Source organism: Equus przewalskii, chromosome 30 (genome assembly GCF_037783145.1).
Source record: "Equus przewalskii isolate Varuska chromosome 30, EquPr2, whole genome shotgun sequence".
Lineage (NCBI taxonomy): Eukaryota > Metazoa > Chordata > Mammalia > Perissodactyla > Equidae > Equus > Equus przewalskii.
Genome location: NC_091860.1, coordinates 6534892 through 6595839, shown reverse-complemented (window position 1 = coordinate 6595839; position 60948 = coordinate 6534892). Strand labels below are relative to the sequence as shown.

General features: G+C 38.3%; 1 protein-coding gene across 1 annotated transcript; it reads left to right on the top strand.

Annotated features, from left to right (window-relative positions):
- Positions 1–4515: 4515 nt before the first annotated feature.
- Positions 4516–35924, top strand: MTPAP (mitochondrial poly(A) polymerase). The gene is made up of 9 exons (XM_008539607.2): positions 4516–4728; positions 10232–10404; positions 10943–11176; positions 12216–12440; positions 19717–19928; positions 22079–22305; positions 33077–33169; positions 33250–33323; positions 35191–35924. The coding sequence occupies exons 1-9, from the start codon at positions 4575–4577 to the stop codon at positions 35551–35553; spliced, it is 1755 nt and encodes a 584-aa protein (XP_008537829.2). The 5' UTR covers positions 4516–4574; the 3' UTR covers positions 35554–35924.
- Positions 35925–60948: the final 25024 nt, after the last annotated feature.

Below are 60948 nucleotides of genomic sequence, written 5' to 3'. Positions count from 1 at the left end.
ATTTTCATCAGGACAGTGAGACCCCAGCGGCACTGCATGGCTTCAGGCTTGCTGTGGATGAGTATGCACTGCACTATGTAATCACCAGTTTTCAACAGTGCCCCCGTGTGGCAGCAGTAGAAAAAAGGCTTGCATTGTCAGAAACGACCAGATTCATGAGTTTTCTCCTGGTGTTTGTTGACAGGACTGTCCATTTGGACAGCAGAAGCCTCTGCCTGGGATTCTGGAATAATCTGCGATGGATAGACTCAGGAAAGAGGTAATAGACAATGCCAATCTGAATATGAGGGCCTGAGCAATTGCTTTACATACTGAAAGATGATGATCTCATTTAGATCTCATAGAGATATACATGTAAACTGCTGAAACAGCTCTTCCTCATTTCTATGGAAACAGCATAGGAACAGTTTACCTCTCTGCATAATATCACCATGAGAAATCACTTTGGCAGTTTTATTTGTTCCTTATCAATCGCGGCAAACTCTATGACTGAATTTTAGTGAATGGTTAAGATTGGCATGCTGATGCCCAAGCTGTAATTCATGGAAAGCCTCCTGGCTTGAATTTCTGGAGAAGCTGGGAGGACTGGAGTCTAGAAATTCCAGAAGTGATGATATAAGGAGCACACTGAATATATTAAACTGGCTTGTCAGATGATGAATTTACATATTTCATGAATTTTATTTGAGAACATTATGTCAATCTTAATTCTGTGGTTTCTACAATCTACTCATCAAGGTTAAGTGAAAGAAAATATGATTTTAAAATAACCTTTTACCTTCTTAAGTTTATGAATATCTACAACTATAGAGCTGCAATTAATAGTTGAAAAATTACTACCAGTACCAAAACCATAAAAACTCAAAGATATGGGTGTGAATGGTCAGTTTGAATGATAATAAATTTAGAATATATCATTATAAAGCTTTATATAATTTTTTTTTTAAAGATTTTATTTTTTCCTTTTTCTCTCCAAAGCCCCCCGGTACATAGTTGTGTATTCTTCGTTGTGGGTTCTTCTAGTTGTGGCATGTGGGACGCTGCCTCAGCGTGGTCTGATGAGCAGTGCCATGTCGGCGCCCAGGATTCGAACTAACGAAACACTGGGCCGCCTGCAGCGGAGCACGCGAACTTAACCACTCGGCCACAGGGCCAGCCCCAAGCTTTACATGATTTTTAAATGTAGTTTGACCATATTTAAGAATTCATATAATAACTTCATTAACAAAGTTATATGAAAGATGTAAAGTGTTTAAAGGTGCTTCCTTTTTACCCCTATATGTATTTGGTACAAAACTAAAAAAGATGTGAAAAAGTAGACAATGAAAAGTATGTTAATCAATCAACAAAAATTAATTAGAGTAATAAACCATATTAAGAGAATAAAAGACAAAACTATAAGATCATCTCAGTAGATGCAGAAGAAAAAAACAACATTTGACAAAATCTAACACACTTTCATGGTAAAAATGCTTAACAAACATAAAGAGAAGGGAACTTCTTCAACCTGAAAAAGGGCATCCACAAGACACCCACAGCTAACACCCTATGTAATGGTGAAGACTGAATGCTTTTCCCTTAAGAACAGGAACAATACAAGGATGTGCATTCCCATCAATTCTATTCAACATTGTACTAATGGTTCTAGCCAGGGTAATTAGGCAAGAAAATGCAATAAAAGCTTCCAGATTGAAAAGCAAGAAGTAAAACTCTCTCTCTTTGCAGATGACATGATCTTGTATATAGAACATCTAAGGCAGCTACAAAAAAACTATTAGAACTACTAAATGAGTCAGCAAGTTTACAGGAGACAATATCAATATACTAAAATCAACTGTATTTCTATACACTTACAATGAACAAGCCAAAAACAAAATCGAGAAAACAATTCCATTCAAAACAGCATCATAAAGAATAAAATACTTAGAAATAAATTTAATAAAAGTGTAAGACTTATACACTGAAAACTGGAAAACACTGTTGAAAGAAATTAAAGACCCAAATAAATGGAAGGACCTCCCATGTTCATATTCTAGTAGATTAATATTAAGATGACAATACTCCTGAAATTGATCTACAGATTCAACACAATCTCTATGAAAACTCAGCTGTCTTTTTGGCAACAATTGACAAGTTGATCCTAAAATTCATATGGAAATGCAGGGACCCACAATAGCCAAAAAAATCTTGAAAAAGAACAAAGTTGGAGGAATCAAACTTCCTGATTTTAAAACTTACTACAAAGCTACAGTAACCAAGACAATGTGGTACTGGCATAAGGCTAGACATGTAGATCAATGAAACAGTATTGAGAATCCAGGAATAAACCCATGATCAACTGACCTCAACCAGTATGCCAATACCATTCAATGGGAAAGAAGAGTCTTTTCAACAAATAGTACTGGGACAACTGGATATCCATATCCAAAAAAATGAAGTTGGACCCCCACTTCATACCACATACAAAAATTAACTCAAAATGGATCAAAGACCTAAATGTAAGAGCTAAAAATATAAAAATCTGAGAAGAAAACACAGGGGTAAATCTTCACTACCTTGAGTTAGGCAATGTTTCTTAGATATGACACTAAAAGCACAATGAGAGAAAAAACAGAGAAATTGCATTTCCTCAGAATCAACTTCCATGTTTCAAAAGACACCATCAAGAAAGTGAAATTCAACACACAGAATGGGATAAAATACTTGTGAATCATATATTGATAAGGGACTTATATCAGGAATATTTAAGAACTCTTAAAACAATAATAAAAAGACAAATAATCCAATTAAAAAATGGGCCAAGAATCTGAATAGACATTTCTCCAAAGAAAATGCACAAATGGCCAATAATCACATGAAGAGAGCTCAACATTCATCAGAGAAATGCAAATCAAAAGTGAGATATCATTTTACACCCATTATGATGGCTATTATTTAAAAAAACAAAACAGAAAATGACAAGTATTGGCAAGAACGTGCAGAAATTGCAACCCTCATGCACCACTAGTGGGAACGAAAATGGTGCAGCTGCTTTGGTAAATAGCCTGGCAGTTCCTCAAAAGATTAAACATAGAGCTACCATGTGACCCAGCACTTCCACTCCTAGGTATACACCTAAGAGAAGTGAGAACATATGTTCACACAAAAATTTATAGATGAATATTCATGCAGCATTATTTATAATAGCCAAAAGATGAAAACAACCCAAACATCCATTAACTGATGAATGGATAACCATATGTGGCATATCCATTGTTAAAAACAAGACAACAGCCCCCAAATGGAGTCACTTATGCCAAGCCTCACTTCACCAAACAGACTTAATTACAGTTTCGGCTCTCCCAGAAATGGAATCTTAAACAAGTCAATCAGGAGTCACCTGATCAGCACTGGTGAGGTAATCTGCATGATAGACCCCTGCTATCCCCTAAAGGAAAGTAACTTTGCAGTAACCAACCCTCTTTTTTGCCTAGTATAACTTCCTTGTTCCCATTTCCTTCTGCCTATAGAAGTCTTTCATTTCTTCGCAGCTCCTCAGAGCTCCTTTCCATCTGCGAGATTAGGTGCTGCCCTATTCAAGTTGACTTTTGCTAAATAAACTCTTATAATTTTTAATATGCCTCAGTTTATCTTTTAGCATCATACAATGGATTATTATTTGGCCGTGGAGGAATGAAGTACTGAGAGATACTACAACGTGGATGAATCTTGAAACCATTATATTCCTCCAAGTGGAAGAAGCCAGTCACAGAAAACCACATATTGCATGTTTCCATCTCTATGAAATGTCTGAAATAGGCAATTCCATAGAGACAGAAAGCAGATAAGTGGTTATTTAGGGCTAGGGGGAGTGTGGTGATTGAGGGCTGATAGCTAACGGGCACAAGGTTTCTTTTGGAGGTGACGAAAATGTTCTAAAAATGTGGTGATTGTTGCAGAACTTTGTGAATATACTAAAAACCATTGAATGGTACACCTAAAGGGGTGAATTGTTTAGTATATGAATTAAATCTCAATAAAATTGTTACCAAAAAAAGTGAAAAGGACACTCTACCAGACAAGCTAAGTTTAACTCCCATTTCTGCCCCTGACTGGCTGTGTCATTTTAGGAACGTCATTTAACCTCTGTATGCCTTAGTCTTCCCATAAATAAATGGAGATAACAATAGTTCCTACCTCACAGGGCTGTTGTAAGGATTAACAGTCAATACATGTCAAGCACTTAGAACAGTGTCTGGTAAAGAAAAAATGCTGTCATTTATGATACTTGGGATACTTGATTCCCAAGTTAGCGCTCCTTCCTCGTGATCTTGCTCTCTGGTTCTATTTTCATGACTCTGAAACAGTAGGCGACTCATTCTCTTGGGGCCTTGTTTTAAAGAACTGTGGGAGACGGGAAACAAAGCACATCTGAAAGCTCAGCCATCTCGGTCCAGGCCTTAACACAATTTCTTCTTTTAAAGCGAACGTCTTTCGCCTATTTTGACCCTCTAGGCTGCCCATTCTTTTTGCCTCGGCGCGCATGCGCAGAAGCGGAATGCCCTTTCGTCTCTCGCGCTTCTGCTCCATTGACAATGGCGGCTCTCGGCGTGGGTCTGTTGACTCTGTTACCCGTGTGTGCTCGGAGAAGTCCAGTCCTGCGTCCTATCCACAGGCTTCTCAGTCGTCCAGGAACTGTGGCCGCAGACGTAAGGAGAGAAGAGCAGTCGTCGGGGAGCGTGGAGACAGGTGATGGCGCCCCGTCCTCGGTTGCTCTGTAGCCCCGGCCCACGGCGGGCTAGGGAAGGGGGAAGAGAGGGCGAACGCGTGGCGTCAGGAAACGGCCGTGGAACCTTTGGCAATAGGGTGAGGCTGTGTCCCGTCCTCCTCTCATCTCCCTAGGGGAACCCAGGGCCGCCTCCGTTGCTCGAGTGGTGGGATGTGTGACATTTCTTTCTCCGAGACTCCTGTGCTCGGTAATGAGGTCGTTTAAACCTCTGTGAATTCCAGGTCAAGAACACCGTTTGCTAGTATTTTACAACTTGGCGAAATAATGTTCCCAGTAATGACAGTGATGGCACGTACCAGTCGGTTGCTTCATCATTCGCAATTGTATCTGATTTTGATTCTCACAGTTTGCTGATGGAGATCGACTATAGTGAAGCCTTGATGAGTAACCAGGATTCCTGGCTCCCAAATGTGGGGCTCTGCCTATGAAATTTAGCCGTCTGCTTTATTCTTTTGGCCATTTCGAGCAAGATCAGCGTGGTAACAGACCTGCACCCACTAGAACAGGCTGTTGTCCTGCACGCGTTCTGAATTTATATTCTTGTGTGTTGAGAAGCTCTCTAGTAGCCAACCCGTCTTGTGACCCAAGAGTTGTGTGTACGTTGTTTACAATTGTTAAAACAATCTAGCAGAAATGTATCGCTGTCTCCGTCTTACAGATGTGCACAGAGGCTCCAAGAGCTGACTTGTGCAGGGTCATATAGCTGAGTTAATTTAGACTTCGAGTCGAGCAGTTAAACAAAAGAAAATGTGTTGATTTCTACCATTTCTTGAGCTATAGTTTTAAGAAATGAAATTATTTCTGGGAACAGTTCTAAAGTAGGCTGAACAAGGAAAGTATTTTACCCTAAAGTAAATGATGGGATTGCTCCCCTCATCAGACTGCGTCAAAGACTTGTATTGACAGTGAGAAGTGTTACTTAATATGACATTTCATTGAAATGCTGATTGGATTGTATTTAGTAGAAGCTGATTCTGTTAAAAATTCTTCAGTAACTCTGAAAATTTGAGTAAGGATTCTGCCAAAGACACTATTGTAATTTAACATCTGTACAGTGGTTTAAATTTGAGAGTATTTTCAAATGCTCTTTGAGAAATAAAACTCTGTAAAGAAGGTATGGAAGGAATTATTATTACTCCATTTTATGAATGAGGAAACAGACTAATCCATGTGGCTAGTTCAGACTTACCCAGCTATTCAGTAGCAAAGAAGAATAAAACCTTCTGATTCCAAGGCAATCCTTTTCACTTAGTACAGCTTTGTTGTTTTTCTTAGGAAATGTGCTTCATTTTGTATCATTAGGGTCATTTAACTGACTAAATATCCATGGGCTCTTGTGGGGCATAACAAGTAAGAAAATCCTCATCTGAATTTCTTTTCCATTTCTTTTCCGTTTTTAAAAAGAGAAGAAGGCAAGTACACCTTATAGTCACATAGAAGCATATAATTTTATAATTGGAACTTGAGAAATATCCAGTTCAATTTTTCACTCAGTGTGAGAACTCAGTGCCAAAACATTCCTATTAACCTTTTCTGGTAACAAGAAACACACTGTTTTGTAAATCAGCCAGTTCAGTTTTTGGTCAGGCTCTAATGGGTGAAAAATGTTTGTAATGAACTAAAATATGCTAATTTCCATTTCCACGTTGGTCTTAATTTTGACATAGCTTTCATGTGAGTAGTGGAAAGAACCTTAATTTAAGAGTAAGAATATGTGATGTATTATTCAGGACTCTTTTGGGTGCAGGCGACAGAAACTAACTGAAATTAGCATAAGCAGAAAAGGGAGGATATACCAACCCCTGTAGCTGGACTCCAGAAAGAGACATAGCTGCTTTAAGGTAGACTGGTTGGATGTGGTCAGTGTGAGGTATTCTCCTCCTCATCTATTGTTCAGTGGCCTCATTCTCTGAGATTCTTCTCCATGGTGGTGTTGGTGGACGCATGGCCACCAGCAGCTCTGTGTTCACTGCTTGCAGCTCTCTTCAAAGGGAAGAGTGAAATAATCTTTGACCTGAATTTGAAAAATTCTAAAAAAGAGCTTTTGATTGATCACATTCCCACCCTTTAGACCAAGAGGAGTTATTCAAAACAGTGTGATAATCCTGGCCTGTCTAGTAGGGTGAGGGTAACTGTGATACTAGAGTCGCTGTGTTGGCAGATCCACCACAGCCGCACAGAGTGGTCTACCCGCAGGGCCCTGCTGTTCCCAGAACAAGGAGGCCGTGCCAGGCATCCAGACAACAGTGACCGCTGCAGGTTTGAGTCTATCATAAGATATTAGCACTTACTAGTTTTTCCTCTTAACTTTGTGTCATTTGTAGATTTGAATAAGCCTTTTGTGAGATGATAAACTTAAACTGCCTGAACTTTTTGTCCCCTCCTTCACAACCTTGTCATGTCTACATTGTGCTTACCTACTGTTGTTCAAGGCCAGAGCTGTAAAGCTTTAGGTGCTACCTCTCCCATTTTCTCAGGCACGCTGCCCCATCTTTTATCAACCTTCTCTATCTCAATCTCTGCTCCAGTCCCTGCTCTTCCCCAGTAATCCAGCTGTAGGATATACTTGCATAAAAGTGCCAAGACAATGTATACAGATGACCTTGCGTTATTGTTTGTGATAGTGAAGAAAGGGAAACTGTCTACATATCTATCAGTAGAGGATTGGCTAAACTATGGTAAATATACAAGAATACTTAAACAATTATTTTTAAAATGAGGTAAATATATATCTACTGATATGGGAAGATATCCCCAATGTATTACATTTTTAAAAGCATATTACAGCCTAGAATGTATGGTATAATTTTGATTGTGTAAAAAATGTTTATGGAGACATACAAATGTATATGTTTAGGTATGACTTGAACATGTCTGGAAAGGTAAGTACCGGGCTTAATGATCCGCTGTCATTAGAGGGAGAGGCCTGGGGGAGGATTTATACTCCTACTTAATGAAATTTCACAGTTTGACTTTACTTTCCCAACAAGCAGTTGGACGTCAGTCTAGACTCAGTAAAATCGGAAACAAGAATATATAGGTGGTAATTACAGCTGGAAAAGTGAAAGCCTGTATCATAAAAAAAGATGGAAATAGTTGGAAGGACTGTCAGTAGACTGAGATGAAAGTGAATAAGAACAGTCCCTGTCCTCAATATGGAAGGGAGAGATTCTTCCATATTGTGAAATAAATACACCACCATGAATTACATTCTTTCATAGATGTTGAAGTAAGGTAATACAGAGGTGGAAGAGAGTCTCCTGTGGAGAGTCAGAAGTCTGCACAGACCTGAGTAAGATTTGGAGGATGGGGGCTGGCCCCGTGGCCGAGTGGTTAAGTTCGCGCGCTCCGCTGCAGGCGGCCCAGTGTTTCGTTGGTTCGAATCCTGGGCGCGGACATGGCACTGCTCATCAGACCACGCTGAGGCAGCGTCCCACATGCCACAACTAGAAGGACCCACAACGAAATATACAGCTATGTACCGGGGGGCTTTGGGGAGAAAAATAAAATCTTTAAAAAAAAAAAAAAAAAAAAGATTTGGAGGATGAATGGGAGTTTGCAGGCAGAAAATGAGAAGGTGGGCATTGCAGCCTGAGAGAAGGAGACACTGAAAGTTCATAGTGTGAGTGATAGTTCTGTGTGGGTAGACTGCCATCAGTCAACAGTGCAAAAGGAGGCAATGGTAGAAATTCACATTGAAGAGCAGAGATGGACCAAGATGCCAGTACCTATACCCATGCTGTGGATTGGGAAGCTGTTGAAGGGGTTTAAGCAGAGAAGTCAAAGAATGAGACTTTACAAAAAAGATTATAAAGATTACTTTGGCAGCAATGTAGAGATTGACCTGAGAAGGACAAGATAGAGTGAATGAGACCAGTTTAGGAATTAGGCTGTTGTGGGGATACAGGCCTGAAATAAGAGATTGGTGTTAAGGAATTGGCATCCAGAATAGAGATGAGAACACATATTTAATAGATGTGTTTTCAGCATCTTGTACAGTGAGTGTAGGAAAGATAGTCAGTAAGTGTCTGATAATTGTTAGAAACGTGGAGTAGGTCAAGGCTGAGAGTTCTCTTTTGTGCCATTGGACAATGGACTTGCCTGTAGGTCAGTGCTAATGAGCCGAGTTTAGGGGTCAGCCAACTCTTAACTGTCATTAGCCCACATTTCTCTGTCTTGTCTATGAGAATGTCTTGGAGTTTGCTGAAATCAAGGTACAGTGTGTTTTCAGTATGTCCTTGATCCCTTAGTTTTTTAACCTTTCGAAAGAAAATGAAGCTAAAAGCCCCTGCTGATTTCCATGCATCAGTTACATTTTCTATTCTATTTAATCTCTTTGGAATTTTGTTGGGGGTATTTATATCACATGTGGTGGTTTATAATCCCTGGAATCTACCATTCCAGACTTTCAGAAGAAGCACTTTTAAGCCACTCAACTAGAAGTTAAATATCTTGGAGGAAAACTGAGTTGCTAAGATTTGGTGGCTTTAATGTTCTTAGAACTTGAATGCTTTTCTTTTTTCTTATAGTTTACTTGCTGATCTCTCCTTTGCAGCCAGTGGATTGTTAATATTTAATTATTGACTATCATAGCTCCTGTTTTCATTTCCTGAGATTGTAAAATTCCTAACCCCTGGAGTGTTTTTTTTTTTTTAATTTTTATTGAGTTAATGATAGTTTACAATCTTGTGAAATTTCAGTTGTACATTATTGTTTGTCAGTCGTGTTGTAGGTGCACCCCTTCACCCTTTGTGCCCACCCCACACTCCCCCTTTCCCCTGGTAGCCACTAATCTGTTCTCTTTGTCTACATTTTTAAATCCTGGAGTGGTTTTTAATGAAAGCAAAAAATTACTCTTTATTTCTTTAGTAAAATTGTCCATGAGCTCTTTATGGGCAGCAACTAGATTTTAAATTCTTTGATTTCCCTGTGATACAGAGCACATGATAGTTGGTAACTCATTGTTAATTGTTTGAGCCAGATCAAGACCCTTGACAGAAGAACTATAGTAACTTAGTTAAATACATTAAACTTCTAAACTCCTTGTCTGTTTACACTCAGGCTTGTAATAATTTCTTTTAGGCTTTGAAATGTTATAGCTTGCACAGATTTTGTATGTGTGTATTTGTGGGAGTGTTAAATGAGTGATTTTAGTTTCCTAGTTTTGCTTTTAAAATTTGGTGGAGCGCTCTCTCTTTAGCACTGTTTGTTGAATATAGTAATCAGAACAGAGAAAGCGGGCAGTTTTAGTGATAGTCACAAGAGAATGGTGAAATGAAAATTGAAAGTGTGTAGCTTCACCCTTAGAAAGGAAGAGAAGAAAGAAGATGAGATTAGGATAAAGTGGTTTAGTCACATTTAATATCTTTATACACCTTATCAAAATATTCTTTAAGTCTTATCAAAATATTCTTTAATTTTACGTGTGTGTGTATGTTGGAAACATTTTTATCTCATTCATAGGCTCTGAAGACCAAACTCCCAAAAAGAGGTTCTCTGAGGTCCAGAAAGAAAGACGAGAACAGGCACAGCGGACTGTTTTAATACATTGCCCAAGTAAAATCAGTGAAAAAAAGTTTCTCAAATATTTATCCCAACATGGACCTATTCATAATCATTTCTTCTATGAAAGCTTTGTAAGTATGTGAAAAACAATCTACCTTAACATTCGTGCTTTTTTTTAAAGTTGTTTACTCTTGCCTCTTTGCAATATGATAAAGTTAGATTCTCTTTTGACACCCTACATCTTTCCTTATTTTCCTTCCTAAATTTCTTTAATGAGGGTTTTTTTTTGACCTGAGAACAGAAATCCTTACAGGAGTATTACAGAATTACAAGCTGTTTATAACTGAGTGATTCTATTATTTGAATACTTTAAATAGTCCTCTTATCTTAGGGAGAAGGGCCAGTGGGAGGGGGTCTTTGTTTTGTCTTTTAATTTTCTGTTTCACCTTTCTCTTCAGCTTCTCTTGACTAATAGCACTTTAGAGTGGTCCTTTTCTTACTTTGCTTATAATGATTACAACCAGTGCCCATGTTAGAAGCTCATCATTTGTGAATTTTAAAAATTAATGTTTTTCATGTTATGATAATCACTCTGAAATATGAACTGAAATACCATGTAGGATGTATCATTGTGAAACGTGTCCTGTTTGTCTCATGTTCTTGGTGTAGGGGCTTTATGCTGTTGTGGAGTTTTGTCAGAAGGAGAGTGTGGCTTCACTGCAGAGTGTGACTCGTACCCCGGGCCTGGGCACGGAGGCCGCCATTCCGTTCCGGTCACGGTGCTTCAGTTTGAAGCTGAGGAGTCCCTCAGGCCAGCCCTCGGAGCCGGCGCGTGTGCCGTGTAACAGTCAGTCGCCTCCCTCAAGCAAGAAGCTTTTTGAATTACTCTGTTATGCAGAAAGTGTAAGTTTATAGGTGTACTTCCCCAACTTTAAGAAATATGTGTGCGTGATATGATTTCTTGGAAGTTCTTATGATTAAATATGCAAACAACAGAATACATTGAGTGAAAAACGAAAGGAATCGTTCCCCACTCCCTGCCCTCACCCCGTTTGTACTGCTTGGGATAACCACGTTCTTCCAAAGCTGGTTGGGCCTTTGGACTATGCATGTTTTCTTTCTCTAGTCAACATAATGACAGACAGTTGTACACAGCATTCTTCTATGAATTTTAAAATATCTTATTTCTCATTTTATCTCTTCTTTCTGCTCTTATAATGTTTGTATTAGTTTTGGTTTTTTTCAGACTTGTCAGAGGTTTAGCTGGTTTAGGAGTCCTTTCAAAGAATCAGTTCATGGTTTTATTAAAGTGTTATTTTTTGGTTTGATTTTCTAATTCTTAAATTTTTACTTCTAATCTTTTATATTTTGTTTTTCTTGAGTTGAATGCTTAGTTCACTTATTTTCAAATATGGACATTTGAGGCTATGATTTTTATTCTAAATATTCAACTCCAATACACAGCTTCAAAATGTCATCATTTTAACACCAGTGTTCTGGTGAATATACAGAATTGTTAGTCTAAGGGACTGAGAAATCTTGGGCCTCGTTACTTGAAGCATTGCTTATTTCTACTGTTTTTGCCTTTAACTTGGTTCCTTTCTCTCCCCAACTTCATTTAAATGTCCAGCTTTATGGTGGTTTTGACCTCCTTTTCTGGAGCATTTTACTACTTGCATTTTCCTAAAACAACACTTTATACTCATTGCCTAAGAAAAGTAGTAGTTTTCATTCTAGCCAACTTCTGTTTTGCTAGTTTCATCTTTCCTCAGTGTTTTTTAAAGGATGTTTTTAAAAATCCACTTTTAAGGCTGAAGAAAAAAAGATTGCATATTTTTAAGGTAGGTCTCCAAAGCCGTCGAATGTCTAGAAGTAAAGTGACGATTATTTTCTATGACCTGTACATTTTCTCTGTTTTGTTGCTTTTGTTTCGGCCAGCTAGATAGATGATCAGCTGGACACCCTCTTGAAGGCGTCCCAGCTGACGGAGGAGAACACCAGGCTGCGCTACCTCACCTGCTCCCTTATTGAAGACGTGGCGGGCGCCTATTTTCCAGACTGTGCCGTCAGGCCCTTCGGCTCTTCGGTGAACAGTTTTGGGAAATTAGGATGTGATTTGGACATGTTTTTGGATCTAGATGAAATAGGAAAATTCAGCGCTCACAAGGTAATTGTATTTCTTTAGATCACTAAAGTTGAGTTGTTAGAAAAATAAAGGAAATCTTCTGACTTAATAAAATTATAACTGTTGATTTCTAAACTTAGTAAACAGTGCCGTTAAAGAGTATGGTCCATTTGATATTGGTTCTCCAGAATTGTAAATTCTTCCTTTGTATTGGCCTAACTTGTGATTATTTTTTGTGAATATCCTATACATTTGCAGTAAAATGGTTGTTCTTTTCAGGAGTTCAGAAGGTTTTTGGTTAGTCCAAGTTAGTTACTGTGTTATTCAGATTATCCGTATATTAACTAAGTGTTTTATCTGTGTGAGCTAGTTACTGAAAAATTTAAAAATCTCATGATTTTTAGTTTTGTTAAATTCTCCTTCGAATTCTTTGGATTTTTGCATTTTTCAAAGGCCATGTTAGCTACTTATAGCTATATGGGTATATGATTATTATATCTTCTAATTGGGTTGTTCATTTATATTAAGTTATGTTCTTCATCTCTGTAAATGCTTGTCCTTAAATTCTTGTTTGTTTGTTAAGGTGCTCGCTTGTTATTTGCCTCACGTATCTTTTTTTTTTTAATTTTTAAAAAATTTTTTCTTTTTTTTAAAGATTGGCACCTGAACTGACATCTGTTGCCAATCTTTTTTTTTTTTCCTGCTTTATCTCCCCAAATCCCCCCTGGTACATAGTTATATATCTTAGTTGCAGGTCCTTCTAGTTGTGGCATGTCATATTTCTTCTTCTGTATCTGTATTTTCAGCCTTTACGTGTGTTGTTACATTTTGCATATATCTCTTATAAATAGTGGATCACTGATTTATGTGCTTTTACTCTAGTCTGTGAGTCTTTTAGTTGCATGTATTTATTTATTACTGATAATTTTTTCATTCACTTCTCCTGTCTTATTTTTTATTTCCTATTTTCTTTGCTTTTTGTTCCCTTCTTTCCTTCCTCCTATGTGGGTAATGGTTTCTTTATTCCTGCCCTTTCCTCCTTCCCTTTTTTCCTCTTAATAGTTTAAAAATTATTCCATTTATGTTCTTATTAACATGCATGTCTAACCGAGTAAAAATTGGTATCTCTACCATCCTCTCGAACAATATAAGGATGCTTTCATGTAGTTACAACTTTGAAAGGGCTTCTGTGTTTTTATAAAATGTTAGGTTTTTGTGACTCTGTCTTTTTTTTTTTTTGCTTTTTTGGTAAGGAAGATTGAGCTTGAGCTAACATCTGTTGCAAATTTTCCTTTTTTTTTTTTCCCCTCTCCCCAAAGCCCCAGTACATAGTTCTGTATCCTAGTTGTACATCCTTCTAGTTCTTCTATATAGGATGCCCCCACAGCATGGAGTGATGAGCATTGTGTGGGTCCACGCCCAGGATGTGAACCAGCAAACCCAGGGCACCGAAGCGGAGTGCATGAACTTAACCACTAAGCCACTGGGCTGGCCCGACTCTGTCTTTTTTAATGTATTTCAAACTACTGCATGTGAATGTCCAGTTGATACTTCAAACTTAACATTTCGACTACAAAACTTATCTTCATCTTCTTGCAAATTTTTTTGTTTTTATTAAAGTTCTTATGTATGTTTCACGTTAGTGACATTTTAGCTTTCCTGACATTTGCTATCTTTTTTAGCTGTTTCTCAGTATGTTTTATGTCTGTGCCTTCATTTACCTCCTCAAAGCTGTAGTCACACAGTCCCTTATAACCTCTCACTTAGGTTGTTATAACAGCTTCCTGCTTTCTGCTGATCCCTTGTGCCATGCCTTGATATTCCAACCTTCAGTCTGTGCTCGAGTTACCCTAAACCAAGGGTCAGATCTTCTCACAAACTTACAGTGGTTCTTCTCTTTAGTGTAGTATTGAAGTGCTCTGTCTCTTAAGTAATTTTAGTGATCATTTCTCATTGTATATCTTTATACATCGAGTTTTCCCATCACGTTATTTAATTACCAAATTCTAAGGGAGTTGTAGAATATGAATACTGACCGAACAATTGCTCTGTCCCTTCTGTGAGGAGGGCTCTTTCCCTCCTTTTACCGGCTGTCATTCCGAAGCAGCTTTCAAAACCTGGTTCTGTCTCCACCTTCTGGAATACTTGATTTTTTTTTCTCCTCTCCAGTCAAAATTAATTAGTCTCGTGAAGACTGACATGTACTTGAAATTGTATTAAATCCCTAGCAGGGACACTTAAATTGTGTTAGACTACTTTTATATTAAATAAAAGACTTCGCTGCATAGTCAAGGAGCATAGTAATGTGTTGTAATGGCTAAAGCCTGGCCTCTGGTGCCAAACTGCACAATAGTAATTGTACTTACTAGCTGTGTGATCCTGGGTAAGTTATTGACTTTCTCTGTGCCTCAATTTTCCGAGCTGTAAAATTGAGAGAGTGCTATAGCACCTGTCTCGCAGAACTTGAGAGAATTGATTGAGCTAAGACACGTGAAACACTTAGGACAGTGCTTAGCACGATGTGCTCAAATATCCACCACCGTCAGCAGCAATATCATGAGTAATTTTATTCTTAGACAAGTAGAAAACATTTTTTTCTGTTGGAAGCAGAGGGAGGAGTTGAAAACTTTTAGTTGGGTCTTAGATTTCTAAAATATAGAGGTATTTAGAAAAAGATAATTTAAAAGACAGTGCTCCAGTCTCACTAAACAATTTGACGTTATTTTGTATATAGGTTTAACTTACGCAACATTGCATGTACATATTTCAGAGTATTAGCTTTGCTAATAGAAACCTGAAAAATGAAATTTAGTGAGAAATGGAAGCACTTTTAAATCCGTCACATTCATAAAGCAGCATTATTGACCACTTTGTGCGATCGTGAACTCTCTTTCATCTTGCTTCCTGGTACTTCCTGTGCCTCCCAGCACTCCACCTTGATTTATAATTCCCTATGGGCTTGTTTTGTTCCTCAGCCCAAGTTGAGGCTGTTAGGAAGACTGTGTGAGATTCTTGTATGTCTTACAGGCCTATGTAGGATACCCTGTGCATCACAGGCACTAAGTAGATGATTTGCTAATGAATAAATCAAATTAACTTACTGAAATAGTAAATTTCTTAATTTTTATTTATTTATTCCTTTTGGTGAGGAAGATTGGCCCTGAGCTAACATCTGTGCCAGTCTTCCTCTATTTTGTATGTGGGACACTGCCACAGCATGGCTTGATGATCGGTGTGTAGGTCCATGCCCAGGATCCAAACCTCTGAACCCCAGACTGCTGAAGTGGAATGTGTAAACTTAACCACTATGCCACTAGGCCAACCCCCATAAAATTTTTAATGTGTGAAAGATAACATACATGTGAAATGTGTTGTCACAAAGATAATTTTAGCACAGAATCCTGAGCTAAAATCTGTCTTGCTTGTCCCTTCAGTTTTTTCCTTTTTCTAATAGGGTTCTATATCCAGAGGATTTAGGTAACAAGTGAAAATTGGTGGCTAAGTCCTGTTTTCTGTTATCTAAATTGTTGCTCTGGGCAAAGTGCTTAACTTGTGTTTTGTCTTTATTCCATAGTGGCATAATGCTAGAGTGATTAGGAAGAACATGTAATAATATTTCAAAAATTTATCTGAAACTAAATAGTGCTATAAAGAATAGCAAAATTAATAAGAAAGGTTTATTGATTTAGCTGTGTATGAAGCGTTTTTCTAATTTTTATTTGATGGAGGAGAGTAATTTTTGAAAGGGTCTTACTTTTGCTCGTAATAGATGTGTTTTTCATTATCTGTATCTTCCATAATGGCAGTGTTTTGTTTCTGTGCAGAGTCCTTTAGTGTGAGTACCTGTGTGTTCCTCAGTCTCTCACTTCTTCTATCAGCCAGATTAGACCAGGGTGTTCCTTGGTGATCAACAGCTCCCAAACCTCTGGCTTCAGAAACATCACTGTCATCTCTTGCTGGGGCCGTGTGGCCAGAGTGGGTCAGCAGGGGCCCTGTAGTATATCTCTCAGGCACCGAGGCTGACCGCGGTTTCATCACCCGTGCTTCTGCGTCACTGAGGCAGTGGAAGGGCAGCGTGGGGAGCTGAGCGCTGGCTCTCAGCTTCTGCCTGCAGGCGAGGCGGGAAGCCTCTGCCCACATTTCCTTGGCTAAAGCAAGTCACGTGACTGCTTAACCTCAGAAGGGCAGGAAGGCAACATCTCCTGAGTGTGAGAAAAGTGACGCAGCATGTTTGGTGAATAGCTTTAACGTGTCACATTCCTGCTCATGGTTCACAGGTTCTCCAGTTTTCTGGCTCTAATTTCATTCCTCGGATCCATTATCCTCTGGTGTCATTTTCACTTCTGTTACCTCAGTGACTTTATTCTTCTCTCATTTATCATATTTAATATTTTAAAAATCTCATTATCTCCTCCTTCTGAGTGTTTCTGACCCTTCCTTTGCATCTGAGTCCAACATACTGCTGCACGTATGTTCTGACACTACTCCTGTTGCCTTTCTTTTGCCACCCCGAGGCTATTTGACCCCAGATAAGTCTTTCTTTTCTGATCCTGCTTACTCTCGATAGAAGATGCTTGTTTTTCTTTGCTTTTCTGTTAAACGGCTAGATACTGTGTTTATTGGTTGCCCTTGTTTGAGTTCCTCCTTCCCACATACATTGGTGCGTGCTTGTGTTTAAAAATACAATAGGCTAGGGAAACAAAAGTTATAAAGATGTTATAATAAAGGAGCTAAGCTAGACTTTTGAAATTCTAATGTTTTTAAAGGAAACTCATTTTTTATTCCCTTTAGTGTCAGAGTTTCCTAGTAAATAGAAATCTGTCTAGATGACAGAAATCGGTAGAGAAAATATAACATGTTTATTTGTGGGAATTATTTGTATGCATGCCTCATTGGTATACTATTTTAATCTATTTTTTTCTAATTATAAAGTAGTAGTTACAAAAATGTATAATATCTCTCATGGGTCCATCACCTCTAGAAATAATGTAGATAGTTTAATGTGTTTTATTCTGGATTTTATCCTTTGCATAGAGAAATGCTTTTTTTTAAACAAAAAAAAGCTTTATAAATTATAACTTAATCTACACAGATTATAACTTGATTTTTTTTCCAGTTAATAGTGTCTTAGCAATTCAGTCTGCTGCATCCTATTCGGTGGCTGCAGAGTTCCATTGAATGAATGTACTATAATTTACTTAACCAACCCTCTTTTTTTTTGGACAACGTGATACCGTTTTTTTCCTTTTTTATTGCCAAGTATGTTAGGAAGTATTCTTCAATTGTACATAACAGAAACCAACCCAAACTAGCTTAAACAAGCAAAAAAAGAAGAAGTAGAGCAGGCATCATAGAACCCAGGGTCAGGAATGCGGGCCAGTCTTAGGAAAGGACTGGAACTAGGACGTGTAAACTCTGAGGAACCTATGGAGTGTTCTCTTTCTCCCCACATATTAGCTGTATTTATCTTTCTTTCACTCCCCTCTCCCCACTGATTTTCTTTACATTTTCATCCTCTTCGTATAGAACGTGGTGCCCCAAAGCTTCTGAGTTGTATCTTTCAGCCACAAGGTGCTTCTGAACCTCAGTCCCACTTCCTAGTAGAGATGTCTGGACGAGTGAATGGTACGGTCCCACAGTGCTTAGTCAGCTGCCCACACCTGGTCCACTCAGCGGGGAGGAGGGGCCTGTGTGTCCGTGATAAACACTGTTGGGGCTTGAATCCTTTCAGTAGGAATGACTTCTGGAGGAGGCGTGGTTGAGAGTAGGGAGCCTTGTTAAGCTGCATAGAGCACTCAAAAGGTGTCTGCCACACAGCTAGTGCCGCAGCGAGTGAGCAGCTTTGGACGTCAGCTCATTTATGTAAGTATTCCTTTGGGACAGTTTCCTAGAATTTTAATAGGTGGTCAAAGTATTATGCATCTCAAGTTTCAGTGGAAACTGAAGTTGTCCAAAAAGTATGTCCCAGTTTATCCTCCCTCTGACGGTGTATACGCATTTTCCTGCACCCACTGGTGCTGGTCCTGTCAGCCCTTTTGTCTTTGCCAGACTGATAAATGAAAGATCTCAGTGCTGTTGTAGTTTCTTCTTTAATTTCTGTAGAAAACAAGAACATCTTTTACTATGTTCCTTTTTTTTTTTTAGAGATTGGCACCTGAGCTAACAACTGTTGCCAACCTTTTTTTCCCTTCTTCTTCTCCCCAAAGCCCCCCGGTACATAGCTGTGTATTTTTAGTTGTGAGTCCTAGTTGTGGCATGTGGGACGCCGCCTCAGTGTGGTCTGATGAGCAGTGCCACGTCCGCGCCCAGGATCTGCACTGGTGAAACCCTGGGCCTCCAAAGCGGAGCACGCCAACTTAACCACTTGGCCACGGGGCCAGTCCCACTATCTTTCTTATATTTTTATTTCTTCTGTTAATTTCTTATTCAAATCTTTTTTGCCCATTTTTAGAATTAGGTGGGTTTTTCTCCCTTTTGTTTGTACAAACCCTTCATAAATTAGGAGAATTACCCCTGTATGTGACATATGTTTTATTGTCTTCCTTTTTGTCTTTTATCTAGTAGTGACTATGTGCTTTGCTTTAAGATGGTTTTAATTTTTATGGAATCATTTCTTCTTTTGTGTCTTCTGGAATTTTGTGTCATGCTTAGAGAATCCTTCACTATTCTGAGATTGTAAAAGCATTCACCCATTGTCTTCTAGTGCTTTACTGATAAAACTTTTTGCACTTAAGTCTTTGATCCATGTTGAATTTACTTTGGTTTTGGGACTAATATAGGGTTCTAGTTTATTTTTTAATGGCCGCCTGACTCATTTGTTGAATAGTAATTTCCCCCCAATAATTTGCAGAGCTCATCTTATTAAATATTAAATTCCTGTATATAGTTGCGTGTTTATACTGTCTGTTTTCTTCCATCTGATCTATTTGATCTTCTGTTCGATCTGCTGTTCTTGTGCATGTAGCTACTGTGGGTTTATAGCATCTGTTAAAAAACAATGGCTAACTAGGAAAGGGCTAATATACGTTCACAGAATTTACAGTCAGTGGTTCTGCGTGTAACAGTACTTTACAATACATAACATGCTATGGTATGTGAGTCAATTAGAAAAAGCCAGTAGCTTTTCAAATTAGCACTTTATGCTCTGGAGAAACAAAAGTCAATTGAATATTTTTTAAGTCTGCTTTTGATTATGATTACATGAAGAATTTGTGTGTGTGTGTGTTTTGCCGGAAATGACTTAAAGCATCCTTTTGGAAAAGTTTAAGAAATTCCTTTTTATAAAAAGCTCCTATTTACTAATATTTTTCTTATTCAGACCTCTGGAAATTTTCTGATGGAATTTCAAGTGAAAAATGTTCCTTCAGAAAGAATTGCAACTCAGAAGATCCTCTCTGTGATAGGAGAATGCCTGGACCAGTTTGGCCCTGGTTGTGTGGGTGTACAAAAAATATTAAATGCTCGGTGTCCGCTTGTGAGATTCTCACACCAGGCCTCTGGATTTCAGTGCGATTTGACTACTAACAATAGGTATGATCTCTTAAGTTTATCATCTTAAATGTGAATATTATAAGGTATTAGCATGGTTTTTCTTGTGCAGACATTAGTGGCTTCAGACTCTTAGATATGCTTTACTAATAATTTTTTAAAAATTTGAATACTTGTATTGCAAAGTAGGAAATCCTTTTTCTTGCACTGTACATATCTGTTGATCTTTTGGTGTTCCTAAATAAAATGTTAGGATATTGTGTTAAAATGTTAGCATGCCTAACTAACATCATCTGAGAAGAACTGTATTTCATTGCTCTTACTTATGTAGCCTGATCACAACATGAAAGTACCCATAGTATTTAGTTTTCCGTATTTTCTGTATAGAGTCTTCTAGGCATTCTTAGGAAGTAACATCGCCACTGGAGTTTGACTTGACCCCACGTAGAGTCAGCTTTGTGTCTTAAACACATGTGGTGTTTGCTTAGGTCAGACAGTGGTCTAAGCAGCTGAAGACTGCATAGTTTTTCTTCAGCATTTTTTCATTTTCTTATCCTAGCAACCTGTTTGGTTGAAAACATGGAATGAGAAAGACAAGTTCTTTCATACTCTGTTTACTTTTGTTTGGTTCTAAATAGGGAAAACTCAGTTGAGGAGTTTATTTTTTGCTGAGGAAGATTCGCCCTGAGCTCATGTCCGCTGCCAATCTTCCTCTTTGTATGTGAGCCGCCACCACAGCATGGCCACTGACAGACAGTGGTGTGGTGTAGGTCTGTGCCTGGGAACTGAACCTGGGCTGCTGAGGCAGAGCATGCTGAACTTAACCACTAGGCCACCGGGTCTGGCCCAAGGACTTTATTTCTTAACTCTAGTATTCTCACTATATGCATTTGATTTTACTGTATTGTCTGTTAAATAACCATAATTAAAAATAGATTCAGAAAATCCAACCTAGAGCAGTTTTGATTAAACTCAAGTGTTCACCAACAAGTAAGTGCTAAGCATTTCTGAATTTCTTTCAAGTAGCCATGGAGTGAAAATATATACTGCGTTTTCAGGCCAGCCCTGGTGGCATAGTGGTTAAATTCTTTGCAGTCCTCTTTGGCAACCCAGGTTCATTTCCCGGGCACGGACCTACTCCACTTGTCAGTGGCCATGCTGTGGAGGTGGCTCACATATCAAAAGAGGAAGATTGGCATAGGTGTTAGCTCAGGGCGAACCTTCCTCAGCAAAAAGAGGGAAATTGGCAACAGATACTAGCTTAGGGCAAGTCATCCTTAGCAAAAAAATAAAATAATAAAATACATGTATATATATATATACACACACACAAATACACACTGCATTTTCTTTCATTATTACATTTCTTTATACTACGTAAAATAGAACAAAATGACATTTATCTGTGTATAATATTGTTATTTTCATTGTCTTCTTGGGACAGATTTTAAAAAATTTGTTTTAATACACTTCAAGTTTTAATACTCTTGCGTTTTTTCTTTATAGAAGAAGCAATTTACACTATTTGATACTTATTTTTCGGCTTAATTTAGCTTCATTTACATATATAAAATATTTAATCACCATGAATTTCTAATTTGCCATTTTTCTACTTTCTGGAAAGTCAGGAAGTAAATGCCCTGGTGGTGCTTTAGAGACAGTTTGAAGTGGATGCTGTTAAATGATTTTTTGCCCTCTTTCAGTCCTTTGAGAAATTACAAGACATGTTTTGATCAGTAGGAGTTTAATTTTAAAATATTTCTGATTAGTAATTCTTTGCACTGTAACATTAGGACTAGGAAACTGACTGAAAATAGACTCTGAAGTTTTATTTCTTAACAGACACTTTATCTTCATGGATTTGGCTTTTATAAGTATTAGACTTAAGTAATAAAGAGTACTTATGTGGTGTATTTAAGTCACGTTTAGGAACTTTGATTTAAAAATGCTAGGTTTTAGAACTACATTGTGATTGTCAACATTTAAAAGAATTTCTTAATTGTAATGAATGATATTCAGTCAGTTACATTAAATTTTATGTTGGAAATACATAATGCTTTGGATTAATCATTGTATTCTGAATACTTTCAGATAGAGATATAGTAAAATATTTAGATATGTTCCAGGTATGTGTTTTGTTCTACTCTGGGATCATAATTTGAGGGTTTGAAATTTTTTTTTCTCTTTTGAAGGATTGCTTTGAAAAGTTCTGAACTCCTTTATATCTATGGTGCCCTGGACTCTCGAGTGAGAGCCTTGGTGTTCAGTGTCCGATGTTGGGCTCGAGCCCATTCGTTAACGAGTAGTATTCCTGGTGCTTGGATTACAAATTTCTCCCTTACAATGATGGTCATCTTTTTTCTCCAGAGGAGATCACCCCCTATTCTTCCAACCCTGGACTACCTGGAAAACCTTGCAGGTAAGACTAGGAGCAGTCTGTTCTCTCTTTCTGATGTTTTGAATGAATATAATTACCATGTGTTATCAAAGCTGTGTGTATTTGTTTGTTAGTCATATAATTTGTCTTCTGTATTTTTAAAGCCTTTGAATCTAAAATTTAAGTGCTTTTTGTTTTTGGAACACCCACTAGGGGACATGAAAGCAGATGATTTGCAAAACAGGCCCTTAGACTTTTTTGAGAGTTCTCTCTTATTTGTGTCAGTTGGCAAGGTTGTTTACACCTCTCATGAGATGGCTGGAGCCTTTCCCTTAGCTGACCAAGCTTGGAATGACCTTGAAAAAGAACATACCCCAGATAGAGCTTTTGATTGGATCACAGCTTCCGAGATGGCTTTCCAAATCTGAATCTACTTCCAGATTCTCTAATAAGATGCTAAAAACTGTTTCTTGATGTTTTGTGATCCTAAATGTGGTTTTTACTTGAAAGTTTATAAGCAATCTTAGGTGAATTATTTTAAAATTAGTATGCTATTCAATTTATATTATAAGTAAATTGAAATTTTGATGGATGCTGGAGGGGATACTAAAGTATTATAGTCCTAAATTATAAAAGGAAGATAATTCAGGGATACACTCAAAATGTGTATACACGCTATCTTTTTTCTACCCATTCTAAATATTGCTTCTGGATAGTTCTTTTAAAAGATATCCTTGAATCTTGCCTGTTTAACATAACCTTAAAAGGGATTTTATTCCCTACAGGATAAACCTTAAACAGTTTACGAAGCTTGGTGTCTAAGACCTTCACCTGTCTAGCCACAACCCACTTTTCCAACGTCTTCTCCCGCTGTTTCTGTCTGTGTGTTCCCACAGTCCAGCCAACACTGTGATTACTCTTATAACATTTCATCTTGGCTCCTTTCTTCACACTGTCTGTTTCTCTGCCTGGAACGTGCCTTCTCTTCTCTAATTCTCTCTTCTATGCCACTTTTCCTTATAAGCCAAATTAGAAGTAATCTCTTCTTCCCTGTGAACACTGTGAAGTGTTGGTACAGCTTGGAATTGAGCTTTAAAGAAGCCCAGATGGATAGGTTAATGGAAAGTAGGAAGTGTTCAGGGAGGTGGAGTGGTGGTCATGAATCTGTCTCCCTTTGAGGATGAAATAAAGGGCAGCACCCGTGCCTGTGCTCCTCTCATCGTTGGGTGCTTCCATTCACTCAGTATTTCTTGGTTGCTCCACTGTGTGTCAGTTGTTGTTTTTGTGCAGCAGGGATATGGGTGATCGCAGGGAACTCAGAGTCTGCTAGAGGGGTGGCCCGCGTAAGCAGAGGATGTGGGTAGATCCTCACCAATAAGCAACCTGTAAATAGCACTTCCTTCAACCCCTGCTCTGTGCCCTGATGCTTAATACTGCTCTCATGGAAACCATTTTGAGGAAACATGGAACTTTTGGAGTTCAGAAGCTAAGAAAAAGTAAAAGCTGGAAAAAGGAGGAAGAAATGAGGCAAGTTTATGTTAGGGGCAGCCTGCTCCTACCACCTTGATTGCGCTCCTCCAGCCTCACAGGTGCTGCCACTCCTGCCTGGGAGAGTGTACGCTGCCTTCTCTCCTGAACTCTGCTCCGCACCAATCCATCCTTAACTGACTGACCGATTTTCAGAAACTCAAATCTATTTGTATTATTCTCTATCTTGAAATCCTTCAGTAACTTCCTAGTGTCTTTTTTTAAATTTCCGCTAATTATTTTAGAAAAAGAATATGATTTGTGGACAAATTGAAAATGACGTGTTGAGATTTTTATTCCAAATCTATTTAAAAACAAATTTAAATTTATTCCCATCTTATGGCATCAAAACAGACAAAACTAGTTTTGGAATTCGTTAGTTTTCTACTTAAAAATCCCAGTTGGTTGTTTAGAAGTTTTTGTGTTAGTTTTTAAACATGGTAAGAAAAACTTCCAGGCTGTTTTTTGCAGTTGCTTCTCTGCACATAGCACATTGTAGGCCTGAATTGCCAATAAATGCAAAGTAAATTTAATATAATTGTTGCTACTTTTTTGTCTTTGGTTTTTGAAGTTCTAGAGATATCTTGAATTTTGTGTACAAGAATTTTTCATAGTTGATGTCTATTAAGGAGGTGGTGAAGGTTATTTTGAGGAAAATTTATCAGAATTTTTTTCTCACTCATTTATGTATTTTTCAAAATCTGTGTTTTTTATATTTCCTCATTTTAATCAGTCATCCCATACTGATGTGTGTTTGCCAGTATATGGCTGAGAATAAAAACGGTGTTAAACTGTGAAGCAGTCAAAACCATCTTGGGTGCTCTGTGATTCATCAGCTAAGTGGCTTGAGTCTAGGGTACAATCATTTCCTTTCTTCTCAGTGTGCCTCTCATTTGATATGCAAATAGAGTCTATCAACTTGTTTTTAAAAATAATATTTCGTTTGTTTGCGTTCTTGCTTGTTTGTTTATGAATAGAAGGCAGCATGAATTTCTGGAACACCCTCCAGCACTCTGGGACTTTGTCAACCACTGTTTGGAACCTAGAATAAGTTAAAAAGTCCAGACTCTTCTGTGTTGTATTTAGGGCCCTTTGCAATCTTCCTTTTCCTCTTCTCCATTCATTCCTGTGTGCAAATCAGCAGCTTCAGCACTCTGAGCTCCTTGCTGATGCTCAGGGTTTGTGCTTTTTCTTGGTTCTGTGCCTTTGCCTCCACGAGGGCCTTCTCCTGCCCCCCTCCTCTTTGTACTTGGAGAACCTCTTCAAGATTAAGCCAGGGAAGAGGGGAGACACACCCAGTCCAGGATCTCACTTGTTAGGTCTTTCCTGGCTATCCCCCTTCCTCCCAGGAGGTAGAGCTCTACGGGCTTCAGGCCCCTGGGACACACCTGTGCTGGAACAACTGTTACACTGTGTGCTTCTTTGGTCTGCCTCCCTTGGCCCAGCTTTTCTAGGGCAGCTGTCTGATTCGTTTCTGCGTCTTCCATTTGTGACGTGGTATTGGGTCCATAGTAGAGGTTCAGTAAATAGACTTCAAATGATTAGACGAACATTTTAAAGCTGAAGGCCCTTTGCACTGAGCATGATGGCAACTTTCCTATTTTGGTTACTCTTGAATTTCTGTTTCTTTGTTTTCTTAGAATCTCCACTGCTGTCCCCCGTGTGTCTCTCATTTTCTCGTGTTTTCCATCCTCTTTTGCCTTTTCTACTTTGTTATATTTACTTCGGTGCCTGGTGCTTTTACATAGTGCTTTCGTCTTATAAACAGTTTGATTGGAGCTTTTTCGTTTAGGATCCCTGTTCTTCCTCTGACGAATTAAAGGTTTGAGGAAGAAATGACTGGGTAGCATCTGTAGCAGATTTGGTGCACAGACTCCAGCATTGAGGAGAGCTTTAATGGGTAGTTCTGTGTGACCCAGTACCAGTTTATTGGGTGCTAACTCCGTGCCAGGCTCTTGGCTAAACAATTGCATGCATCATCTTATGCAGCCCTCCCAGCAGACCTGAGGAGGCGGTGTTAATGTTTTCATTTTATAGCTGAGGAAACTGAGGCTTTGAGAGATTATCCACGTTTCCTAAGGTCACAGTTAGAACATGCCAAAGCCCGAATTCAAATCCAAGCATTTTTCAGAGCTTATACTTCTTTTTTTAGCCAGAATATAATACACATAGAAGTACATGTATATATATTGATTTTCAAAAACTGAACACATCCATGTCAGCACCACCCAGATTGAATAAGGCACCTCGAAGTACCAGCTCTTCTCCCTTCCGGTACTGCATACCGTCCCCACCCCCAGCCTCTTCTGACAGCACAGATTCATTTTACGTGTTTGTCTCTCATGTTAGAGGCATCGTATGGTAGGCACTCTTTTGCATCTGGCTTTTTCCCTCTGCACATTATGTTTAGGAGATTCATTCATGTTGATAGTGTATTTGTGGACCATTCATTTCCGTTGCTATGTAGTATTCTATTATGTGAATATGCCCCCCAAAATTTTAAATTCTGTTTTTAATGGTCATTTAAGTAATTTGTAGTTTGGGATTATTACAAGTAGTGCTAGTGTGGCCATTCTAACACATTTCTTTTGGTGAACACAAGTACTCATTTCTGTAAGGGAATGGAATTTCTGAGTCTTAGGATTGGGTATATCCAGCTTTAATAGACACTGCCAAACAGTTGTCCAGAGGGTAGGCTCCCACAGGCCTGTATCCGAGTTCTCCTTGCTGTCCGTCTTTGCTAGCACCGGGTGTCATCTTGTTTATGGTAACTATTCTGAATACATGTTTGCTGGCAACATGGTGTATTTTTTCTTTTCTCCAATGACTAAGGAAGTTGAGCACCTTTTCAAATATTTATTAGCCGTTTGGGTATTTCTTGTGAAGTTTCTGTAAGTCTTTTGCCTGTTTTTCTATTAGATTATCCATTTTCTTATTCATTTGTAGCAATTCTTTATATATTCTGCGTAAGAGTCCCATGTCACATATTTATGTATATGTATATCTATATATGAGATATATGCACACTGTGCTTCCCTTTTCACTCTTAGTGGTGTCTGATGAAAAGAACTCTGGTTTTCACAGTTCAGTTCTGTCAAAGTTACAGATGCACAGTTTGAATAGAATATTCTACAAACTTTGTAACAGTAACTTGCCCTCTGAGCCTGTGCCTTCTCCTCCTGTGCCTCTCCCTGTAGGCAACTGCTTTTAACTCTTTTAGTTGATCTGTTTGATATTTTAAACTATCTTTCCAAAAGAAAATGCTTGAATTGCTGTTTCTTGACCTTCAGCGTTAGGCACCATCTGTGTCTTCCCGTGAGGGAAGGGGAGGAGTTAACCCTTTGCCTTCTGTAGCCCCCACCACGCCCACATCCTTTCCATCCCTCATATTCTAAATATAGCTCTCCACGCTTCACACTGTTCTACTACGTAAATGCTATTCATATCTGATCCATAGAGTAAACTAAAATTAACTTCCTTTTCTGCATAACTTTTTTGTTTTTTGGAGTTTAGTAGTTCTTAGTACTATTTATTTTCTTGTTTGCTTAGTTGTTTATGTACTTTACGTTAATTGACTCAAACTTGCTACCGGTTTTCTAAATAAATCTTTTCTCAAAATAGAAGCATCAGATATTCCATTAGTTAATTTTTCTTCACCTAGCCTCTGTTCTTTCCAAACAGTTGTTCATTTGTTTCTTTTAGTCTCCTGTTAGAGCCTTGCGGAGGTGTCTGATCTTTGAATTTCTGTTCATGTTTGAGTTAGAAACTAAAAAGCTCATTGGAATCTCTGAGTTTAGTTGGGGCTTGCTGCCTGTGATGTTCATTGTAGGGTAACCTTGCTGGACTGCTTTGTTGCGGGGAACTTTAGATGTCACTATCTCTGGGTCGTTTCTCTTGGCTATTCAGATTCCCCAGAAATGACTCTCTTAATTTTTTTTTTCCTGGAGGAGAAGGCCTGGTTACTAGCACGCAGAGAGCCTTCGGCACATACTTGTGGAACTGTCTTCCCACCCTCAGCTGTGTCTAGACAGCCTTGCTTTCACCTTCTTCAAAATAAACCTCAAGTTTCTGTCAGAGAGGAAGAGACCTAGGGAGTCTGCTTCTTTAGCCGTCAGGCTTCCAGCCTTGGTCTCTCCAGTCAGACGTGGGGCCTCCAGTTGCTGAGCTGTTAGGATCTCTGCCTTGTACATCTGGTTTCTTCTTGGCTTTCCTTACTGCTGGTTTAGAATTCAGCGTTTTTCAGATCTCCTAAGTCATTGCTACTTGTTCATCTGTTCTTCAACCTGAAAAATTGTTGGTTGCTCTTATGTCTTCTATTCTCCATCTTTAAGATTTTCTATTATTTTACTGTCGTTTCAGTGGTGTTTTGGGAGGGTGAGTATTTAGGCAGCCTCAAAGAGGCTTAGTGTTAGTGCAGCAGGTGGCATGGTGGGAGGAGCAGGGAGGACTTCACCTTGTCTGTTGATTAGCATGCGTGATTAATAGTAGAGAGCCTACATTCTAGATGTACACTTGTGAAGAATGGTATCTAAGTATGAGTTCCATTCTGAAGTCAAGTAAGCTACAAGGTAATAAATAACGCTACTTTGAAGGGTGGGTGTAACCATGACACTTAGACTCTTCACAGGGTCAGTCAGATCCAAATATGTGAGAGGCAGTTGCTCGGATGTGCATTTTCTTTTTTTTTGATTCTCCCCAAAGCCCCGTAGTACATAGTTGTATATTCTAGTTGTAGGTCCTTCTAGCTCTGTTATCTGGGACGCTGCCTCAGCGTGGCCTCATGAGCCGTGCTAGGTCCGTGGCCAGGATCTGAACTGGCAAAACCCTGGGCTGCAGAGTGCGCCATCTTAACCACTCAGCCACAGGGCTGGCCGCTGGATGTGCGTTTTCAAAAATCACTGGCTGGGTAGATTAGAAGGAAGTAGAATGGCAGTTTGCCTGGCGTATAGCACCCGCCACCCCCGTGTTAAAGAGTTAGCCTGCACTCATTAGAGCACAATCACCTGTTGGCTTCTCCCATTTAATTATTACTGAGCCATGGCATACTGGGAAGAGTGGACCTTTTAATAATTATAATAGAAGCTGAATGTAGTTGGTTATAGAGCTTTTAGCTATTTAAGCCTTCATATGAACTTGACACCTGTTATGATGTCCCTCATTCATATCCCTGTCAACTTCATATTGTTTATTAGAAATGCATGTGGGTGGCACAGTGTTGATTTTGGCTCTTTTGACCAGAAGGAAGAACCTACATAATTACACAACCTATAGATCTGATTATCTATACTGCAGACCCTAGTAATCTATATGCCAACTGTTGCCAGTGTGATCTTTGTAACAAATTATGAGTTATTGTAGTACAATATTAGTTCCCTGAAAAATGTGGGTAAGTTTATCAATCTGCATATGTCTGTGAGGACGTTCGTTACTCAGTGAATTTTTTTGTCGTGTGTATCATGCTGAAAAATAACCCATGAGAATCTAAACGTTTCCAAAGGAGGCAAGAAAAACAAATTTAGTAAATACATAACCTTAATTTTTCATGTAGTTTTTAACTTCGTTTAAGGTGAAGAAAAATGTCATCAGGTTTCTATTACAAGTTATTAAGATGCATACATTGCTCTTTTCTTCACAACTGAGAGAATTTGTATTTACTTAGTAATTTTGCTAGTGTTTCATACAGTACTTTTAAGAAGAAAGTGCCAAAGGAAGAAGAAAAGAGTGGTAGGGTGTCGATATATGTCTGAACAGGTTGAGAATCAGTTTTCTAAGCCAACACTATCCAGCAGAACTTTCTATGATGACGGAAATGTTCTGTATCCGTGTTGTATATTACAATAGACACTAGTTACCTGTGGCTGTTAGGCACTTGAGATATGTTTAGTGTGACTGAGAAACCGAATTTTTAATTTTTGGCCACATGTGGCTAGTGGCGATTACATACGTATTTTAAAAATTATTTTATTGAGGTCATAGTGGCTTATAATGTGTAAATTTCAGGTGTGCATTATTATATATCAGCTTCTGTACAGAATGCGTCGTGTTCACCTCCAATAGTCTAGTTTTTATCTGTCACCAGGTATATGTGCCCCTTTACCTTTTTTGCCCTCTCCCCACCCCCTTCGCTTCTGGTAACCAGTAATCTGTTCTCTTTGTCCATGTGTTTATCTTCCACACATGAGTGAAATCATGCGGTGTTTGTCTTTCTCTGTCATGCTTATTTTGCTTAACACAATACCCTCGAGGTCTGTCCATGTTGTCAAAAATGACATGATTTTGTCTTTTTTACGGCTGAGTAGTATTCCATTGTGTATGTATACCACATCTTCTTTATCCATTTATTGGTTGATGGGCACTTGGGTTGCTTTCATCTCTTGGCTATTGTGAATAATGCTGTGATGAACGTAGGGGATGCATAAGTCTCTGAATTGTTGACTTTATGTTCTTTGGATAAATACCAAGTAGTGGGATAGCTGGATCTTGTGGTATTTCTATTTTTAACTTTTTGAGAAATCTCCATACTGTTTTCCATAGTGGCTGCACCAATTTGCATTCCCACCAGCAGTGTTTGAGGGTTCTCTTTTCTCCACAACCTCTCCAACATTTGTTATTTCTTGTCTTTTTAATTATAGCCATCTGACAGGTATAAGGTGATATCTCATTGTAGTTTTGATTTGCATTTCCCTAATAATTAGTGATGTTGAACATCTTTTCATGTGCTTGTTGGCCATCTGTATATCTTCTTTGGAAAAATGTCTGTTCATATTCTCTGCCCATTTTTTGATTGGGTTGTTTGTTGTTTGTTGTTGTTAAGTTGTGTGAGTTCTTTATATATTTTGGAAATTAACCCCTTGTTGGATTATATGATTTGCGACTATTTTTTCCCGGTTGGTGGGTTGTCTTTTCTTTTTGTTGATGGTTTCCGTTGCCTTGTAGAAGCTTTTTAGTCTCATATAGTCTGATTTGTTTATTTTTTCTTTTGCTTCCCTTGCCTGAGTAGACATGTTATTCAAAAAGATACTGCCAAGACTGATGTCAAAGAGTATACTGCCTATATTTTCTTCAAGGAGTTTTATGGTTTCAGGTCTTACATTCAAGTCTTCAATCCATTCTGAGTTAATTTTTGTGTATGGTGTAAGATAATGGTCTACTTTGATTCTTTTGCATGCGGCTGCCCAGTTTTCCCAACACCATTTATTGGAGAGACTTTCGTTTCTCTATTGTATATTCTTGGCTCCTTTGTCAAAGATTAGCTGTCCATAGATGTGTGGTTTTATTTCTGGGCTTTCAGTTCCATTCCATTGATCTGTGTATCTCTTTTTCTGCCAGGTCCATGATGTTTTGATTACTGTAGTTTTGTAGTATATCTTGAAGTCAGGGATTGTGATGCCTCCAGCTTTGTTCTCTTTTCTCAGGATTGCTTTGGCTATTTGCGGTCTTTTGTTCCATATACATTTTATAGTGGCTATTGTGTAGTAAATGTATAGTGCTATTATGGTATAGATGTTGTCTGGGTGATAGTGTTAAAGAAAAAGAAGAGAGAGAGAAAAGGAAGGGAAAGGCTTGACAGCTGGGCTCTTCGTTAGGTTTGAATGCCTTAGAGATTTTGGAGAAACAAAGATGGCCCAATCTTAAATCAGAGGATGATTTTTTCCCTGTAAGTTTCTGTACTGTCTGTTAAAAACTGTTCTAGTGAAGAGCAACAGTTGTAGAGACAGTCTGTTTTTTATCACTGTACGTTCCTAGAAATATTTTATTTTAATGTGGATCTCATTTTTCTATTGAAAATTCGTTCCTGAAAAAAAAGACATGACAGCTAAAAGAGCATCAGTATAATGTAACTGGCGCTGTGTCACAAAAAGTGTAAACTGTTGACAATTTGACACAGTGAAACATATGCCCAGGCCCCATAAAAAATAGATCTAAGTGGAACTGTATATAAATTCTTCAGGGTACTATAAGTTGTATAGTAGAGCACATAAAATTTGCTGTTAAAACTAATATGTTAGAATCTAGAATGATTTTTGAGAAATTATGTCAGTAACCCAGGACTTAACAACAACAACCGTATAACCGAAACCACAAGACAAGGGAGACAGAAGTTTGAAGGAACCTCATTTATCTCTTTTTAAATTTCTCTCTGGTGATTATAGATAAGTATTCAAAATCAGCAGTCATTAAGATTAGTGGTCATGTGCCTGCTATACGTCAGGCACTGTTGTTGTGGACTAGACTAGGAGAGAGAGGCGATAATGAAAAGGACAGTGACCTTCGTAGTCCCAGACTAGGGAGGGCCGTAGACAGCATGCATCCAGTCAGAATGTGGTCAGGTAGGTGCTAATGGAGCGTGGGACTGGAAGGAGGGGGCACTGGCTTGGGACGGTCAAATGCTTCTGGGGAAGGTGGCCAGTGATTAGACTTCGGAAGAGTGGGAGTGTGTCTGCACATTGTGCCACGGAAGACAGATTAGAGTGGGCGAGGGCTCTCATGGTGGCTGTGGATTTATCAACAATTAGGGAAATAGGGAAACGGTTACCTCTAAAGATAGGAATACCATTAGGAAACGTGAATGCTTAAGTCCAGTGTGCTGTTGAATTTGTCGTGCTCAATTCCAGTTGCTCTAGAGTGCTGCATTTTAGAAATTACCCGAAGTTTTTCAGAACTCTTAGAGCATTCAGTTAGTATCATGGATGAATTGTTGAGAGTAAATGCAGAAAAAGGTGGTAAGAGTGGAAATGGAGACTTTCCTTAAATCTTATTGATCAAAGGTAGTGTCAAGATTTGCGTTGGTGAAAGATGGAAACTATTTACGGTTTCATTTGTAACTGGTGAACTGATTACCTCAAAAGATAGGGTAGGAATCATTGGGTTATTGATCGACAATTTTAATATGCTAATGTAAATGTAATGTTAATTTCATGGTTGTATAATTAGTCTCAAATCTCTCTCTCTCTCTTTTTTTTTTTGCTGAGGAAGATTCACCCTGAGCTAACATCTGTGCAGTCTTCCTCTGTCTTGTATATGGGTTGCCACCACAGCATGGCTGACAAGCGGTGTAGGTCCACATCCAGGATCCAAACCTGTGAACCCAACCACTAGGCCATGGGGCCGGCCCCTCAAATTTTTTTAATGGAATTTTAAATATTAGCCCTTAAGTATCATGTAACACTAGTAATAGGACACATTAACATGTAACTTTGATTTATTTAATTATAGATTTCCTTTCTGAAGTAGAGAATATCTTTGAAATTTAATGTGAAATATTTTTTGTTTCTGTTGATTTAAGATGCAGAAGATAAATGTGTAATAGAAGGCCACAACTGTACATTTATTCGTGACCTGAACAGAATTAAACCTTCAGAAAACACAGAAACACTAGGTAGGTATTTTCTTTTTCTTTGTTCCTTTTTGGATTGAAACAGACTTTGCTCTTATTTTCCTTGTTTTATTTTCTTGCAGAATTACTACTGAAAGAATTTTTTGAATATTTTGGAAATTTCGCTTTCAATAAAAATTCCATAAATATTCGACAGGTAAATAACGTTTTAATATTTGGTTATTGGGTGTCTGGTCTCCTGCTGTACTAGTATTTAATTAAACTGTCTTCAAGCACTCTAACAAACGTTATTGCATTTCGCCTCTGCAGTAGCAGGCAGTAACAAGGAGGCCGAGCCGAAGGAGCTGCAGAGCCTGCCTGAGCTCAGCCCCCGGCTATCTGCAGGAGCGCAAGCCAGCTCTTTCAGCGTGTGCCATGTCACTATGCCATGCCGCCTTTCTCCTCACTTACTGCTAATAAGTGATACTACCGTGTCCTTCCAGACGTGGAACAGATTTTGAATAATTTTCTGGAAAGCATAATTTTACATACAGTTCTTTTAAAACTGGATTTGTGTTCCTATAGAAGAAATCGGATACATAGTCCCAGAGATAGATTTTAGTAATTCCTTCAGTGTGATCCCTTAGGATTTAATTTACTTAGGCAGGTGAATTTATGATTTTGGTTCATCTGAGTAGCTGGAATGATAGACATTTTCAGTCAGAGCAGAACCCTAGGCGAAGTCTGTTTCCGTGTGGCGATCCTTGAGCTCGCTCTCTGGGTTTGTTCTGGTTCGCCTTTGGGTCCTTAGTTACAGCTCTTGTAAGATTGGCTTCGTCTAACACATACTCACATACTCTTTTTTGTTGTTTCTTCAACTCTGCTTTGTTCATTCTTCCCTCTTATCCTGATTATAGAGGTTTTGTTAAAAAAAGTGTGAGAACGGGCCAGCCCTGTGGCGCAGTGGTTAAATTCCCACATTCCACTTCAGCGGCCTGCGGTTTGCCAGTTCGGATCCTGCGTGCGGACCTACACACCACTTGTCAAGCCATGCTGTGGCAGGTGTCCCACATATAAAGTAGAGGAAGATGGGCACAGGTGTTAGCTCAGCACCAGTCTTCCTCAGCAAAAAGAGGCTAATCTTCCGATAAAAAAAAAGTGTGAGGAAGGGAGGGAAGGGACACGGGTCTGGAATGCAGTCTGGAAGAAAAGGTCACCGAACACATGAAGTTCTTTATCCTTTCTGTCCCCTTCCTCCCAGGGCTCAGAGATGAGGACAGGCAGGACCCCTGCCAGCAGTGGCATGAGAGGAGTGAGGGAGGAAACAGGTGCTGCTCACGTGGGAGCCCCTTGACCATTGGTTTTGTAGCACGTGATACCATCTGAGAGAGGGAAAGCTGGTCTGGGCAGACGGATCACCACTGTTCATGTGGCTCGTCGCTGTAGCTTTTCTATTTCTGTGAGGCGTCAACCTGGCAGTGCCTTATTTAAGTTGGATCTTTAGGAAAGTAATAGGAAACTTTTAGTGTTTTAAAATGAATAATGAATGATCCTTTGTTCCTTCTCTTCCTTTCTCATTTCATACTTGGGAAACATTAATTATTGTAAAGCTTTGAATTTTGTGTGCTTCCATTCCCACTGTAATAGGTATATTTTTAGCAAGTCTTAAAAATAAGTGTATCTTCATCTTATTTTCTGCCATTTTTCTTTTTCGTTTTTTTTCCCCCTTCCCAGCTATATCCTGTTAGGTCAAAGTTAGTTATTTTAAAAATACTTTTATTGGTTGACTTAGTCCAGATACCTCTCATTTGAGCAGTGACATCATTATCCATAGCTCATAAACCTAATTTATTTTTCTCTAAAGAATACTCATAAAACTATAAGGGGAAAAAAAAAATCAGAAGTACGCATGCATATATACACAAATGCATGCATACCCAGTCCCCTTAGGAAAGAAATTCTTTACTCTGTAAAATTAATGCTAGTATTTTACATGTTTTTGACTTTGTATTAAGCCAAACTGTTTTTATATCTGAGCCCTTCGTATATTTATACATTTTTTTCTTCTTTGTAATAATCTGTAGGGAAGGGAACAAAACAAACCTGAATCTTCTCCGCTGCACATTCAGAATCCTTTTGAAACTTCTCTCAACATCAGCAAAAATGTAACTCAAAGCCAGCTGCAGAAATTTGTGGATCTGGCCAGAGAGAGCGCCTGGATTTTACATCAGCAAGATAAAGATCGCCCTTCCCCGTCAGGGAATCAGCCCTGGGGACTGGCGACCCTGCTGCTCCCCTCTGTAACAAATAGTTTGTCTCTTGCCAAGAAGAAGAGGAAGAAGCCTGCAAGTGAAAGAATTAAAAACTTGTTGGAATCCATAAAAAGTAGCGGTGCAGAAGGTCCCTCGGACACCAATGGGAAAAGGACAGTTAGTACTCAGGCCTGATGGCTGCACCGTGGCTGCAAGAACTGGCTTCCTCCTATGAAATGATCTTTGGACTGCCTTCACAGATCTCAGCTGCGTCTGGTGTTGCTCTCCTGATCTTCTCATTGCGCCCTTGACTTGGTCTGACATCCCGGGACATTTTCAGTCTCAGCAGTCTGGTACCCGGTGGCGTTTTTTTAGAACGCAGCCATGAGGAACAGGTGAAGGAGGATCACAAATTGATAAACTATACAAAGCGAATGGTAAAAATCAGTTTTAGACTCAAACCATTGTTGATATCCATATCAGTCCCTGCGTAGAAATCCTTTGAAAGAACTTTAGGTATATGTGTGTAGGCAGTGAAGACAATAAACCCTCACAGTTTGGTAGTACCCTTTAGATGTGTTTTTGTATTCTTCAAGCAAAGTACTCTTATTCATTTATAAATTAAAACAGGTTGGTACTGATTTCCAAAAATATTTGTATTTTTAAAAGATAAGAATGCAGACACTTCTAACACTACATTCTAGGTATTCTAAGCCAGATATATAAAAATATTGGTACATTGTATTTTCAAATATGTTTTAGTTTTGTTGTTAGTGTCGTCGAGTAGATTCTGACATGTAGCACCCCTGTGGACAGCAGAGTGCAGCCCTGCGCGGTCTCTGCACCCTCCCCTCCCCTTCGAAGCGCTCAATCAGGCAATGCTCCACTGCTAGTCACGGGGTTTCCATGGCCAATTTTTTCAAAAGTGGGTGGCCAGGTCCTCCTAGTCTGTCTCAGTCTGGAAGCTCTGCTGAAACCTGTCCACCGTGGGTGCTCTGCTGGTATTTGAAATACTGATGGCACAGCTTTCAGCATCACAGTAACACACAGCCACCACAGTATGACAGCCGACAGATGGTGTGGTTCCCTGACCAGGAAACGTACCCAGGCCACAGTGGTGAGAGTGCTGAATCTTAACCGCTAGACCACTGGGGCTGGCTATTATTTAGTTACTTTTTCTATTTTCAAAAATAAAACCCTGTTTCTACTAATGTGTGATATTCCCAATATTCCTTCTCTTGTGAGAATTTCTTTCTGCCTGTAAGAAATGGATACATATTGAAATATAATTTCCATTACATTCCCTCTGGAGAAGCTTTCAGTTTAAGAAGCAAACAGTGTAGTGTTTGCAAACACAGACTTGAGCTAAAGTGGCTTCCTGGTAAATTACTCCGTCTCCCTGGGCCCCACCTGTTTAGTCCATGAAATGGGGATGCTAATAGTGCCTACTTCGCCAGACTGTTGTGAAGATGAAGCGAGGTGAATAGCAAAGTGCTCGGTGCAGAGCCTGGCCCATCGTACAGGTTATTTCTCTAGCTGTCACGATGTAGCGTTTGTGGTGTATAATTATGCTTGCTACTTAGAATTCAGATTTAGTGTTCGTAGTGCTTTTCAAAATAGTTTCCCATCTAAATTTTAGATCAGAAACTAGAATGAGCTTTTCTTGGGATGTTTTGGGAAACTCACTAATAGAATTGTTATAAAGCAGATACCCTCCGTGCCCACGTGGCTGTGCTATTTGGTATCACATTGGAAAGCAACAAACAAGTATCAGTGTTCTGTTATACAGGCAATGTCTTTAAATTAAAAGGCATTTTTCATTTGTTCTTTAATTAGATTTATTCTCTTGGGTTAGAAATCTGTATTGAGAGTTAAAAAGAGATTTAAAAAGCATAAATATTTAAGCTTCTAGATGAAATGATTTTTTTTTTCCTGTTCATAGATATTTGGACATTTTCTTTTTTTGCTTGGTGTCAAGTCTAAAATGGCCGTTTTAAAGTATGTGTATGTGTTAGCATTTTCTTTTTTGTTATTTACAGAATAGCTTTGACACTGTAGGTCTGTTTTATTTTTCAGTGTGAGACTTAGGTGATGAATTTTGATCTACAGTGATCTGTTAATACGAAGTTTAAATTCTAGTTAACTGAATATAGACTACAAACAAATGTAATATGTTTTCTCCTAAGTTCATTGTATCCACATCCCAAATTTTTAAAAGATAGTTTTTATTACATCTTAGGGATAGTCAGCAATTATTTGTCATTGCCATTTCTTAGTCAAAACTGGTGGAATAATAAGGAAAAACGTTTTCGAGGTTTTTCTTTTCTAGCTATTACCAGGCTTTCGTTCAGTAGCATTCATGTATAATAAGTTTTATTCAGTGTGTGAAAGTCATTTTGATATGAGCCTGCCTAGATCAGATTGATTGCAGTTATACACCATTTCAGATTTTATAGCCCACTACAATTATGCACCACATAACAGCATCTCGCTCAGTGACGGCCGGCATATGTGACGGTGGCCCCTTAACATTACCCCCATGCAGCGGAGGTGTGCAGTAGGCTGTACCATCTGGGTTTGTGTGAGTGCACTCTATGAAAGTTTGCACAGCAACAAAATTGTCTGACGACACATTTCTCAGAACGGATCCTCGTCGATAAGTGATGCATGACTAGAGTATACATTCCTGGAGTTATTACCCATCTTTAGGAAATTAGAGAATTGGCCAGAGACATTCTAGGAGAACGATGTATAAATGTATAATCTCTCTCATTCACAAGTCTTTGGAGATCATAGAGGAGAGGGAGTAAAGACAGTTGAAGTAGGACTTTCTTCCTGCTGTCGTTTACTACTTGCCGCCTCTTCCTTGCTCTAGGGTTATAGTCAGGTGAGCACAGAATCAGGTTATTTTACGTCATTTCATGTTCCTAGAAACTCCTTCATCTTAAAAGTGCAGCTCCATTCAATTCCTTAAAGCTACATTTGCATATATAATGTAAGCCGACACAGTGAACATCTGCAAAACCAGCAGAAAGAACAACCAAGCGGTCACAGCTTGTCCAGGTAGCAACTCCGCTCTCCAGAGTTTGGCGTTGAGTTGGTGAGTAGTCTCGTGTCTCGATTCAGTCCCGTCAGGGAACACTGTAGGAGTGGAGCAGTTAAAGCGCTGTAGAAAGCAAGAACCCAATTCTGCCTGAGATGGTCAGGAAAGGCTTTATTGAGTAGGGTAGGGTACGTCTTGAAGAGATAGTAGGTAGACCGAGGGAGGGACGTGGGGTTATCGTTGTGAAAAAAGAGGACAGCGTAAACGGGTCAGAAGAGGCAAGCGTGGTGGGAGAAGTGGCAGTCCAGACCCACTGTGACCCTGGAGAGTCAAGGTCGAGTGAGATTGTGAAGGGCTGCCAGTGAAAGATAAGGAAGTTGAGTATGTTTTCACTGGTAAACCCTTGAAGGGTTTTGTGTAGAGGAGTACAGATTAAAGCAGTGCTTTAGATGATTAATCTGTTGATACCAAGCAGTTTTAGATCACAGCTCCTTTGCTTGCTTTCTAAGTGAACTTGAGTACCATAGGTCTCATCAAGTTAGATAAAATTTGGCTGTTAGGGGCCGGCCCAGTGGTGCAGTGGTTAAGTTCACCTGTTCCACTTTGGCGGCCTGGGGTTCGCTGGTTCGGATCCCGGGTGCAGACCTATGCACCACTTATCAAGCCATGCTGTGGCAGGCGTCCCACATACAAAGTAGAGGAAGATGAGCACAGATGTTAGCTCAGGGCCAACCTTCCTCGGGGAAAAAAAGGGATTGGCAGCAGATGTTAGTTCAGGGCTAATCTTCCTCAAAAAAAAGAATAATTGGCTGTTAAATTTTCTACAAAGGTCCAGAAGCTGACTCTCATATATCTCAGAAGAGTCTGTCTTCTTAATATTTAATAAGGAAGTAAAGTTTAAGTAATTTAAAGCCATCATCAGGAAATATCAGTTCATGACATAGAATTTTATGTAAAGCCTTATTAAAGAGGAGTTCTTTGCAAGATGTACTTGGAAAGGAATGAAAACATGACCAGAAATCACTTTTCACCTTGAGATGGTGTTGGAAAATTTAAGGACTTGAAAGACATTTTGGTTTCCGTGCTGAATTCAATTACTTGTGGATACATATTCCAAAAAATATAAACATTACAGTCTTCCTCTGGAATTCCCATGGAGCAACTCCCAGAAAATGTCTATTTTAGATAGAATTTTCAATCTTTAATGTCTGTGATACAGGATATATAGAATCCCCACAAATTATTTAAAAAAACACACTTCATCTTTTCAATGTGATCCCCCCTGTTATCTGTATGTGTATCTCCCATCGTTGAGTACTCAGTGGAGTCCAAACCAGGTTAAAGACATTCTTCCCTTTTTCTGCCTACTCCTAGATGAATATATTTAAACTTCCTTTTTTTCATGGCAAAGTTCCTAAGCTTTTCGAATGTGCTGCTGAGACATTTTAAAGAGAGTATTGGAAAGATAGGACTTGGAACAGTAAATGTCAGACTATGAAGAGTAAATGCTATAAAATACCCCATTTAGAATAGGCCAAGTCTAAATTAATGAAAAATGTAAATTACAGATTGTTATTTTTTCTGGGTTTATTTGGAAGTATGGCACATCGAAAACTTAGTATAATGGATGCTGTCAAATAAAATGGAGCAAATTAACAAAAGATTACAAATTAGGTCTGCATTATGTTTTGTGTCACCAAAATTCATTAACATGTTAAACTTGTTAGGTACAATGAAAGTCATACATTTTTAAAGATTTTCCTGTTAAAAAGTTACTAGTACTTGGCTTAGATTACTGCAGCTTAATGACTAGAGTTTTACTTAATCTTTGCTAAGTTTACACATTGGCTTGAAAGAGCATATTGACGTGTTGTCTCTCGTCTCAAAAATTGACAGTAAAAGGTAGATTATGAAGTTGGCTGATATCTTGCAAGGGAATTTGAAACTCAAAGCCTGGTTGGTTTTTTTCTTACTGCATCTAAAATGTACATTGAAATTCTACAAATATATATGTATCAGTATAAAACTAACACAAGCTTCACCTTGGTTTTCTTCTTTAGCAATTAATTTTGGTAATTTAGAAGGGCTGTTAATGATTTACGTGATAACTTCCCTTTTTCTCTCAGTTCTCTAGTTGAACCCACAGTAAGTATCTTTGGAGTTTCCCTACTTGATTTTTTGGCATTACTGATTCTAAAGCCGTTATCAGTAGGAGTGGTTTCCTTCAGCTTTGTATAATTGAGTTTTTTAAGAGGAGAACTACAGTGCCTTTTGCATATTTTTATATTTTCTATTTTTATAATTGATGAAATATTTTTATATTTTGATTTCTTAATTTTTTAAAGAAGTGGCTACACTTAGACAAATGAAGTGCTGCTGCTCAGTGATTCTGTTGTTAAGCAGTAAGATGGGTTGAAATAAACAAATTTGTCAGATACCGTTGTTTCCATAGCTTCACCATCACCCGTGGACGTTTGACTGTCAAGTCATCGTCTTGGCCCCGCCCTCTGGAACTGCATCTTTATCGTGCTCTGGACTTGGTGCTTTAACTCTTGTTCTTTACCTCCAGTTCAACCTGTGTTGAATTAAAATTATTTTATTCCTTAAAATTGGCTAACCTCTTAATTTGCCTATTTCTATTGTTAGTACCATTGTTCTCTGCCACCATAGCTCAAACTCTAGGATCCTTTTAGATTCCTTTTTTCCCACCCTTGTTTGATTGATCTTTTTCTCTCTAATTCTCTTGCCGTTAGCTTGTTTAGTTTATGTCTTTATTACCTCTCTCCTAATTTAATACAGTGACCTATTAGCTAGTTTCCCAACAGTGTTTTCCCTCTTCTGTGTACCCATTTAACCCATCAATTTTCAAAGGAGTAGGATTCAAGAAAGTACATTTTACAGCAAGTCAGTATTAAATTATATGTGTTTGTTCATTGTGATTTTAAAGATACCAGTGAATTGTACAGAGCCTGACGGTCATTTTACATATCAATGAACATTTTTGTACAAGTGTACAAAAAAGTTACTGATTAAAGGTTCTAGTTAGTAAAAAACACAGGATTTATTCTGTAACATCCAAATGTATTCTGTTTATAAACTTCACTGATTTAAAGTTTCCAGACTTCTCTAATAATGGCAATTAAAGTAATGGTACAGTGGAGTCATTCATTCAGTCAACACTTACCCGTGCTTACTGTGTACCAGACATTCTAAATCAAGATACACTACTTCCTAAGAGAGATGAAAGGTTTGAATTGCTGGAAACATGATTTTTCTTCCTGAATAGAAAGGCTTAGTATAAGGGTAAGTGTTCTGCCTACATAAATTTATCAATTAATAATGCAATTAATTAAAATCCTATAAGGATTCTTTAAAGAAACTTGAAAGTCATTAGAAGTGTATCTGGAAGAATAAACATACAAGAACAGCTAGGAAAAAAATTTTAATTTGGTAAAGAAATTAAAATATAAGGCAAAAGTAATTAAAACAGGATGGTACTGGTTTGAAATAGATGAATCAATGAAACAGTCCATAAATAGAGAAAGATGGATTATTCAATAAATTGTGTGAGGACAACTGGTAGCTACTGGAAAAAAAATAGTTTAAACCCAATCTCGCTCTTACACCCAAATAAATTCCAGATGGGTCAGAATTTAAATGTGGAGGGGGAAAAGTGAAATCATAAAGTATAAAAGAGAAAGCATAGATGAGAGTTATAAACTTGGAGTAGAGAAGTATGCTTTTACAAGTATGACAAGCATTTATAAAATAATGTATTGATAACTGTAACTGCTTTAGGGGTCCAGCCCTGTGCCCTAGTTGTTAAGTTCGGCATCCTCTGCGTCAGCAGCCGGGGTTCAGTTCCCAGGTGTGGACCTACACCACTCATTGGCAGCCGTGTAGTGGCAGCAACCCACATACAAAATAGAGGAAGATTGGCAGAAGTTAGCTCAGGGCAAATCTTCTTCAGCAAAAAAAAAAAAAAAAGAAAGAGAGAGAGTGACTACTTTAAAATGGAAAGCTATACCACAAAATAACCATAGGCAAAAGGAACAAATTCTTATACTAATGAAAAAGGGCTAATTTTTCTAATAAATAATGGGCTCTACAAGTTTATGATAGGCAAAACAAAGACAAAGATCATAGAAGCAATTAAAATGGACATGTAAACAGTAAAGATTGTCAAGCTTACCAATAATTATAGAAAACTTTATTATTGTTAATTGTGGAGAATTTTCAACACAGGCAAAAGTACACTGAAAAGTATAGTGAAGTTGCATATATCTTTTGCCTATTTCAATATTTAGCTCAGGGCAAATTGTCTTTATAACCCCATTTACTTACCCCATCTGTGTGATTTTAAGCAAATTCCAGTCATTCTACCATTTCATTTGTAAATATGTCAGTATCTCCAACATAATCACAAATCATTATCAAACCTAAGTAGAACAAACAAGAACACTAATTCTTTAATAGCATCATATGCAATTAGTGTTCAAGTTTCCAGTCGTCTTACAGATATCACAATTGTTTTTCCCCAAGTACATTTGTTTGAATCAGGATCCAGTTAGAGTCCATACTTTGTGGTTGGTTGACCTGTTTCTGAGGTCTCTTGAAGCTTTAGGTTTCTGCTTCATCTCTTTTTTTCCCCGTTGCATTTATGGAAGATACTGGGTTGTCTGCCTTGTGGAGTTTCCCACAACCTGGATTGTGCTGATTATGTCAGCACATATGACTATGTCCTGTGGAGTTGTTCAGTATTACCTAAGGACAAAACTATTTTTTTGTCAGTTTTAGAAAACTTTCAACCAAATTCTTCCCAGTATTTTCTTTTTTTTTTGGTCTCTTCTGGATATTTCTTTCTGACCTATATTATATTATAGTTTATCAATTTTTTTCTTAAGCTGTGTCTAATTTTTTAAACACATTTATTGAATTCTCAATTTCAGTAGGTTTTTTTTTAGTTCTGGAATTTCCACTTTGTACTTTAAAAAACTTTTCCAATTTTTTGACAAAATTCTCAATCTCGTCTTTGATGTCCTTGTTTTCAGCACAGTTATTTTAAAGTCTGCGTCTGATCTCTCGATTCTCTGGCTCCCCTGTGGGTCTGTTTCTGCTTTTCATCACAGCGGCTTCTCTCCTGGTAGTACACCTCCTCGTTCTGTATGTTGACACTGTATACGCAGAACGGTCGGTTACTTGAGGGAGTATGATGTTCGTCTCCTTCAGAATGGATTTATTTTTGCTTCTGGAAGGTGAGTAGGGTACTTAGGATCCCAGATCACCTTGAGATTTTGAAGTTGATTCCGTTCCAGATTCTAGTGCTAGTTCTTTACTCCCGAGTGTAGCCCGTCCACAGCCAGGAGTGTTTCCCGGGGCCCCTTCCCCTTGGTCGGCCCTGAACGCCCGTTTTTGTCCCCTTTCCCTGTGAGTATTCTGCGAGCTCTGCTCAGCTCTCCTCAGCAGGAGTCCCTGTGGGGAAAGCAGCCGCAGGGCTGGGCTCCCCTGTGTGAGTGCCTCTCCACAGTCCTGCCTCCTTAGCGTTCCATGCTTGCAAGCAGCTGCTTTTTGTTTTGCTCAGTTTGGTTTTGCTCTCATTTTCAGTGAGAGAGTTGGTGTATATTATCTACTCTGCCATTACCGGAAACCGTTGAGTTCTGCTTGATTCCAGCTTCTGATCCCATATATATTTTTTTAATCTTACAGGAATGATGTACACTATTCATTTAGTTTACTTCCTTGTAAGGAGCTTTCAAATGACATCTCACTTGCCAGCACATGTTGAGTTGGGCTTTAGATAACAGTGCAGACACCTGGCTGGAACGAATTCCTAGTTCACCAGTAAGGAAAGCGGATACTGCAAATGTTGTTTTGTGCTCCGCTTCAAAAATCAGAAATTGCCAGCTTTTATTTCTGGACTGTGATTTCCTCATAGAGGATTTTGTGCATGCCAATTCAAAGTTTAAATTTATGCCATGTGTGAATGAGTGCAAAATGCCCAAAAAAGAATGGGGGAAAATATCTTCTTTTTCCAACCACATTGAGACACCTCAAGCAACTATAAAATACAATTTTTCTTCCAGTTTTCCAAAATATTTATCTGGACTGAGACCAAGAATGAAGCATTTTAGGCCAAATACTGCTTGAAAATTTTATGATTTATAAGAGAGAGTGTAGAAATTCTCTTTTGAACTTTAAGCATATTATCAGGATATCTTATTTATGAACATAAAATTTTAGTGCATTTTTACGTCACTGAAATAATTTAGGTGTTTCTATATTATGAGTCAGTTATTTTTCTAATGTTTGACCCTTTAATATTTGTAGTTTTTCAGCTGTTATCAGCCTATGTTTGTTTAGGTAACAGATAAGTAGCAATTAAAAATAGCTGTCATTATTTTGAGTTAGTTTTCAACTTGTATTTATAGTTTGCTACATATATTCTAGCATAACCATATTGTGAGAGACCTTAATTCAAGTCTTTAAATATTTAATAAAATCATTTTGAAAACTGAAATTATTTGATGTTTTTATCTTGGTTGCTCTGAACAAAGACAGTACCTCAGACTTCTTTGTGCTTCAGGGTGAAAGCTGTGTTAAGTAATATTTGAATTTAATTGTGGTTTAAATGTTTCTTAATTCTAAAGCCGTCTCGTAGTTCCCATTTTCTAAGCAACATTAGCTATATTTGATCTCCTAGATGAAGAAAGATTTGAGTATGATTAAATATGTGCAGTACCATCCTGGAATAAATTTTATTCATAGATTAATAAAATATGTGCGGCATGATTTAGGAGAAAATATTTTAGGCTATTAAGTTTAGTTACATAAGCTACAGTCTGTTTTAAATTCTGTGCAACTAAAATCTGTTTTGCTTTTTAAAAAGAAGTTCATTATGCTGGGAAATGTAGAGTATTTGTTTTCCAAGACTATCAAATCACTCCTAATCGCACATTTAGGAAAAGTTTGAAATACTGGTTTTAGCCTTTCAACTTAATGACAGTTGTTACCATTGTCTAATTTTCTTATCTGTGTTTAAAAGCCTTCAGAACATTGGTTACGTTTCTTAACAGCACCTCTTTGCACCTCAAATGCACTTCTTCCTCTGATAAGAAATAAACTCTGACCCCCATTGAAGAAAAAAGTGGGAAAAAATCATCAAGAAAATTTGACAGAATTTAAGGATATGAGTTTTCAATTGAAAGTGTTCAATGAGTGACCAGCACAATGGATAAAAATAGACTCATGTTAAAGCACGTTATCATAAACTTTGACAGAAGCAATTAGAAAATCCTAAAGGCCTTCAGAGAGATGGGGGAGGCGACAGAAGGGAAGATGATGTACAAAGAAACCAATGTCCACACACAGAGGAATAAGGAATAATATCAGGAATAAGAATAAGCTTGGATCTTTTTAATAGCAACAAAGGAAGAAAGATAATAGTCAAAGCCTTCAAAGTTCTGACGGAAAAGGAATTCTAACCTGAAATTCTATGCCTAGTCAAACTGTCATATAAATGTGATGGTAGAATAAATATTTTTACAGAAATACTCTTTCTTATAGAAATATCCCCCACTAAAGGGTCTCTTCCATCCAGTGAGGGAGCAAACCAAGAAAGAGGAAGAAGGGATTCAGAAAAAAAAGAGACCGAAAAAGGAGAAAATTGAAGAGAATTCCCAGAATGATGGTTAAGGAGAGATCTCAGAAATGCCCCAAACCACGGTTCTTGGTTCATTCTTCTGTCAACAACTGCTCAAGGCAAAATTATCCAGTCTTTTTAAATTGAAGTGTAATTAAAATATAAAAAACTGTGCATATCTAAAGTATAAAATTTCATCAGTTTTGACATATTATGTACTCATCACCAAAATCAAGATGCTGAATATATTTACCACCTCCAAAAGTTTCGTGGTGCATCCTTGTAAACCCGCCTGGCCCCCGCCCCACTCCACCTTCGCTCCCTTTCCAGCCTGCTCTTCAGACAACCACTCATCTGCTTTCTTTTCTATAGATATTTGCATGTACTAAAATTTATAAAAATGGGAAAATACAATATGTACTCTTATTTGGCTTCGTTTAATCTGCATAATTGTTTTGAAATTTATTCATATTTTTGGGTGTATCACCAGTTCAGTCCTTCATTACTGAATAATATTCCATTTTATGAACCACTTTCATCATTTCCAGTTTGTGGCGATTACAAATTAAGCTGCTATGAACATTCACGTACAGTCTTTATATGAACATAGGCTTTCTTTTTTCTTGGGCAAATACCTAAGAGTGGAATTACTGGACCATATGATAGATATCTATTTAGCTTATTAAGAAACTGCCAAATTGTTTTCCAGAGTGGTTGTATAATTTTACTTTCTCTTCCTCTTCATCCTCACCAACATTTAGTATAGTCAAGGCTTTATGATTTTAGCTCTTTAGTATTTTGGCCACACTCTAATAACAAACTAACAGAAAGAGAACTCAATGGCCGGCTCTGTGGCTGAGTGGTTAAGTTTGCGTGCTCTGCTTCGGCGGCCCAGGGTTCACCTGTTCAGATCCTGGTTGTGGATATGGCACTGCTCATCAGGCCATGCTGAGGTGGCATCCCACATGCCACAACTAGAGGGACCCACAAGTAAAATATACAACTATATACTGGCGGGACTTGTGGAGAAAAAGCAGAAAAAAAAAAAAAAGAAGAAGATTGGCAACAGTTAGCTCAGGTGCCAATCTTTAAAAAAAAAAAAAAGAGAGAACTCAAGAATACAATCCTATTTACAATCTCAACAAAAAGAATAATATATCTGGGAATAAATTTCACTAAGGAGATGAAAGACATATACAATGAAAACTATAAGGCATTATTGAAGGAAATTGATGATGACATAAAGAAATGGAAAGATATTCAATGCCCATGGATTGGAGTAATAAATATAGTTAAAATATTCATTTTACCTAAAGCAATCTACAGATTCAATGCAATCTCAGTCAGAATCCCAATAACATTCTTCACAGAAATAGAACAAAGAATCCTAAAATTCAAATAGGGTGACAAAAGACCCCAAATAGCTAAAGAAATCCTGAGAAAAAAGAACAAAGCTGGAGGCATCACACTCCCTGACTTCAAAATATACTGCAAAGCTACAGTGATCAAAACATCATGGTACTGGCAGAAAAACAGACACACAGATCAATGGAATAGAGTCGAAAGCCCAGAAATAAAACAACACATCTCTGGACAGCTAATCTTTGATAAAGGAGCCAAGAACATACATTGGAGAATGGAAAGTCTCTTCAATAAATGGCGTTAGGAAAACCGGACAGCTATGTGCAAAAGACTGAAAGTAGACCATTATCTTACACATACACAAAAATTAACTCAAATGGATTAAAGACTTGAATGTAAGACCTGAAACCATAAAACTCCTGGAAGAAAATATAGGCAGTACATTCTTTGACATTGGTCTTAGCAGCACCTTTTGAAATACCACGTGTAGTCAGGCAAGGGAAACAAAAGAAAAAATAAACAAATTGGACTACATCAGAGTATAAAGCTTCTGCACATCAACAAAATAGAAAGACAACCCACCAACTGGAAGAAAATATTTGCAAGTCATATATCTAACAAGCGGTTAAATTTACAAAATATACAAAGAGCTCATACAACTCAACAACAAAAAACCAGGCAACTTGATAAAAAAAAATGGACACAGGACACGAACAGCCATTCTTCCCAATAAGATATACAGATGGCCAACAGGCACATGAAAAGATGTTCAACATCTGTAATCATTAAGGAAATGCAAATCAAAACTACAATGATGTATCACCTTACACCTGTCAAAATGACTATAATTACCCACTCTTTGACATCAGTTTCAAAAGAATCTTTTTGGACACCATAACTCCTCAGATGAGGGACACAATAGAAAGAATAAACAAATGGGACTTCATCAGACTAAAGAGCTTCTTCAAGGCAAGGGAAAACAGAATTGAAACAAAAAAACAGCCCACTAATTGGGAAAAAATATTTACAAGTTATTTATCTGACAAAGGGTTAATATCCGTAATATATAAAGAACTCACACAGCTCAACAACAAAAAATCAAACAACCCGATCAAAAAATGGGCAGGGGACATGAACAGACATTTCTCCAAAGAAGATATAAGGATGGCCAATAGACACATGAAAAGATGCTCATCATCACTAATCATCAGGGAAATGCAAATCAAAACTACACTAAGATATCACCTTACACCTGTCAGAATGGCAAAAATAACCAAAACCAAGAGTGACAAATGTTGGAGAGGTTGTGGAGAAAAAGGAACCCTCATACACTATTGGTGGGAATGCAAACTGGTGCAGCCACTATGGAAAACAGTATGGAGATTTCTCAAAAAGTTAAAAATAGAAATACCTTATGACCCAGCCATCCCACTACTGGGTGTCTATCCTAAGAAGCTGAAATCAGCAATTCCAAAAGTCCCATGCACCTCTATGTTCATCACAGCATTATTTACATTAGCCAAGACATGGAACCAACCTAAGTGCCCAGCAACTGATGATTGGATAAAGAAGATGTGGTGTATATATATACAATGGAATACTACTCAGCCATAAAAAAGGACAAAATCGTGCCATTCACAACAACATGGATGGACCTTGAGGGTATTATGGTAAGTGAAATAAGCCAGACAGAGAAAGATGCACTCTGTATGACTCCACTCATAGGTGGAAGTTAACATATAGACAAAGAGAACTGATCGGTGGTTACCAGGGGAAAGGGGGACTGGGGGGAGGGCACAAAGGGTGAAGTGGTGCACCTACAACATGACTAACAATAATGTACAACTGAAATTTCACAAGGTTGTAAACTATCATAATTGTAATAAAAAAATTTAAAAAAATGGCTATAATTACCAAGACAAAAAATTACAAATGTTGGAGGAGATGTAGAGAAAAGGGAAGCCTCATACATTGTTGGTGGGAATGGAAACTGGTGCAACCACTATGGAAAACAATAAGGAGATTCCTCAAAAAATTAAAAATAGTAATACCACATGATTCAGTTATCCCACTACTGGGTATTTATTCAAAGAACACGAAATCAACAACTCAAAGCAATTTATGCACCCCTATGTTCATCGCAGCTTTATTCATAATAGCCAAGATGTGGAACTAACCTACATGCCCATCAACCAATGAATGGATAAAGAAGATGTGGTATATATATATACACGATGGAATACTCCTCAGCCATAAAAAGACAAAATCATCTCATTTTCAACAACACGGATGGACCTTGAAGGTATGTTAAGTGAAATAAGGCAGACGGAGACAAACACCATATGATTTCACTCATATGTGGAAGATAAACAAATACACGGACAAAGAGAACTGATTAGTGGTTAGCATAGGGGAAGGAGGTGGGGGGAGGGTGAAAGAGGTAAAGGGGCAGGTATGTATGGTGATGGATAAAAAGTAGACTATTGGTGGTGAACACGATGCAGTCTATACAGAAACTGACATATAATAATGTACACCTAAAATTACACAGTTATAAACCAATGTGGCCTTAATAAAATAATTTTTTAAAATAGTAATAAAACCCAAAAACTAACTAAATAAATAAAGTGAGTCTCTGGTAGACAGCATATCACTGAATTTTGTTTTTTTATCCACGCTAAATGCCTTTTTAAAAAAATTGAGATTCATAATAGTTTACGTAATTGTGAAATTTCAGTTCTACATTATTTCTTGTCTGTCACTACACAAGTGCTCCCCTTCACCTCCCTGTGCCCAACCCCCACCCCCGTTCCCCTTGTAACCACTGAACTTTTTTCTTTGTCCATGTATTTGTTTATATTCCACATATGAGTGAAATCACACGGTGTTTGTCTTTCTCAGTCTGGCTTGTTTCACTTAGCATAATACCCTCCAGGTCCAAACATGTTGTTGCAAATGGGATGATTTTGTCTTTTTTTATGGCTAAGTAGTATTCCATTGTGTGTGCATGTGTGTGTGTGTGTGTGTGTATATATACACACACATATATATATGTATATATGTGTATATATATATATATATATATATACCACATCTTCTTTATCCAATCACCGGTTGATGGGCACTTGGATTGTTTCCACATCTTGGCTATTGTGAATAGTGCTGCAATGAACAAAGGGGTACATATGTTCCTTTGGATTGTTGAATTCAAGCTGTTTGGGTAGATACCCAGTAGTGGGATAGCTGGGTCATATTGTAGTTCTCTTTTTAGTTTTTTGAGGAATCTCCATACTGTTTTCCATAGTGGCTGCACCAGTTTGCATTCCCACTAGCAGTGCATGAGCGTTCCCTTTTCTCTACATCCTTTCCAACATTTGTTGGTTTTTGTCTTGGTAATTACAGCCATTCTGACAGGTGTAAGGTGATATCTCATCTTAGTTTTGATTTGCATTTCCCTAATGATTAGCAATGTTGAGCATCTTTTCATGTGTCTGTTGGCCATCTGTATATCTTCTTTGGAAAAATGTCTGTTCATATCCTCTGCCCATTTTTTGATCAGCTTGTTTTGTTGTTGTTGTTGAGTTCTGTGAGTTCTTTATATACTTTGGAGATCAACCACTTGTCTGATAAATGATTTGCAAATATTTTCTCCCAGTTTGTGGGTTGTCTTTCTATTTTGTTGATGGTTTCCTTTGCTTTGCAGAAGCTTTTTAGTCTGATGTAGTCCCATTTGTTAACTTTTTCTTTTGTTTCCTTTACCAGAGTAGACATGATATTCAAAAAGATGTGGTTAAGGCCAGTGTCAAAGAGTGTACTGCCTATATTTTCGTCTAGGAGTTTCATGGTTTCAGGTCTTACACTCAAATCTTTAATCCATTGAGAGTTAATTCTTGTATACGGTGCAAGATGATGTTCACTTTCGTTCTCTTGCATGTTGCTGTCCAGTTTTCCCAACACCATTTATTGAAGAGACTTTCCTTTCTCCATTGTATGTTCCTGGCTTCTTTGTCAAAGATTAACTGTCCGTAGATGTGTGGTTTTATTTCTGGGCTTTCAATTTTGATCCATTGATCTGCTTGTCTGTTTTTGTGCCAGTACCATGCTGTTTTGATTACTACAGCTTTGTAGTATGTTTTGAAGTCAGGGATTGTGATGCCTCCAGTTTTGTTCTTTTTTCTCAGGATCACTTTGACTATTTGGGGTCTTCTTTGTTCCATATGAAGTTTTGGATTCTTTGTTCTATTTCTGTGAAGAATGTCATTGGGATTTTGATTAGGATTGTCTAAATGCCTTTTGAATTGTAAGTTTAAACCATTTACATTGAGTAATTGTTGATAGGTGGGAACTTACTATTGCCATTTTGTTAATTGTTTTCTATCTGTTTTGGAGTTATTTTGTTCCTCTCTTCCTTTCTTGCTGTCTTCCTTTGTTATTTGATGATTTTTTGTAGCAATTTGATTTGATTCTTTTTCTTTATCTTTTGTGTATCTATTATAGGTTTTTTCTTTGTAGTTACCTCAAAGCTTACATGAAATATCTTGTCGTTATGGCCATCTACTTTAAGTTAATAACTTTAATTGCATATAGAAACTCTACACTTTTACTCTCCCCCAATACATTTTGTGTTTTTCTCAGGGGTTGCTTCTTTTTATGTGCATCTGTTAACATATTTTTGTCCTTTAATTTTTATATTTTGGTTAGAAGTAATTTACACACCACAATTACAGTGTTACATTACTCTGTGTTTGTCTATATAATTACTATTACCAGTGAGATTTATGCTTTCATATGCTTTCATGTTGCTTTTAGTGTGTTTTCATTTCAGTTTGAACAATTCTCTTGAGCATTTCTTGTAAGGCAGGTCTAATGGTGAAGAACTCCCTCAGTTCTTTGCATTTGGGAAAGACTTTCTCTCTTTCATTTTTAAGGATAATTTGGCCAAGTATAGTATTCTTGGCTGGCAGGTTTTTTTCTTTCAGTACTTTCAATATATCATCCCCCTCTCTCCTGGCCTGCAAGGTGTCTGCTGAGAGATCCACTGATTGTCTTATGGTGGTGGGGGGGAAGCCCCCTATATGTGAGAAGTCCCTTTTGCTTGCTGCTTTCAACATTCTCTCTTTGTTTTTGAGTTTTGATGATTTAATTGTAGGGTGCCTTGATGTAGACCTCTTTATGTACAACTTATTTGGGGTCTTTTGGGATTCTTCATCTAGGTGTCTATTTTCTTCCCCAGATTTGAGAATTTTTTGGTCATTATTTAAGCTTCTGCCCTTTTCTCTCTCTTCTCATTCTGTTATTCCTACAATGTTTATATTGATTCACTTGATGATATCCCATAGATCCCACAGGCTTTCTTCCTTATTTTTCATTATTTTTTCTTTTTCCTCCTCTGAATGGATAGTTTCAAATGAGCTGTCCTTGTGTTCACTGATTCTTTCCCCTTTTTGATCCATTCTGATGTTGAAGTTCTTTATTGCATTTTTTGTTTCTTTAATTGTATTCTTCAGCTTCAGAATTTATGTCTGATTCTTTTTTATGATTTCTATCTCTTTGCTGAACTTACCATTTTGTTCAACATTCAGTTGTCTATGTTTCCTTGTAGCTTACTGAGCTTCTTTAAAACAATTATTTTGAATTCTTTGTCAGCCAATTTGTGTATCTCTATTTTTTTAGGATCACTTGCTGGAAATTTGTTGTGTTCCGTTGGTGGTGTCATGTTTTCTTGATTTTTCGTGTTCCCGTAGCCTTGAGTTGGTGTCTGCATTTGAAGGAGCAGTCATATCTTTCAGACTGTATGGGCTGACTTTGGTCAAGAAAAGGCCTTCAGGGGCTGGCCCCATGGTCGAGTGGTTAAGTTCGCGCGCTCTGTTGCAGGCGGCCCAGTGTTTCGTTGGTTCGAATCTTGGGCGCGGACATGGCACTGCTCATCAAACCACACTGAGGCAGCGTCCCAAATGCCACAACTAGAAGGACCCACAACAAAGAATATACAACTATGTACCGGGGGGCTTTAGGGAGAAAAAGGAAAAAAATAAAATCTTTAAAAAAAAAAAGAAAAGGCCTTCCACCTATGCATCAGCATGAGGGTGCTGGCTGGGTGGCATGCATGATGGTGCTGAGTCTGGAACTAGGTATGGGGACACTGCTTCCAGGGGTGCATGAGAGCACCAGTTCTCTGCAGTTCTCTTGGGATGTGCAGGGCTTCTTGTTTCAGAGGTAGGTGCAGTGGCTCCAGGTCCAAGGCACATGTGTGACAGCACCAGAGCTGGGGCATGGGGTACAGCATCTCCAACCCTGGGGAGACACAGCAGTGTCTCTGTCCCTGGGGAGGGGGTTTCAGTAATGGCTCTGGATCTGGGTAGCTCTGTCAGCTGGGGTATCAGCAAAGACTGAAGGGTTCCTCAGCAATGAAGTCTTCAATATTGAAGTATCAAGCTCAAGTGTTGCCAGGGTCCTCAGTGGCAAAGCCTGCTGGGGTCCTCTTGCTGTCCTTTTCCTCTGCAGGGAAGTCACAGCTGAGGGGCTCTCTTGGCACCAAGCAGTACCGGTCTGGGGATGGAGTGACACAGGTAAAATGCTTCCTACACTTTGCAACCCTCTTTGGTTTTTGTGCTCCACTGGGTACTCTTAATTGTACTCCAGAGCCCTTGCAGAGCTATTTTAGTCTGTGAGTAATTGTTAGATTATTGTTTTTGTGGGGCCTAGATTGAGATCTACTAAATATCATCTTGCTGATGTCCTATTTTTATATTCTGCATTATATTCTTATTATTACTTAATATATACTTATTATATCTTTATATATATTTTATATCTCCATATATATTCTTCATTGAAGTGTTTTGTCAAATATTTGCAATTAAAAAATTGAGTTGTTTTCTCATTATTGAGTTTTGAGTATTTACATATTCTGGATATGAGTCCCTTATCAGCTATATGATTTGCTGATATTTTCTCCTAAACTGTAGCTTATGTTTGCATTATTTTAACTATATCTTTTGAAAAGCTGAAGTTTTAAATTTTGATGAAGTCCAATTTATAAATTTTTTTCTTTTATTGATTATGCTTTTGAAGTTATAGCTGAGTAACCTTTGCCTAATCCAAGGCAACAGATTTTCTGATTTGTTTTTTTTTTTAGATGTTTCATTGTTTTACGTTTTAAATTTAGTTTATGTTCCATTTTGAGTTAATTTTTTGTATGGTGTAGAGTATGGATTGAAGTTCATTGTTTTGCATGCAGATGTCCATCAAGTTGAGTTTGTGCCTTTGTCAAAATTAGTTATCCATGAGTGACGTCACTAAAAATAGTGAATTAGGGAACTCCAAAACCTCACCCCCTACTAAAACAGTGATTAAACTGGCAAAAACTTTCAGAATCCACTTTCTTGATGTTTAGAATCTAACAAAAAACTTGAAACAATGGAGGGAATGCATAATGAAGAGAGAAGCTGCTGAATTTCAGTAAGAGAGCCCTCTGGCATTTAATTCACCTGTGTACCATATCTTACTCTCCAGCTGGCAGTGGCTATGAAGACAGAAATCTGTGTTCTTCGTGCAGCTTCTGGTTCAGAGGAGGTAATTTGGACCTTATTCTCCCAGAACTGTGGTTATGTGTTTTGATCTGTCTGGTGACTCCCTGAGGAATCCACTCAAGGGCTTGGCTTTCTTTCCTCCAGCTTTCTCAGAGCCAAAGGAGATTCCTGCACAGCATTTGTCAAAAACATTTAATGGCAAATATGCTAACTATAGCTGCCTTGGGTAAGAGAGAACAGTTGGGACAAGCAGCAGATACACTGAAAATGCCGGGAAAGAAGAAGCTGGGGAAGGAGACAGGGGAATAAGGGCTTTGAAAACATCTCAGGTATATGGGGAATCTGGAAAGCCACACACATACACAGCACAGGAGGCATGCTCAAAAAAGACCTGAGAAGATCCTAAGCTTTCCCCTCCAACTGACCTTTAGGCTCCGTAAGCTAGAAATGAAGAGTTGTAAACAGCTTTGCTAAGCACTGAAGAAGTGCCCTAACACAGAACCAATCTGCGAAGATTGGGAGATGCTGCTGCTGCTGCTGCTGCTGCTGCTGCCCTGATGGTGATGATGTTGGCTCAAGTCACCCAAAGAAGTCTCTGCCAAATCACTCGCTGACCAATAAGCTTATATATCAGAAACTTCAGTAGTCACTAATGGCAAAGAGTTTAGTCTTTACAAAATTAGTTTAGAAAAGTCACTAAACAAGCAACTATAACCTTCCCAAAAGCAGTAGCATGAGACCCAGGGGAGAGAGAAGAATCTGATTTCCAGAGTGGCCACATTATAATATTCAAAGTCTCCAGGTTTCAAAAAAATTATGGTGCATGAAAGAAACAAAGTTTGGCCCATTATTAGGGAAAAAAAGGAAATTAACAGTAACTCTCCCCAAGGAAGCACAGACATTGAACTTACTAGAAAAAGACTTTAAATCGTCTTAAATGTGCTGAAAGAGATCAATAAAATCATAGACAAAGAAGTAAAGGAAAGCAGGAGAATAATATCTCACCAACTAGGGAATATCAATAAAGAGATAAAAACCATAAAAAGGAACCGAATAGAAATTTTAGAACTGAAAATTCTAACAATTAAAATAAAAATTCTCTGGAAGGGCATAATAGTAGATTTGAACAGACAGCAGAAAGGATCAATAAGCTTGAAGATAGGACAATTGAGATTACCCAGTCTGGAGAGCAGAAAAAAAAGGAAAGTGGGCAGAACCTCACAGACTCATGGGACCTGATCCAGCTTCCCACCTTAAGCATAAAGGAAATCCAATGAGAGAGGAGAGAGAAAGGGGCAGAAAAAATATTTGAAGAAATAGTGGCTGAAAATTTCTCAAATTTGGTTAAAGTTACAAATATACACATCCAAGAAGCTCAATGAATCCCACGTAGGGCAAACATAAAAGGAGTCACACCAAGACCTGTTATAATAAAACCGTCAATGCCAAAGAGAGAGTCTTCAAAGCACCAAGAGAAAAGTGACTCATCATATACAAGGAATCCTCCACAAGATTAATGGCCAATTTCTCATCAGACGTGCATGCCAGAGGCAGTGGGTAACTCATTTAAACTGCTAAAAGAGAAAGACCTGTCAAGCAAGAATATTGCACCTGGCAACACTATCCTCCAGAAATGAAGGACAAAGAGGGCTTTCCTAGATAAACAAAAGCGGAGGCAGTTAGTCACTTATAGACCTGCCCTTCAAGAAATGCTAAAAGGAAAATTCAGGCTTAAATGAAAGGATACTAGACGTAACTCAAAGCCGTAGGAAGAAATAAAGAACAAGGATAAAGTTAACGACTTAGGTAAATAGAAAAGCTACTATTGTATTTTTTGGTAATTTTATTTTATATATGATTTAAGGGACAAACGCATAAAGCAATAATTATAAATCAATGTAATGGGCACACAATGTATAAAGATGTCATTTATGACAATTACAACACAAAGGAGGGACAGAGATGGAGAGGAGCGGAGACTCTGTACGCTAGTGAAGCTAAGTTGGTACTAATTCAAACTAGATTGCTATAAATTTAAGATGCTAATTTTCATCTTTAAAAGAACTAAAAAATATACAGAAAAGTAAATAAGAAGAAAATCAAAATAGTGTCTAGAATAGATAAACACTAAAAAAGGCAGTAATGGAGGAATTGAGGAACAAAAAGATATGATGTATATAAAACAAATAGCAAAATGGCAGAAGTAAGTCCTTTATTAGCAATTGCTTTAAAGAAACATGGATTAAACTCTGCAATTAAAAGGCAGAGATGGCAGAATGGATTAAAAAACAAGATCTAACTCCCCGCTGTTTGTGCCCTTCTCTCCTTTCCAGCTTTCTGCCTTGCAAGCTGTAGTGTCTTGGTCTCCATCTTCTTGGCTCAGGAAGTCCTCTCGTCTCTGCCTGGTCCACCTTCCCCCACGGCAGCTGGGAAACAGGGCTCACTGCATTTCCTTCCCATCTCTCAGGGCTGACTTCTTTTTTTCTTTATGTCCAATGTCGTGAAAACTTTTTTCATACAGTTTGTCTGGTATTTTAGTTATTTTAAGTGGGAGAGTAATTCTAGTCCATGTTACTCCTTCTTGGCTGGAAGCAGAAGCCATTATTTCTTAAATATTTTTATCTTGAAGTCATAAAATGACTTAAGTTTATAATTTTTTAACCCTTTAAATTTGGATTTTATTAGTAAACTTTGGTTTTCACCTATTACTCTATAAACGAGATTAATATTGATAACCTTATAATTATCCATGAAAAAGGTATGTCTTTGGACTTTTAAAAATAATTTTAACAACAAATATGTTAACTGAAAAAGGCATTCTGGTGGGTTTTTTTTAGCATACTATAAAATAAAAGTTCTTTATACTGATCTTAATGAATAAAGTCGTCTTTTGTTGTTTTTCCCCCTAAGAACACAAGTAAAATAATTAATTTTGAATGTAGTGACAAGTATCCATTGCCAGGAAGCTGCTTTTCATGTCTCAAGAAAATGCCAATTGTGTGCACTAGGTCATTATGGGCTTATGTTAATTACAGCTCAGGCAGGCATTCTAATTACTGATCTAGAAACAGAACAACTGGAAACGTGGTTCTAAGTTTTCCTTAAAAAATAAAGCCTTTTGATCTAAAAACATTAGATAGCAGGAAACTCCTGAATCAGGACATTTTATATATTTTTTAGGTTTAATGGAAATAATTTTGCGTGTCTATATCTGTGCTTGGTTTCTTCCTCTGAAAGCTACCTTAGATCACAACACCCTGCTCACTGAAGTGAAGAGGCCTTAGCCTTAAGTGATGGAAAAGTAGAAATTGGATGACTTGCTTACATGGATACGAACCAGGAATATAAGAACAGTGGTGGATATCCTTTGGATTTTGCCGGTACTCCCAGGTTGCAGTTAGGATGAATACCGAGATTATATATTCTAGATGTGACACCAGAAAAAATAATGCTCCAAACATTATACAGTGATATTACTTGGTCCTGAAATGCATCAATAAGCTATAATAGATTTTTTTCTTTTTTTTTGAGGAAGATTGGCCCTGAACTAACATCTACCACCAATCCTCCTCTTTTTGCTGAGGAAGATTGGCCCTGAGGTAACATCCATGCCCATCTTCCTCTACTTTATATGTGGGACACCTGCCACAGCATGGCTTGGTAAGCAGCAGGTAGGTTGTGCCCAGGATCTGGGCTGCTGAAGCGGAGCACACGAACTTAACTGCTGTGTCATGGGGCCAGCCCCCCAACACATTTTTGGTATGATACTCATTATGATGCATATTTCTTGGTATAAATATTTAATTTACAAGGAGTTTATAGTTGTGATTAAGAAAACAGTTTACAGGGGCCAGTCTCGTGGCCAAGTGGTTAATTTCACGCACTCTGCTTTGCAGCCTAGGGTTTCACTGGTTTGGATCCTGGGCATGGACATGGCACCGCTCGTCAGGCCATGCTGAGGTGGCGTCCCACATGCCGCAACCAGAGGTACTCACAACCAGAATATACAACTATGTGCTGGGGGGTTCAGGGGAGAAGAAGAAGAAGAAAAAAAAGATTGGCAACAGATGTTAGCTCAGGTGCCAATCAAAAAAATAAAGAGCATTTACATAATTAGTCTTGGATAGGAAAATTTTAGAAATGAATTTAACAGGAATATTTGCTAATAAGGGTTGCACATTGCATATCCATGCAGCAAAGCAATGGTTGTTTGTGCTATTTGACTGACTTTGGTGACACACAGTAAGGCTGGATATTAGTCAAGAGGTCAGAACCATTCTGTCAGTATATGGGTAAATCGAAGCTACTGTTTCAATTTTTTATTGGGTGGCTTTAAAAGAATGGCAGTTTGCTTCATTTAAGAGTATCTAGTACATCTCTTCCCACAACCTTGACACTCTTCTGTCTCTGCTTTATTCCTCCGAGTGAGGAGAAAAGAGAATTATTCTTAAAAGAACACACATTCTTATTCCGGGCAGAGAATGCAGGTCAGCTACAGAAGCATCTGGAGGCTTAGTTGTGCAGTATCATGTTACAGAGGTTGTTTAATATGACCAAAACGAAAGCAAACTTTTGTTAACAAGAAAACATTTCTGTATAAAAGCTAATTCCTTCTGTTTTTGTCAGCTGCTAACGCAGGCTGTGCTGTTGCTGTGGACTAGAAATTTTACTCTTAAGAGAGCTGGTGTTCTCTGAAAATGTGAGGGCAAAATTAGGGCTGCAATTTGGCTCCAAACTGGTGGCTTCACAGATTTCCAGAAGCTCATTACAATGATAATTATTCTCATGTGTGCCCAAATGATTTAAGAGCCATATAGACCTGTGTTATCCCGTGCCTTCTTCCTCCCCTGAGGGACTGAGTCATTCGGTACTGTGTGGAGGAAGCACAGAAGGGGCCTTATTTTGGCAATTAGAGGAAAGTGACTTATGTATCCTTCAGGCGCGGTTGCCTCAGTTTACTGTCAGATTGTAGGATCCTGCTATATTGTAAAAATACATTACATAATATTATAAAATTATAATTAGTACCTATACAATCACTGTTCTGTCTGAAAATATCTTCTGATTCATCTTCAAGCTTGTTTCTAATTTTCAGCCAAGTGATTTTTCTTAAAGTCCAAACTAAAAATGGAAAGTTGGCCTGATTTATTTCCCTACTCATATATCTGGAGTTTGACTCCCTTATTTCCCTCCTCCTCCAGCTCCAATCCGCCGGCATGTCCCGTGGGCTGCGCTCCAGAGCACAGCCCAGGTGTGTCTGCTTCCCATCCTCTCCGCTACCGCTGCCCTAGCCAAGCTCACCGCTCTCCTTGCTTCCAATAGTGATTGCTTTCTTTCCATTTACACACAGTAGTTAGCAGTCTGCTAGGGCGGCCATATCAAAATGCCACAGACCAGGTGCCTTAAAGAGCAGAGTTTTTTTTGGTCACAGTTCTGAAGTCCAAGATCAAGATGCTGCGAAGGTTGGTCTCTGGTGAGATCTCACTTCCTGGCTTATAGATGGCCACCTTCTCACTGTGTCCTCACACTGTGTGGAGAGAGAGATCTCTGATGTTTCTTACTCCTCTTATAAGGACAACAGTCTTGTCAGATTAGGGCCCACACTCATGACCTCACTTAACCTTCGTTACCTCTCTAAAGGCCCCGTCTCCAGGTATAGTAACCATCGGGGTTAGGGCTTCAGTACATGAATGGGGGCAGGGGGGTGGGGCACAATTCAGTTCCTAACAGTTAGATGGATCTTTACAAAGTTAAAATCAGATCATGCTTCTTGCTGTTTAAAACTCCCCAGTGGCTTCCTATTACTCTGAAATAAAACCCAAACTCCTGACTTGGCTTACAAAGCTCTATGTGATCAGGTCCCTGCCTAAGCATCTTACCCAGGGCCATGTTGCACAACCCCCGGAGTAATGTTTCCTGTGTGAGAGAATCATTTATGCAGAGACCCTTGTCTGCACTGCTTTCAGAAGGTATTAACATACAGTCAGGCAAGCTCCCTGTTGAGTCACCCCTAG

Bases quoted from the DNA above. Each gene is read 5' to 3' on its own strand.
- MTPAP (XM_008539607.2), top strand. From the start codon at position 4,575: ATGGCGGCTCTCGGCGTGGGTCTGTTGACTCTGTTACCCGTGTGTGCT. The intron at 12,441-19,716 runs GTAATTGTATTT...TTTCTTATTCAG, and splicing joins GAAAATTCAGCGCTCACAAG to ACCTCTGGAAATTTTCTGAT. The intron at 33,170-33,249 runs GTAGGTATTTTC...ATTTTCTTGCAG, and splicing joins AGAAAACACAGAAACACTAG to AATTACTACTGAAAGAATTT.